The sequence below is a fragment of the Podarcis tiliguerta genome (genome assembly GCF_965153285.1).
Source record: "Podarcis tiliguerta genome assembly, chromosome: 12".
In the NCBI taxonomy this organism is placed as follows: domain Eukaryota; kingdom Metazoa; phylum Chordata; class Lepidosauria; order Squamata; family Lacertidae; genus Podarcis; species Podarcis tiliguerta.
Window position 1 is genome coordinate 29,380,095 of NC_139545.1, and position 72,089 is coordinate 29,452,183.

General features: G+C 44.8%; 1 protein-coding gene across 1 annotated transcript; it reads right to left on the reverse strand.

Moving 5' to 3' along the window:
- Positions 1-40,500: 40,500 nt before the first annotated feature.
- Positions 40,501-58,261, reverse strand: LOC310660620 (uncharacterized protein). The gene is made up of 3 exons (XM_083405531.1): positions 58,191-58,261; positions 45,917-46,029; positions 40,501-41,881 (listed from the first exon to the last, which is right to left on the reverse strand). Exon 3 carries the CDS (start codon positions 41,864-41,866, stop codon positions 40,859-40,861), a length of 1,008 nt encoding a protein of 335 aa, XP_083261657.1. The 5' UTR covers positions 41,867-41,881; positions 45,917-46,029; positions 58,191-58,261; the 3' UTR covers positions 40,501-40,858.
- Between the last annotated feature and the right edge of the window lie 13,828 nt (positions 58,262-72,089).

Here is a 72,089-nt window from a genome sequence, read left to right on the forward strand (position 1 = left end):
TCTTGCATTTTAGTAACAGTCACCTGAATGCAAAGGCATAATCCATTGTGGAAATAGCCATCCCACCCAAATCTGCAACAGTTTAAGTTTCAGGAGGAGGCAATAAATAAGGGCTCGGTTAATTTACTGAGAGTGTAATTGAAAAGGCTTCCAATGTGTTAAAATGAAAGCACTCAAAATCTTAACAAGGCAGATTTAAGTATTTGCACCTAGAATAATCTCTTCACACTACACAGGAGGTTAATGTAAGAAACAAATGGTGAGAATTAAAATAGTAATTTGAAGGGAAAACGAGAAGGAGAATGATAGTGAGGTTTTTTTTAATCCACACAATTAGAGAACTTGCACATCACAGATAGATGCAAGGTAAATAAAATAAAGGAATCCCCTCAGGGTGCCATATAGTACACCAGGGGGCTATAATAGGATTTAGCTTCTTCTGATCTTGATCACTTGTTTGTTTTGCTGCAGAGTGTTTGGCAACGCTCTTAAGTCAATTTTGCATCGTTAAAAACCAAGAGAAATGCAATAAGAAATAATCAAATGCAATATAACACGGTCCTGAGCATAAAGGATGCTCTGCAGGGCAGACCAACCATAGTAATTATTTGAAAAGGTAACCTAACGTTTGCCTTATACCTGAGGAATAACAACGTCTCTGATGACCACTAAAAGTAACCGAACACTTCTCCCAAGATCACACTACACTTTGACCTCTGCCCTTTAGGAAGTGGGGGTGAACAATTAATCTGCCTTCACTCATCTGTGGTCCTCCAAATGTCATGATTCAGAGACATAAAAGCAAAAAAAGAGCCCTGTCAAGCACATGAGAAGATTCTGCTGGATCAGGCCCATGTTCTCACAGTGGCCTGTTCTCACAGAGAAGCCTGTGAACAGGACCTGAGTGCAAGAGCACTTTAGTGGTTTCCAGCAGCTGGTATTCAGAAACTTTAATTGCTGTCTCCAACCGTGGAGGCACAGCATAGCCACCATCACTATTATTATTTTTTATTACCGGTAATTAAATTTCTATACCGCCTTTCATCCAAGGGTCCCAGGGCGGTTTGCAATATGAAAACACAAAAATATGTAACATAATAACAAACAAAAGTTTAAAAGGCCATAGATTGATTAATTAGCCAAAAGCCTGAGAGAAGAGGAATGTTTTTGCCTGGTGCCTAAAGACACGTAATGAAGGAGAAGAAGAAGAAGAGTTTGGATTTGATATCCCGCTTTATCACTACCCGAAGGAGTCTCAAAGTGGCTAACATTCTCCTTTCCCTTCCTCCCCCACAACAAACACTCTGTGAAGTGAGTGGGGCTGAGAGACTTAAGAGAGGTGTGACTAGCCCAAGGTCACCTAGCAGCTGCATGTGGAGGACGTGAACCTGGTTCCCCAGATTACGAATCTATCGCTCTTAACCACTACGCCACACTGCTAGGTGAGCCTCCCTGGGGAGAGCATTCCTCTGCTCATGGAGGAGGCACACGAAGAAGGGCCTCGGATGATGATCTCAGGGTCCAGGTCAGAGAGAGGCAATCCTTGAGGTATTGCGGTCTAGTGTCAGGCTTCGAGGAATCCGGTCCCTCCCACAATGGAAGCCAAGAAGCAGATAAACAATAAAAGTTCTTACTGAGGAAGTTATTCAATAATTCACAGAGAGCGGCGAAGGAATGCAGTCTCCCTAAGATGATGGCGTTGCTCCGAGTAAAGTTCCACCCCCTCCGTCTCTCCTATTCTACGTCACCCCTGCGTCAGCTAATCTGAGCTTTCTGCCTCTGAGCTTTCTGTTCTATATGCTCAATGCTTGCCTGGTCCTGGGAGAGGGGGAGGGGAGGGATCAGGAATGCTTTCCAAGGACACTGAGTCTGTCAGCTGTCTTTCCCCTGGTGCTTCTTCTTCCTGCTGTTCCTCTCCCAATATTTTCCAGCTTCTCCCCCCTGTAGCCTCTGAACTATGCCCTTCTGCAAACCACTGATCTAAATCTATACTGTCCTCCTGTTCTCGGGAAGGTGCAGGAGAAGAGGGGGGCAGTTCCCATCATTCCTCCTCTGTCCAGCCCCTGACATCTAGTAGCCATTGATAGTCTTATCCTCCATTAATTTGTCCAATCCTCTTTTAAACCATCCAAGCTGGTGGCCAACAACATCTAGAAGGCACCAAGTTGACTGCCACTGCCTTTAAAGTATTTAAGTATAGAGATGCAGTCAGTGCTATTTTTCTAAAAACTGAGGTGCCGGAACTCACCATGAAAACCTCCCTTGTTCTCTTATAATGGCAATGGCACCCACTTGAGAAGTGCCGGAATCGAGTTCCAGTGAGTTCTGGCTGGGGTGGGGAAGTCCTGGGTGCATTACTATTAAACACATTAGATAGTTCTGATTTCTGTTAGAGGCAATGCCGTACAACTGCAGAAACAAGATTGTGTGGGCAGACAATCCAGAAAATCTAGAAGTAAAAATAGGTCATTTCTGGCATAATTCTCATACTTTCCATGCTGCAAACCAGCACACACACACATATCCTTGGCATTTTGTGGGGAAATCCAGGCCGCAGATCTGCAGCAATGGCCATAATTAGCATGCATGCCACATATCACTTCAAATGAGTGGCATGTGGTTTTGACCAAAATAGATTGCATTTCTTACTTGCCATAGATGAGTGATGAAAGGTATTCCTAAGAAAGATAGTTTTGATTACACTTGGTGTCCCTTTGTCATTTACATAAATAAAATATGTGCATTTTTCCACCTCCAGCCACTCAAACTGGCTTATGGAGGGCCTATCTTGAATAATGAACTTTGTCTAATCATACTACTCTTCTCTCTGAGCTGTATATGTATTTTACAGAAGCTAATAGAATGTGCAACTGGACTCATTATTGCTTTTATATTATCATTACATTCTATTAAAATGACAATAAACATTTATTGGGAGGGGAATAACTAACCCAAAATTAGGAGTGGTGCACTACATGCAAAACATTACCCTCTTAATGCATACACACATTTGGGCAATGGGGGAAGGGGGTGCAATATGAAGCTAAAATGTTCATCATTTGCAGGAAACATTTCCCTCGCTCTGATTTGGCTTCATGATGCTGTCACGTAGCCCAATATAATTGGCTACATTTGAGTTGTCAGGCAGATTAAAAGCAATGCTTCTTGACCTTTCTCCAATTTGACCTAATGATGTCACAGCACTTGTGTGGTTCCAATTGGCTGAGATTGCCTAAAGAATCAGCTCTTGATGGGGTGGCTTTTGGGGGTGGTGGGGGTGGTCTGCATTGTCTTCAGATCATAGAAAGAAGCCACTACAGGACAGAGAGGTCACAAACACATCGTGTCAAAAACGAAAGGAAGGAAGTTTCTGGAAACTTTCCCTCTGAAACCTTTTGCTCCAAAATAATTTGTGCGTAAATATTTGATGTAATACAAAAAAAGAGAAGTGGGTGGGAAACCAGTATTCCAGAGTGCTGAGATTCTTGTTCTGATATCTGTATCCAGCCTATTTGTCCTTCTGGAAGTTTTTAGATGTTTAGACTGGTTTATTAATCTTTTCCTAATGAAAGGCAGCTAGTCCAACTTGCATTAAAATTTCACCACAACTGACTATTGTATGATGGATGGCCCCCATTTCCACACAAATGGAGTAGATCCCTTAGCTAATGAAAGCAAACAGAAACTGCTCCTCATTACGCTACCTCCCAGCCTTTTCTAACTGCCTTCATCTCAATGTCCTTGACGCATTACATTAGTGTTGTGTGCCTGTCCTCCAAACTCTCAAAAAGTTTTCTCTCCCTGTTCTCCCAAGAGACTAGTGTTTTTCTGACACATTCCACAGGACCCCTTAGAATTTATTTTAAATGCCTCTATACTTTTGGTAGAGGTGGAGATGGGTAGCCAAGGGTAAAGGTAAAGGGACCCCTGACCATTAGGTCTAGTCGTGGCCGACTCTGGGGTTGCGGCGCTCATCTTGCTTTGTTGGCCGAGGGAGCCAGTGTACAGCTTCCAGGTCATGTGGCCAGCATGACTAAGCCGCTTCTGGCGAACCAGAGCAGCGCACAGAAACACCATTTACCTTCCCGCTGGAGCAGTACCTATTTATCTACTTGCATTTTGACGTGCTTTCGAACTGCTAAGTTGGCAGGAGCAGGGACCAAGCAATGGGAGCTCACCCCTGTTTCAGGGATTCGAACCACCGACCTTCTGATTGGCAAGTCCTAGACTCTGTGGTTTAGCCCACAGCACCACCCGCGTCCCTAACCAGCTAAGGGTAGTGTATGTAATTTTCATTCCAGTAAACGTTTTTCCAGCGTCCTCTGCAGCCTCCCTGGATGCCCCCACTTCCTGACATGAAAAAGCCACAAGGGAGGAGTTACCTCATGATATCTTCCCTTGAAGTTTGAGAAGGCTGGAGATTCTGTCCCTGAAGCTCCTGTGAACAGTGCACTCACTTATTTTGTTTTTCGGGAAGTGCTCCCTTCCCTTATTGATTCCATACTGATTTCTCTAAAAAAGACTTAATCTTTTAAAAAACACTATTTAACAGCTTTCGGGCATAGGTGGGTGCTCAGTATAAAAAGGTAAAGGACCCTTGAACGGTTAAGTCCAGTCAAAGGCGATTAGGGGGTTGCAGCACTTATTTTGCTTTCAGGCCGAGGGAGCCGGCGTTTGTCCACAGATAGCTTTCCGGGTCATGTGGCCAGCATGACTAAACCGCTTCTGGCACAACATAACACCGTAGGGAAACCAGAGCATGTGGAAATGCTGTTTACCTTCCCTCCACAGTGGTACCTATTTATCTACCTGCACTGGTGCGCTTTCGAATTGCTAGGTTGGCAGGAGCTGGGACAGAGCAACGGGTGCTCACCTGTTTACTTTAGCATTCCAATCCCCTATAATGAGAAGAACATCCTTCTTTGGTGTCATTTCTATAAGGTGTTGTAAGTCTTCATAAAGGTAAAGGTACCCCTGCCCGTACGGGCCAGTCTTGACAGACTCTAGGGTTGTGCGCCCATCTCACTCAAAGAGGCCGGGGGCTGTCCGAAGACACTTCCGGGTCACGTGGCCAGCGTGACAACGCTGCTCTGGCGAGCCAGAGCCACACACGGAAACGCTGTTTACCTTCCCGCTAGTAAGCGTTCCCTATTTATCTACTTGCACCCGAGAGTGCTTTCAAACTGCTAGGTTGGCAGACGCTGGGACCGAACAACGGGAGCGCACCCCGCCGCGGGGATTCGAACCGCCGACCTTTCGATCAGCAAGCCCTAGGCGCTGAGGCTTTAACCCACAGCGCCACCCACGTCCCTTAAGTCTTCATAGAATTGGTCAATTTCAGTTTCTTCAGCACCAGTGGTTGGTGCATAAACTTGGATTACCGTGATGTTAAAAGGACTGCCTTGGATTCGTATTGAGATCATTCTATCATTTTTGAGATTGCATCCCAGTACAGCTTTTGCCACTCTTTTGTTGACTATGAGGGCCACTCTATTTCTTTTACGAGATTCTTGCCCACAGTAGTAGATGTGATGGTCATCCGAACTGAATTCGCCCATTCCCATCCATTTTAGTTCACTGATGCCCAGGATGTCAATATTTATTCTTGCCATCTCATTTTTTACCAAATCCAACTTACCAAGGTTCATGATTCTTACATTTCAGGTTCCTATGCAATATTTTTCTTTACAGCATTGGACTTTACAGCATTGGACTGAGCGTCCTTTCGGCTTTGGCCCAGCCGCTTCATCAGCTCTGAATCTACTTGTACTTGTCCTCCGCTCTTCCTCAGTAGCATGTTGGACGCCTTCCGACCTGAGGGGCTCATCTTCCAGCATCATAACTTTTATATGCCTTTTGTCTTTGTCCATGGAGTTTTCTTGGCAGGGATACTGGAGTGGCTTGCCGGTTCCTGCTCCAGGTGGATCATGTTTGATCAAAACTCTCCACTATGACCTGTCCATCTTGGGTGGCCCTGCACGGCATAGCTCATAGCTTCTCCAAGTTATTCAAGCCCCTTCGCCACGTCAAGGCAGTGATCCATGAAGGGGCAAATTCCACATATAAATCCATATAAAACAGATGCCTCTTCCATTCCTAGTCTTACTTAGGTCCTGTTAACATCAAGCCTACATTAGTGGTTATTAACTTGTCCCCTGGATTTCAGTGAGGCTTAAGCATCACTACTTTTAACTAGCTTGCTGCCAACAGTAATATTAACTAGCAATGCAAGGTGAGCATAATATTTATTTATTTATCATATTTTAGCCCACCTCTTCTCCTGGGAGCATGAGGTGGAATGCTGGTTTCTTTCCCTCCCTGTTTTGTCAAAGCTGTGAGGTACTAAAGGAGAGCTAGCCTGAATTTGACAAATTAGTTGGGCTATAATAGAAAATTCTGATAGGAACAAGTAAGTAATAAGTTGAGGGGAATAAAAGCAGGCATTTACTACAATATGTAAATAAGTTTCTAGCAACATATTTTTAAGCATTAAAATAAATATTCTTTTGGTGTTTCATGAACATTCGGATGACAGAAGTCAAAGGGTCCAACTGCAATGTGCTCCAATTATTTTAATTCTGCCTGCTTTAATCACAAGGTGATAACAAACGCAGCTGCATAGGCTTCCTTTTCAAAAAATCTTGTGCCACATTCCATGATCTCAGAAATTTGGATGCCTATCAAAAATGGCAGGCCATCTGCCTCTCAGACAATTTATCTTCTCCTTCAAAGCTGTGCATGTTCACCAGGAAAGATATGTGGAGACAAAGCTATTTCGCTCCGGAGACAGACCCTTCCTTTCCTCAGCAAAACACTGCCCCTTTCTCGCAGCCTTGACAGTAATTGCTTGAGTGCCTCCGAGCCACACAAAGTCGAGGACATTAACCACCTGATTATTTTTATAAGGTCACCACCGCACCACTGAGTTAACCACCAAGTTAAGAAGTGTCATGCCTGACAGATAAAATGAGCAGCCTTGATTTCCCCCAAGTTTAGCCATAATAATCTTCATTTCTGACTCTGCAAGGCTGCCAATTACTTCAGCCTGTCCTTCATCACAGTGACCACCCAAAAAAGAGAGAGGAATTCTTTCTTCTTCTCCTTCTTCTTCAGGCTTCTCATTCCCTGTTTCAATTAAGAGCTAAGAACCTTTAAATAAAGGTTAGTGAAGGAATAATAGTCGAAAGGTTCAGAGCTCAAAGGAAAAAATGCAATTACATTTAATTAGTTTGATGACTAATGCTCACCCAGATTAATGGGGCAGTCGAAAGTTCAGCTCACTCCATCTGTCCCAATTTGTGTGGCAATTACTTGTTCTGTGGTCTGACTCCACGAGGTCTTGACCTGCCTTATTTGGGTCTTCAGCACAAAGAATCCCTAGATCATCATCATCTGGATGGCGTGCAATTTCAAACTAAGGATGTACACTTGTAATGAAAACATTATTAAGCATTTGTTTGGCTTCGTGAAAAGGCTTTTGACTATAAACAGAAAGGCAGTGAGTGAGGACTGTGGTATACTGGTTCAGTTCACTGAAATTCATAGTTAACAGGAAGCTTAGCTGTGGTTTGGAACATTGACTGAATTGGCAATCCATGGTTTGTAATCAACCAGCAAACCAGAATGGGAAACCATGATTTCAAATGGTTTTGTTTTATTTATAAAGCACTTTATAACAAAATGTGGACTGTGCAGGGCGGGACCAGAATTTCCCCCTGAAATAAGCCAAAATATCAACCCAGTTGGATTCTGCAAAGCTGTATCAAATATGGAAATTAATCAGATCTTGTCTTATATTCACTCTGTGTGTGTGTCCTTTCAATACAAAGCAGACTGTGTCTATTGAATAATAATAAAACAGATGAAATAAGATGGATGATATGGCTGAAGGATCTGTGCTTTGAGGAAGCTTGGCAGTGTGTTTTTCTCCCATTCATCCTCCGGACTAATGAAGATCCACAACTAAATTCTGGATTCTAAGTTACACAATATCGGTCCACATCCAGACCAGTTCCAGCTTTGTGAAAAATACAGCAAGACGCAACTTAGGATACATGTGTCACAATTTTGACCATCATGGCTGTGAGTCCTGGATGACCTGCTCCTTGTCTTGCAGGCCTTTTCCCACTTGACCTGGGAAGGTGGGACCCTGACTGACTCCAGCTACAAAATCTGAAGCTGCTGAAAAGACTATTGGGTTGGAGCTTAATTTGGTTGTGTACTTTTCAATGTGTTTTATTTATTGTTCATGACTACTTTTGTTACATTTGTGATTATGTGATCTTATTTCATGTTGTAAGCCGCCTTGAGCATTGTTTAACTATGGAAGAGTGGCATACAAATAAAATGAAGTATGCATGTAATTTTGACTTACGGGATTTATATGACAAAGACCACAAGTTCCTGTCATACATAGTAGAGGAACTGCTGTTTTTCTTTGTCATGGTGGAACTTGGTATTGAGGAGGGGCAGTCATTGCACTGTAATGGAAAATTCAATGCAGCAGAAATCCCTTAGGATGTATTTGCTCCCAGCCAGCAGGTGTCACAAGTTATTACATTTTTATTGTTTCACATCTCACTATCAAAATACTATACCCCAGCCACTGGAATTATTAGCTCTGCTTCCCAAGGAAGACAGATGATATTCGGTCAGCTTAACAATCAAGAATTTATGTGCCTGGGAGGAATTCTGCATTTGTACTTTCAAAAAATATATTGAAGTTAATTAGAACAGTGTTAATGAATTTGATGTTCCATTTCTGACCATCATGTCCCTCTTGATTCAAGACGGTCACCACTGAAACTTCATGTTACCCAACCTGCTGAAGCCTGCTCTCACCACCTACGGTTTCAAACATTACTGAAAACAAAACCAAAATGAATGTCCACTTGACACTTAAAAAACTATGTGCAATAGCGTTAAACATCCCCTCAATGCCTTTGGGGTCAGGATGCTAAAATGAGTACCTGAAACATAACCCCCAACCGTCCCAATTTGAACGGGACATCCTAGAATTACAGAAGCCATCCCAGCTTCTGATTGGATCCCAGAATATCCTGTTTTGGCTCCCATGACAGCGCAGCCTCGAAAGAGGCACACTTTTGGGGGGCCATGCATCCCCAATTTTCCTCTGTGGCATGTTGGAGGGTATGCTGAAATTGCAAACAGGCAGCTGTTGATTTAATGTTAGTGTGCATTATTTCTTATTGAATGTACACCTAGCCTTTCTTCTATTATATCAAGGGGTCAAATGCAGCCCACCAGTCCTCACCGGGCCTCTGGACCCCTCTCCAGGCCACACCCCCTCCTGCTAGGCCACACTTCTTACCGGCCCTGCTTCACACATTGACTGGCTGGAATGTGTCCCTGCACTCTGGTTGTGTCTCTTGTTTGCCTGGATAGAAGATAGGGAGATGGATGTGTGAGTACAGAAACTAGCCTACTGTACAAAGGTAACATTTTCATTTTCATTTGTTGCCCTGCCTACCACCGGCATGTGGAACCCAGAAGATTACCCAGAAGGTAACATGGCCCATATTCACCACTCCCATGTTATGTAATTCAAAGGGATTTTCAAAGAGGCCCCAGGCAGTTTCTCATCAAGGTGATGGCCAGAATCAGATCTCCTCAGCCTCAGCAATGTTGTTGCATCCTGGACCTTAATATAGATGTTCTTGCATATTGCCTTTCATCTGCCTACAACCTCTTGAAACACTCTGCAATTATCAATTTTAAGTGGCATTAGGGTTTCAGCTAGTGCCTCACAGATTATTAATTTTTAAACATATTACAAGTGAGTCAATGATTTTTATGGGAACTAGTCCTTTTTTTAAAAAAGTCCATGCAAGCTTTCAAACTGAAGTTCAACCTCAGGCATAGGTGTTCAGAGCCAAAATACGATAAAATTATAAGTTATTACAGATACATAATGAGTTCTGCACCTCTTTAGAACAAATATAAGTAATGATAATTGCAGAAGTAGTGATTTGTAAAGGCAAAAGCGAGAGAGAGAACATTTTTATCAGGTTTGGCGACATTGTATTTTTGTACTGTTTTTCTTTCTTCTTTGGAATATCATGTATTTTTCACACAGAGAGGAACATGGCCAAAGAGCTAAATAGCAGTGTGTGAATTGAATGGGAAGAGTCAGTTTATTTTGAAGGGTCATAGCTGAGCATAAGTTTTGCATGCAAAAAGGTCCACATTCTGTTTCCAACATCTCCAAGTAAGACAGGGGCTAGGACCTGACTGAAACCCTAGAGAGCTGCTGCCAGCCAGTGGAGACCAAATGGTGACCAAATGGAGCAATGGTCTGTCTCGGTGTAAGGCAACTTCCTATGTGTCTGGGGTGAACCCACGCTGTTCCATAATGCAAGGCCGAGCAATCGTTTTTCTTTCCAGTCAATGTGGTCCTAGATAAGTGGTGATTAATGGATAATCAGTTGCATCAGAATCTTTGCCTTTTGGGGAGGTTAGCCACTAGAGTGCATGGAACTTCCTTGGAAGATGCAAGACCCAGTTGTCTAGGCTTAGTGTATTGATGAGGGAGCAGAGGAACTGGGACACTATTGCTGAATTAGCACATCTTGTGTATATACATCATGCTGTCAGGCCACTGTGATGTTTGGCTAATGAAATGGATTATTAGAAAGATGCCACAAGCTCCCATTCCTCTGCCTTCCTAAGGACTCTGATCAGTATAGGCTGTCCATGAGAAGATGGAAAGAATCAAAACTTTGCGACTAATTGGATAATTTGTTCTCTGGCCCTCTCACAACCAAGATACCGGTAAATCCACAGGCCTTCTCAGAGCTTGGTGACAATCATTCTTTCATCAGACTTTCATCTTCCTTGGGTTCATAACTAATGTAGGACTGACCCCTACAATGTGTTTTCTTTGGTTTGCTTTAGTGTGCAGGAATGATGGATAAGCAGCCATTTTACAGCAGAAATGTGGGCTAGCCCTTCGCAGGAAACCCGTCCTTGATATATTTGCTCCTGCCACTTCATGGCCTTCTCTGAGAACTGGAAAGACCCAGAATCCATTTGTTATCCCATATGTGCTCCCTTCATACTTGACTATGACAATTGTAAGTAATATAATAACATGTGGAGTAGCCATAAGTCAATAAAGCAAGGAGAGGACAATCCAGTAGGAGGATCATGATCTTTCGGCCCTCTTACAAGCAGACACCAATATTAGTCTTAGAGGACAGAGAAGTAAATGTTTTGGATTGAAATGGTGTGGTTTCGTTAGAGGGCAGAAGAAAGTCTCAGCCAACCTAACTCTATGGAAAGGAAAAGGAAACGCTCATCAAATGCACTAAGCCAAGCATTCCTTAAAACATAATGAAGTAATATTTCTTCATTAGTGTCATCACTATATAATATACAACTACGGGGCAAAAATAAAAACAAAATAAAATAATGGCTTCTTGTTTTAAAAAAGGTCTCCGATAAGAAGTGGGTTTCCACACGCTAAGATAAAGGAAATCACGGTGTTTTCCTAAAAAGAGAGAGGGGGGAAGGGAGGAAGGGAAGGGAAGCAAATGATTGATTGCTAAAGCTGTAATTCAATCACAGGATAATCTGATGGTATCTCAACCTGCACAAGATTTCCTCTGGAAGTTTATGATATTATCGGTATCCTTCAGCTGAATAATAGCTTGGTCATTAATCTCTTCTACCCATTATTCTCCACCGATATAATGACAAATGCATTCATATGCATAGCCCCCTTGACAAGTTACTTGTGTGAAGGGGCATAGTGTGATTAAAGGGGCTGTGGGGCTGTGCCTCTGCACCCACCTCTGACATGTCGCTTTCCCACACAGACACCCTCCCATCACCCATGCATCAGCACGATTGTCTGGGGCAGGAAATCCAATGAGTGAAGAATACTCCAGATCGTGGAATTGTAGCTGTGCAAGTTTCAAGGATGCAGGAAAGCCAATGAAGTTAGGTTTCCCCATCTCAAATGCCCAAATGTCTGGGCACAGGAAACAAAGACAGAAGCTCATCACCACATCCCCTTTTCTTCTGCAATGCCCCTTCACATCAATACTGCAGCTCCCAGTCTCTGGTGAGATTCCACAGTCTTTCTCTTGTCTTTCAGAGAGAAAGTGAAGTCATTTTTTTTTTTTAATCTCAGCACGCTTTTAGCATGTAATTATGCTGCTGTTTTTAGACGAATTCAATCAACTGCTGTTTTTGATTGCATTGCGTTTATTGGCATTGTTTTATAAATTTCTTGCTGCCATTATTGCCATGTATATTTCTACTGATACAACAACTTCTGGGGGGAGAGAAAAAGGTGATGCTTTATGTCAGCCATCCCCATCTTGTGCCCTCCAAATACTATGGACTACAACTCCCATAAGCCCCTGGTAACATGGCCGGTGCCAAGGGACCATGGGAATTGGTGTGCAACAACATTCACAGAGAGCCACCTTGGGGGAAGGCTCTTGTAGGTTGTTACTTTAAGACTCAGCTAGCTTCCGGGAGTTCAGAAATGGATGAATGAAATATGTGTGTACCTAGGTGAACCTTAGGTAAAGATCTCATTCACATTTAAAGCAAATGTCAAAGCGGGATAAGCAATTAATGAGTGACTGCTTTCTCTTTCTTAACTAATAAAACAGCAAACGTCAATGAACTATTCCTATTGTGATGTGTTTGTGGGTGCCAGACCTCTAATCCCTATAATCCTAGCAAGGGGCCATTAAGAGACCAGAAGAAAGAGGGCTCTGTGCCAGAGGTAAGATGGTTGGGGGCCCTCCTCCAGCTCTCTAATGGTTAGAAGAACAAAACCTATATTTTTTAGGGCAGAATTGGCTGTGATGTGAGCTAAAGGGAGAAGCTAAAAGCTAGAAAGGAAGAGAAAAAAGCCATGGCTAATTTCTGCTTGAGTCCAAGGCTGTGGCTATGGGAGAAACAATACCCTTTTGAGGAGTTAATGCTGTGAACCCCTCCATCATAAAGACACCACGGTCTCCAATGTGCCTCATTCCCAAAAGGAAACACAAACCCTGGGACCCCTGGAGTCTTGCAGCATTTGAAGATTAGGGTGGCATGTAGCACTATATAACATTTATCACCCAAGCAGAACTTCTTTAATTTTCGTTTTTGGAAAATACACTTCTTGTGGTGCCTTCCAAGTATTGTTGGAATACAAATCCCATCATCTTAGATTTTTGGCCATGTTGGCTGGGGCTGATAGGAAGAAGAATCTGTAGGGTACCACACTGGCTTACCTCTGCTGTGTAAGGGAAATTGCTCTGTAAAAATGTGCATTTAGCAAAATTGCATACAGATGTGTATCATGAGATAATTTGCACTAAAATGCTGGTGAATTCACACAAGAACTTAAAAAAAAATAAAGAATCACAAACCTATGCAGAAATGTAGAGAACTCTAACTTAAAATTGGAAAACTGGAAATCCAAAATGGACAGATTTGCCCATCCCTAGCTTAGAGTGTATATAAGTTTGAATTAAGCAGGCACCAAATGACCCTGGCACTAGTTTTCAGAGCCTGATTCTAGAGATCTGCACACACAGATGGCAATATGATTAATGCTGTGATGATGTTCTAAAGTGCAATCTGGCAATGTGGTGCCACAACCACCCTTTCCCATGTTTTGAACTGTGCTTAAAGCCACTCTGGTTTCAACCTGCCAGTATAGCAGGGTGCCTTATCACTTAGCCAAGACATGCATCTCTGGCTAGGCGAGAGAAACCGTATATAAAAACGAGCCCATCACAACAAATCTATATTCAGTAAAGTCAGAATTAATGAGGTTGCTAGGATGGCAGCACATGGGATAAGGGGGAAGAAAAGAGTCCAGCTAATGAACCCTTTCTGATATGTATATGTTTTTTAAAAATCACAATTAAATATAACTCCACTGGGCAGACTCCCATTAATGTTTCACCTTCAAGACTTTCAATCCCTTCTAATTACTATTAACATTAAAAATTAATTAGATAAAGTCAGGAATATTAATGAAAGATTAAGTAGCTTTTCTTTTAACATAGATCTCCAAAAAGAAGAAAGAAAAAGAGATGGGGAACAATAACAAATGACTTCTCCCTCCAGCACTGTCAAATAGCTTTTTATAGCTGAGATAGCTCAGCCAGTAGAGCATGAGGCTCTTAATCTCAGGGTTGTGGGTTTGAGCTCCAAGTTGGCCAAAAGATTCTCACATTGCAAGGGGTTGGACTAGATGACCCTTATGGTCCCTTCCATCTCTGCAATGATTCCATGAAAGTACCCACCTCAGAGCTTTCAAGAAAATTCATCTCACAGATGTCAGCTTTTCTCACACTTTTTGATTAACAACCTTAACTTTCAGTCATCTATACTTCACAAAGCTGGAGAAAAGAATGAGCGAAAAATTAGCATTGATCAGAATTTGCATAATCAATTGGAAGGGCTCACTGGTAGAGCAACTGCTTTGCATGCAGAAGGTCTCAGGATCAGGCCTAGCAGTAGAAGCCCAAGAGATGTCACCTACATCACCTGCGCTGCCTGCCCCCTGCCATCTCCAGCAGCACCAATGAGATTTCAGTGAAATCTGACAAAATCTTGTGAGTTATCACCAGAACCGTTGCCACTGCTAGCACTTCATGGATGCCGGTGCCAGTGCTTCACAGGTGCCGCCACTGCCGCACAACACAGGTAAGAGAGGCACCAGGGGTGAGATAGCAGCAAGGGAGCAGGACAGCAGTGGGGTGGAGCAAAACAGGCCACAACTCCCCTACTCAGGATCGATCCCTGGTCAGGGGAGGAGGAAGGGGTGTGTGGTGGGGGCAGTCCGCCCTGGGTGTCACCACTGAGGGGGTGACAAAATGCCAGGCAGCATTCACCACAGGGCCTCCAGCGCGCCTGAGCCATGCGTCTCTCCTGAGAGTAACATGGTGGGTTGGGCGCCCGCAGGCTTCACGGTGCCCCAAACGGTCTGCCCGCCATCTCCCCTTAGCTGTAGGGTGACTGAGTGGGAGGAGGCAGGCAGGCTCCTCGGAGGCCCCGCAGAACGTCCTGCCCTGGCTTGCCCCACCCCACCCCGCAGGCGGCTGGCCCCTTTCCTGGGCACAGGGCACACGAGCCACCCCAGGCGCCCAATCCCTTGTATCTCTGGAAATGTCCCTCATCTAGAAACCCTTAAAAGTTGCTGCGACTCAGTGTAGACAATGCTAAGTTGATGGAGCAGTGATCTGCCATGCCAAAGACTGACAGGAGACAGCAACAGAGGCAGGAAGCGCTCAGTTAGCACCATAGAAGCCGCAATGAGAAAGTTAAAACAGCAGAATTCAAACCTGGAGAAACAGCGACGTTAATTTAGATCTCCTGCAACAACTATGTGATGTCTGCACATTTTAGGACTAAAAATAATTCATCGTCAGCCTGCTTACACCCCCAAGTCTCTGCAAGACAATCGTGCATGTTTTGAGGCTTTCTTATTTTAAAGACATAACCATCTTCCTCCACTTAAAAAAAATAATGTTTTGCCTTCAGAAACATTATCTGTCTTGTGATTCATGCCTTGCATTATATGACATTTAAAATCTGGCAGACATTTTTGGCGTTTTAGAGGTGGCTGCAATTTTGTAGTTGCTCTATACTAAAGAGTGCAAGCAGCGTCGTGCAATAACCAAACAAACAGTGCCAAGGATGTGAACTCCAACTTCCCAGTTCTTACCCTTTTGCCTTCCCACCACCCAAGAAGTACCTCCTAATGCCAGATTATTTTTGAAACATACTAAGCCTGAACGCAGGAAAGACAGCAATTTCAAAACATACCACCCAACGCAAAGATTCTAATTGGCTTGGGTTGCTCACCTTTTCATTACCCAAATCCTTCAAATGCTCTTGGCAAACGTTTTTCTCCTTTGTCTTTAGCAAGTTCAGAAAATTGTCACAGCAGCAAAAGAGGGAACGAGAGGGCAGGGAGAGGCAGGAATGAAGTGTATGATCTCCCCCATGGAAGGGAGGTATGTTTCCCTACTGCTGATCATATTTTCTTCAAATTCAGTTTAATCTCACGGGGTTGAAATTATAGGAGCGACTCAAGTTAATTGCACATGCTCATAAAACCACATAATCACAGAAATGCAGGAAGGTCATCCAGGTCACACTCTTTCTCTAGAGCAGGATCCGTCCTGCATCCCCATGCATCCCTAAGGGATAATTAATATTATGGTGCAATGTGACCTGTAATCAACCACAACACTGCCACAACCAGACAATTGCCTGGGTGTGAGGTCATACGAATGAGAAGCTGGGAGGGTGAAGGAAATCTTTCCTAATCCCAGTAAGCCACTGCCAAGCCACATAGTACAACTGAGAATCGCATATGTACATGAGGTGAGGTGAACTTTTCACCTGGTTGGTACATTTCTTTGCCTAATACAGGGCTGGTGAAGTTGTGGCGCTCCCGTTGTTGTTGAACTACAATTCCCATCATCCGCGACCATTGCCCATGCTGGCTGGGGGCTGATGGGAGTTGGAGTCCAGCAACATCTGGAGGGACACACCTTCCTCGCCCCTGGCCTAAACAGAGTTCCTGTCAAAGCTGGCCTATCCATGAGGCAAGGTGAGCTGCCTTGGGTGACAGGATGCACAGGGGCAGCACAATCCAGCCTCCAGGGAATACAGCACCCCCCTGCCACTGCTACTGTGGCAGTGACAGCGGTGGCACCCTCTTTGGAGGCCAGATCTGCTGCCTCATTGGTGGTCCCTCTCCCTGCAATGCCACCTGTACTGTGGGCTCTAGGCAAATGGAAAGCCCTTCTGATTTTCTCCCACCCTTGTTCCTGATATAGATATTTATTTTCCCCTTCTTCCTGATGTATATCTTCACTCACTCCTTCTTCCCTGGTGAGAGGGGGACAGGCAGCACCATTCTGTGGTTTGCCTCAGGTGCCAAAATGTACTGGGACAGCACCAGTCCCTGCCCATTAAGCTGCACATGTGGGATGTGCAGTGAATGTACTATATCGACTAAGGCCTGCTGCCTCACTGCTGTGTTCACTGCATGTACTTCTGGACATCTGAAAAGTCTTCGGCATTTTAAGCAAAATATATTCCCCTGGTAAAGCCACACCAATGTCATCACACACACAACAAAATCACTAAAGGCAGCCCATCGCCTCCAAGTGTTCGTACATCCTCATAAAATCAAATTATGGAACCACACTAAATAGTCTACCCCTGCCCCTTTCTAGATGTCTGTCGTCTATGCTCTGGTAACCTCTAGGTTAGATTACTGCAATGTGTTATACATAGGGCTGCCTCTGAAGATGGTTTAGAAACTTCAGCTGCTTCAGAATTCAATGGCCAGGTTGCTCACCCAGACAAGATGATGTAAGCATATATAACACCAATCCTGGCCTGACAGCAGTGGCTGCCTATGAGTTTCCGGCCCCAATTCAAAGTGCTGGTTTTGACCTAGAAAGCTTATTGTGCCCCAGAACCACAATGCCTCAAGGACCCCCTCTCCCCACATGAACCAACCTTATGGTCATCACCTGAGGCCCTTCTTCGTGTGCTCCCTACATGAAACATCCAGAGGGCGGCAACACAAGAATGGGCCTTTTCTGCAGTGGCCCCCCAGTTGTGGAATGGTCTCCCCAGGGAGGTTCTCCTGGTGCCTTCATTACATATCTTTAGGTGCCAGATGAAAACATTCCTCTTCAACCAGGCCTTCAGCTATTAATCAATCTATGGTGATTTTAAACTGGGGGTGGAGGGAATTATCTTTTTCCAGTTTTACTGTTATTGTATTATGTATTTTGTGTCTTACGTTGTAAAGCACCCTGTGGTTTCTTGATGAAGGACAGTATATACATTTGATAAATAATAATCGTCATCTGTTCAGTGTACATGCGTTCAGTGTATTTACTCATGCGATCACTCCATTTAATTATGCCTGCTGGTGTAAGTTAGCTTTTGGATGGGATCCCACTTGGCAGCACAAAGAGGATGATGTAGGTAACAGACCTGGAGAAACTCATCTTGAACTGCTAAAGATCAGCAGCATGTGCTGGGTAGAGAAATTGCACTACTTCACACTGACACCTTTACAAAAGTTTGGAGGACCACTTTGTACATGTAGTCACCAAGGGATCAACTACTCACACAGTGATATGTTAGGTTTGCCATAAATCTGGAATTTCCTGGACACAGCCAGAATACAGCAGTCGGAAGCAGGGTCTGGGTGGAAAATGCTGAGATGTCCGGAAAAATCCAGACATATGGCAACCCATGTTGGAAGTCTAGATTTTGCTGACAAAGAGCTCAACAACTTTGTGCAAAACTAAAAGAAGCTCAACAGCTTCGGGGGGCAGGGAACCCCACAACTTTCACTTTTTGAAATACGGGGACTCTATGAAATGTGCTTACAATGAACATTTGCACAGGTAAAATGCATGATTGTCAGGCCACCTTTATTGGGGTTCTTCTGTGCGCATGCACTCACTCTGATGCGCACTTACACACAAATAGCATGAACATCTATGAATAGCTGGAACAGGCAGGGTGGAAGGCAGAAAGGAGGTGGAGCCAGAGCCTAAGGCAGGAAACTCCAATGAATTCTGGCTTTGCCCCTATCCTCCCACCTCTTGAGTTCCACAAGAGCAATCCTGAGACTGAGGAGGAGGAAAATGACAGGCTGTTCCACCTCCTAGGACAGATGTCAGTAAGGAGGTTAGCAGGTGGAGGCTGACTGAGGACAGACTTTGGCTGATGGGGCAGAGTCCCCTTTGCCTTAATAGACCAGCCTCCATCTACCCAGGATAGAATTTACCATCAGTGGTATATGCATGAACCTCATGAAGCTTGAGCTTTGGGACCCTGAAAACGTAAGTCCGCCACTGGATATATGTATTAGGCTGTGGTTCTTGTGGGAGCACAAAAGAGGCAAGGAATGTTGTGTTGGGCATGGAATTCAGCTTCCTGAAAATGTCAGGTTTTATTAGAAAAGGCAGATCTCTACCAATCTTGGTTAAAATTCCAAGATAGATTCCAATGCGTACAATGGTGTGGTTGAAAGCACATGGGAAGCACCCAAGGTGATTTACAATTTTAAAACAGTACAACCAATGAATGCTACAGAATGTAGAACAACAGAGGCTACTGAGGGCCAGTTGAAGAGATGATGTTATCTGTTCCCTGACCTGGGCTTCTCCTGTTCTTGATATAAGAACTTTGAGTCTTTCCCCTTTCCTAGGATTAGCAAAATGAAAATAAATTAGACAAATGAATTGCAAAATCACAGAAGGCTTTATACTACTTTAGGATGAAGGCATACAGACAATAGGAAGTGCAATATACATTGTTTCAACCAATTAATTTTGGTGAATGGCTTTCCATCACATTTACACTGCATGCCTATATGCATGTTTTTTTGTCTAAGCACAAATCAGCCAGCATAGTGTAGTGGTTAGAGTGTTGGATTAGGACCTGGGAGACCAGGGTTCTAATCCTTGGGAAACTCATTGGGTGACCTTGGGTCGCTGCCTCTCAGCCTATCTCACAGGGTTGTGGTGGGGATTAAATGTGCCACCTTGAGCTCCTTGGAGAAAAAGGCAGGGTATAAAAGCAACTTTAAAATATATTCACAGTCTCAGGTGCATGCAGGGAATGTGAATAGAACAAAACAGGACTGTGGCAGCAAACTTCCATTTAACCATCAATATGTTCTCTTTGTTGGTACAAAATGTTCTGTGTATAAGGTCTCTTTGTGCAGTCCCAAGCCTGGTGAAAGTACTGCCCACAAATGTAGGTACAGCAGCCATGTGGGGCTAAACAATATCTACAAGGCCACAGCTTTGGGTGGAATTTGTTACCTAAGTGCAGAATCCTATTTGGTTTGTTTGTTAACTCAGTGTACACACAAGGTTGATTCCTGTTTGTTGTTTTCTCTTATTCTCAAGACTATGACAAACCTTAATCTTTGGGAGGCAATTTGGAAATTTTTGCAAAGGGCAGAAGGAGACAAGAGAATTCTCTAACATTTGGGGCTATTGCACCCTCTGTTCTAATGCCTACACACCCAGTACTTTTTGTTTGCTGAGAGCAGGAACTAAATCCATCTGTGCATGCCCACGGGGAGTTAGTTGCTGGCTCTTTTTCATGGAGCACAAAAGAGCAGAAAGCTCACAGCTCCTCTGCTAGATAAAAGAGATGGGCTGAATTGCCCCAAAAAAAGGGGGGGGGGAAATGACCAGTTTCAGATCTTGTGTGCCACTGTGACGCGTTCATCTTCTCCAGAACAAGTGGTAGACAAAGCACCTTTAAATATGTAACTGGTTAACAAGACTGTTAATGTAGAACAACAACCTGTTAATGAAAAATATTCCCCCTTCCCTTTCTCCAGAGTGGTCTCAGGCGCCATCTTTGTTAACAAAGGACTGTAATTCTTCCAGGAGCTCAAGACATGCTCCTTCTGAATATCTCTGGTTCAGCTGCAGTAAAATGCATATAGATATTGATCAAAAGAAATCAATAGGCCTGCACAACCAAGTTTTACACATTCTGTAAAAATATGTATCTTCCTCTGATTTCAGTGGAGCAGTGACTTTGGGGTGTTATTGTGAGGATTAACTGGGATAACCCCATTTGCACCACACTGTTCTAACACTGCTGTTTGAGGTGGGATTTCGCTTCCTCTCCAGATTTTCCCAGTCCTGCTGTTCATGGCAGGATTTCTGTAGCTAAAGCATAGTGTCTTGTTCCTCCCCTTCTTCCAGATTCCCCCCCCCCCTTTGTATCATGTCACTTAAACAGTGGACCTGAAGGCAGGGACTGTATTTTACCTGAAATAAGCATCTTTGGGAGCCCTTATCAGCTGAAGAGCAGGATAAAAATGCCAACATTTACTCACATTTATCTCCTCTTACTCTCAATTAGGGATGGCCAAATCTGTCAATTTCAGGTTCTCTCAGTTTCTCACATGTCCAGGGACATGCTATTTTACTAGAAAAAGAGGTGCCAGAACTCACCTGGGAGACGCCCACCTGAGAGGTGCTGGAACTGAGTTCCGGCGAGTTCCGGATGAAAGAAACACCCTGTGTCCAGCCTTAAGTTTAATTTGCTATTCCTCTCCCAGAGCTACAATTTCCCAGAGTGGTTTAACAATCAGTCCCGCTTCACAGAGAATTCAAGGAATTGTACCTCTGGGGGGAAGAATTGGAGTCTCCTAACAACTCGTAGCACTTTTATCAAACTACAGCTCCCAGAATTCTGTGGGGGAAGCCATGACAGTTTAAAATGGTATTGCAGCATTTTAAATATATGGTGTGAATGAGTCCAGTAACGTCAGAAGGGTCAACCAAGGGTACACCATCCCTGACACAGGGCTTTTGCTGCTTATTATCCTTGCCTCCTCCTTCCTCCCCTTCTGCTTCTCAAATACATTTCTGCATCTTTTCCCATTTTATGAAGCTGCAAAATTATGGTCCTACATAACTTTTTTCCTTTCATGAAATTATCAAATTGTACTGCTTGGTTCTTTTGTCTCTAGAATTTGTCTAGAATTAAAAGTGTTGGATAGCTACAACTAAAATTAAATGAAAAACAAGAGGGGAAGCTAAGAGCTGCCCCAAGAGAACTGGCTGTACAGGGCAGCCTTTTCCTGTCTGGAAAATCAAAAGATTTTCAGTAAACTGTTTGTGTGCTCAACGTTTAGGCAAGTTTGCCAATAAAAGCAGGGAGTCAACATGTATCATCAGCAGGTCTTTCCCCCCTCCTGCATGGCTTTTAGCAAATGTAGTTGCCTTCAGACAGCTCAGGGGTCAGATAACTCCATACCCTCCAAAATTTCTCCAATGAAAATAGAGACATCCTAATGAAAAGTGGGACATTCTGGGTTCAAACAAGAAACTGGGATGGCTTCTCTAAATCAGGGACATCCCTGGAAAATAGGGAAACTTGCACGGTCTGGAATAAGGGTGTCTTTTCCTAAATAGGCTGTGTTGTTGTTTTTTAAGTTGACAAAATTGCCTGTAGTGACTGGTGCCCATTGGAACTTGGTAGGGCAGAAGACAGGAAGACCAACAGTAGGTGGCGCCAGAGACAGGTGTCCCCATCCTCCTTACAAGGAGCAACTCTGAGATTAAAGGAGGAGGAATCTGATAGGCAGGCCATCCTCTCATCTGGTTGTAAGTAAAAAGGCAGGCAGGTGTGGTCACTGTCCCACAACACAACGCACTTGACCAAATAAAGCAAATATGTGTACAAATTCCAAGCAGCTTCTACAGAAGACACACAGACAGGGTATAATATCCTCCGTTTTGATGCAGCCAGCTACACAAATCCCTGGATGACAAACTACTATCTCTCAACCTAATATACAGTTTTAAAAATTGCTGAATGAATAACAAGGGATAACCTAGTCAGCCTTTCTCAACCTGTGGGTCCCCAGATGTTGTTGGACTACAACTCCCATCACCCCTAGCTAGCAAGGCCAGAGCTGAGGGATGATGGAAGTTGTAGTCCAACAACATCTGGGGACCCACAGGTTGAGAACCACATCCTAGCTGAAATGGGGAGCACCTGCATCTCACTGAGAGAACATCTGCTTTGTATGCCTGACATCTCCAGGAAATACCAGGAACATTCCCTGGGTGTCTGGTTGGGCAACCCAATGCGTTGCCCGATGAGGCTTGTGGCAGCTGCAGGAGAGCGCAGCAGGCCCCAACAGTTCCCGTTGCACCATGTGATGTCATGCACACACTGTGTTGGGTTGCATTGCGCCATGTGACATCATGCATGTGGTGCACGTGACGTCACACGTGTGCCAAGCACACCCAATGTGAGGCAGAAACTAGTACACCTGATCCAGTCAGTGTAGACAATATTAAGCAGGAGTGACCAGTGTTCTGGCCCAGAATAAGGCCCGCTTCCTGTGTTCCCATAACGTGATAGACGTTGCCGTGAGTTATCTGAGGAACAAGGTGTGCGATTAAAAACAAACTGGCTCTTCTTCCCTGCTAGTTGCAATTCCTGCCAGCTCCTTTTGTCCACATGCAGCCTCCAAGGAGGTAGGGGAATTACAGATAGTCTAATGGAGCCAAGCATTCAAAGAGATGGTATACTTTCCAGGGGCAGAATAAGGGGCATTATATCACCCAGGAATTGACGGGGAAAACCACTTGAACAGTTTTAGCACAGAGAGCTCTTTTCCATGACTCACAGGTGAAAGGACAATGTGAGATCGGCTCAAATTACACGAGGAAGCAGATCCATTCAGCAGGACTTCATTATGTGGTGATGTTCCTGATTCACATGTGGAAGAGCACTTCTGCAGAGCACTGGTGACAAGCACAATGCAGATATTGCTTTGAGCTTTGGTATTCTATTTTCCCCTCCATCTCTTAGCTTCTATTGGCCTGCTTTGTTTTGCTTTGAAAAAGAAGGAAGTCATATTTGCCACAGTGCCGCTTCTTTCAAGGCAGAGCTAGCCTGGAATCTTTGTGTGGTTCCCAACGTCACATTTGCTTGCCATCATCTTACTGCACCTGAGAAGGCTTTTGGAAGAGAGGGGCTGAGACATGAAAAGCATATGGGACACAGTGGTTCACAGAGAGAATGCTAGACCAGAACTACAAATCTTTAGGGAGCAAGATTTGCAAACAGATTTTTTAAAAAAATAAAAAGTCAGTATACATATCCCACTACTTGTGGAGAGAGAGAGACAGAAGATACTCAGTTTGTGCCCCATTCCTGGAAGACACTAATTCTGCTCTATCCAGGTTGAACAAATAGTGTAAGGCCATTCTCTCAACCCACATGTGTTCAGTTAATTATATTAATATATCTTCCGCATGTACAAACTGGCCGTGTGACTGAGAACCCTGAAAAAAGCAGGTTTCATCCCCTCAGAAGCAGAGCTTTCTCTGCAATTTGCATCCAATTTTAACAGAAAATAAAAAGTTAAGGGACTTCTTTCTTTTTTAAGGAAAGGAAATACATTTTTAAAGGTTGCCTACCTGAAAACCCCTGGATGGATGTGCCTGAAACTTGGTAGACTTAATCCACCCTGGAAGAGCTCGTATGCCTACAAATTTCATCTACTTATGTAAACAGTACAGAACATCATCCCAGCTGGTTTTAGATTCCCTGTTATAGTCAACTGAGTGAAGGCAGAACTTTGGTTTTAGCAAATCAGATTGGGATCCAAATAACTAACTGAAACTGAATGAAGCTGAGCAGATCTGAAAAAGATTGGGATTCTTCCCAATCAAGCTGAATCTTGGGGTTAGCTGAATACCCCTCATATACAACCATCATTGCTATAGCTTTATCCTCCATGATTTATCTAATTCCCCTTTAAAATCACCTAACCTGATAATTGTCACAACTTGTGAGCTCATTGTTTACCTATGTTGATGCATGAATAACTACTTCCCTTTGTCTTTCCTGAATCACCCACATTCTGCTTCACTGGATGGGCCCTGGGTTCTGGCATTAATGTTGCACAATTGTTTCATCACAACTTGTGGGCTGAATTGGCCTAACGGGTTGTTTGTGAAGCAAGGATTATCAAGGCACTGGGACAGTTTGGGACAGGAGCCCAGACAGAGGTCTAAAACTCAAAGAATTATAGAACTGTAGAGTTGGAAGGGACCACGAGGGTTACCTAGTCAAACCCCCTGCAATGCAGGAATCTTTTGTCCAACGTGGGGCTCAAATCCACAACCCTGAGATTAAGAGTCTTATCCTCTACCAACTGAGCTATCCCAGATGCTTGAAATAAAAGGGGCACATACAAAACTGAACAGAGCATTTCGAAGTTTGCGTTTTTCGAATTTGAAATCCTGGCATCGGATAAGAAACACAAAGGACACAGAATGAGGGCAGTGCTGCACTGAACTGCTCCAATGACTAGGCCCCGTCCCTGACTGATGCCCTAACTATCTGGTCCTAAGATCATACTAATGCTATATCAGCACAGGCAACGGACTGCACTGCAAACATAGGACTGGGATGTCCAAATGCATCTCCACTGTCTAAAGCTGCCTTTTCCAAACTGGTTCCCTCCAGCTGATTTTGACTACAGCCGCCTTCTGTCATCCATGACCATTGGCCATGCTAGCTGGAACTAATAGGAATTGTAGTCCAAAACCTCTAGAGGCTAGGCTAAGGAAAACTGACTTTTAGACAAACTGATTTAGAGCTGTGGATGAAAGGTGGAGAACTTGCGGTCCTCCAGGTGTTGCTAGACTGCAGCTCCCACCATCCCTGACTTTTGGCCATGCTGGCAAGGGCTGGTGGGCATTGGAGGCCACCAGTTCCCCATCTCTGCTGCAGCTGCCATGGCTTCTTTCCCCCTTCCCTTGTATTCATAGATGGACACATTCATGCTGATGCTCCCGAAGCATATCGATGAAAGAGCGGAGCTAATAATTATAATCTAATTATCTGAGAAAACGTTCTCCTCGCCGCAGGCTCCCTCCCCTTCTGTTAAACGACTTTCTTTCCCCTAAAGTGGCAATCATGAACAGAACAAGCGCAGCATGGGATGTCACAGGTACAAAAAAAGACGGCAGCGTGAAACGGCAGAATCTCCCAGCATCTTCGATAATTGCATTCAGCGCCCCATTGATTATTCTGCAATTAGCAACTGTGTCTCTCCTGCCTCCCAGACGTCAGCCATACCCCTTAAGGATGCTGGATGTGGCACAATCACTACGAGTCACCTGAAGCAGGACAAAAAAAACCTATAGTGACCTTTAAAAATAACAAAGTTTTGATGTGCAGAAAAATTACAGTGCCACAGCCTACTCCAGCCAATAAAATCAGCACACACAGCGCTTGTGGCTCTAGAAAAACTGTGATAATATTTTTGTTCTGGCTATCTTGCAGTCAGAATATTTGTGTTCTTAGTAGCAGCAGGAAGCTCTAGGATGGGTAACTAGTATCACTCCAATATATTCCCACACATACTCTGACATCTCGGCTTCAGTTTTTATGGTAAACATGGACCATGTCTTCACAGACACAGAGCCCAATGCTTTTAGAAGAAGAAGAAGAAGAAGAAGAAGAAGAAGAAGAAGAAGAAGAAGAAGAAGAAAGATCCAAGATATAATCTGCTTAGAAAGGCACTCAGATATAGCCTTGACTGTTCACAAACTGGCAAGATAACCGTCCTGATTTCACCAGAATTAAAGAATCCATCCTGGTATCTGGATGTCCTGTTTTCGGTGCCAACCTCCTGACAATGTCAGCAGGATCCCACAAAAACTCAACACCAAAATACATGCGTCTTTCATGCAAAAGAAGGGAGAGCGGTTGGTGGTGCCAGCCAGGCTGCCCCCGCCAGGCCCAGAGACTGCGCCTCCTCCACCCCACGCTGCCCCCACCAGAAGAGGAGGAGATGAAGAAGAAGAGGATGGTGACAATGGAGAAGAGGGGGAGGAGCTGGTTCAGCACTCTCTGAGAGAGCTGCTGCCGATAATGGAGATGGGGTTGGGGCTGGCTCACACAGGAGGCAGTGAAAGACACATGTCCCGGTTTTAACCAGCAGAATGCTAGAGGGTATGGCTAGAAACTAGAATTGTTCGCCTTAAAGGTTTGAAGATAAAGAGTGCAAGATAGAGGATGCACAGGGATAGTGTGTAGAACTTGGCGCCAAAGTTTCCAAGTGTATAGGCTATGCTAACATTAGTTTTTCTCAGGCATTTTCTCCTCAAGCACCTGAGAGAAAGTGGAGTCACGGCCCCCACCCCACTCACTCCATTGGTGAGAAAGGCCTGAGGCAGGGAGCCTGCTGTGCTCACATAGCATAGCTGTCAACCGTCCCTTATTTGGCGAGAAAGTCCCTTATCCCAGTGCTGTGTACTGCTGCTGTCCCTTATTGATGATGGCCTTTAAATTTCCTGGGTTTCAAAAGAAGCAGCTCCTCTCCCTCCCTGCCTGCCAGCCGGCCAGGGAGGAGGGAAGCTCCAACTGTGTTGCTTGGCTGCGTTGCTCACCCAATAAGGAGTCTAAGAACACTGGGGGGTGGAGCTTGCATGCCTTTTGCTGGTCAAATCGGCCACATTGCCTGGGAACTCGCCTTTGCTCAGTGCTTCCCAGCGGAGAGGTGATGGTGGTTTTCCTTGCTGCATCCCCTTTGCCGGGTTGCTGCACTGTGGGAACCACCACTTGAGGCTTCGTTTGGCTGCTGGCTGGGCTTTCTGCCTTTGGCTCGGAGGGGCTCAGAAGTTGAACATACCTGTGTTCAGAAAATCCCTTATTTTGGTTGCTGATCCCTTATTTTCGAGGCTGCTGGTCCCTTATTTTCAAATCTGTAAGTTGACAGCTATGTCACATAGGCTCTCCATTCTGATTCACACAGGGAGCATGCTGGACCAGATGGTCATTGGCCTGATCCCACAGGCTCTTCTTATGTTCTAATTCAGTCCCATTGGTCCATCTAGCTCAGTATTATCTAGTTGGTATCAACTATCTGGCAGCCTTTCTTTCCCAGGCCTATTTGGAGATGCTGGAGATTGAGCCTGAGACATTCTGCATGCAAGGCTGATGTTTTCCTCCTGAGTTATGGGCCCTTGCACTCTGGACTGTAGAACTGAGCTATAAGTCTTCCTAGCGTGGGTTTGGAAATGTAGACAGGTGCCCACACACTCCCATAGGATTTAATTTCCTCTGATCCAAAGCAAGCATCACCCTGGGCTAGGATCTGCTATAGTCCCGCTTAAAGGAAAGCATATGTGGGTCACTTGAGTTATTATCTAACCTTCTCCAGGCGCTGCAATTTATTATGGTTGTTATTTTTAAAAAAATCAGTTTACATTAGATTGCCCCAAGGCACTCATCATCACTTGTGGAACAGATAGGGAGCAAGTGGCAAATGGGATTAATGACCAGGATTAAGGTCTGAGTCACTGTGGGAGTTGTTTGCTGACGTTGGCAGGCAGGCAGTAGTCACCACTCGTGTGGGGAATCAAATGCAAACATTTCAAGGTAAATGTGCAAATGTGCAATGCAGCGAGCTTCTGTTTTGTTTCATCTTGCTTTAGATCTTGGAACGCCAGGCTGTTTATTCAGGTTTCTGCATTTACCTGTTGCTGCCATGACTACACTTCCCTCAGCACACCTTAGCTTAGTGCTGGTTGAAGGCACCGGGAAAATGATGGCCGCCTTCCAAATTCACCTGCCTACGTCAATATCACATTGTTTAATGGTGCATTGCACCGTGTGAACTCTTTGGCAGTATATCCTAATGTTTAGAGGAGCTGGAGAACAATTGTGGCCTGTCTCTTCCGTCAGGCTTGCTGACACGAAAAACCTGACAGAGAAGCTCCAAACAGAACATTCCTAGCAGCTCAACTTACCCGCCTGTTTAATGCCAAGGCTCTGAGTTTTCTCAGACTTGATTTCTGAGGCTCAAGTATGTAAATAGTACTTCAAGGGAACCGCAAGTCAAGCTCAGCAGCCCATTTTTTCCTGATCATCTAGGGAAGGAAATGTACTCATATATTGCTTTCATGTGAAAGGGCATAAACTCAAGGCTGACTTGTTTTAAACGTTCACCTGGTAAGATGGTCTTATGACACCATCCCATATGATAACAGCCTCTTGAAAATCACCAGCTTTGTTTTTGGATAGTTTTCTGGTTTGGGTTTGTTTTTAGCCATGGTAACTTACTTCTTGCACTTCCATCATGGCTTTTCCTCTAAGGTGGTGTTTATGGTAGGGCTACACACCAGATTCTATTGAGGCCCAAATCCCAAGCCAACTCTGGTGGCATCTGGGCCTCATTTGAGTTGGTTGGAGAAAGTGCCAGATCACTACAGGTTTGGTAGATCAGAGCCATCCAGGGCTGTCAGAAGGCAGGAAGGAAAGAGAGGCATGATTGAGAAGAAGGCTAAGAAACTGCAAAAAGAAGAAACCTATGAGGCAGCTACATCTTTGTAGAGTAGAAGATTAGGCAGGCCTCTCCTCCTTGCCCCCAGAGGCAACATAGGTGTTAAAGGTAAAGGGACCCCTGACCATTAGGTCCAGTCGTGACCGACTCTGGGGTTGCAGCGCTCATCTCACTTTATTGGCCAAGGGAGCTGGCGTACAGCTTCTGGGTCATGAGGCCAGCAGGACTAAGCCGCTTCTGGTGAACCAGAGCATGCGCACAGAAACACCATTTACCTTCCCGCTGGAGCGATACCTATTTATCTACTTGCACTTTTATGTGCTTTTGAACTGATAGGTTGGCAGGAGCAGGGACCGAGCAACGGGAGCTCACCCCGTCGCAGGGATTCGAACCTCCGACCTTCTGGTCAGCAAGTCCTAGGCTCTGTGGTTTAACCCACAGCGCCACCCGCGTCCCTAGCACAGGTGTTAAGTAGGAGCATAAGAGCCAATTCCTAGAGGTCAAGGGTTCTTTGCCTCCCCCCCCAAGGGCCCCCCAAAGTTAATGGGCATTGCCATTCAAATGGTGTCTGTGCACCGCATGGTATGAGTGATTTTGTGGGGTGGGGATTACCTCCCCCCCCAATATTTTATATAAGTTGGCACCCCTGAGTAGGAGTATCTGTTCCTGGACACATTCCCTCCTGACTGTATTTTAAAATAACGTTTTGAAAACTCTTTTAAAACCCTTAGCCCCACCACCCTCAAATTGCTTCAGGGTTTGGTGGGTGGCCCCCAGGGCAACACTGGGTGAATCGGGCCAATCCAGGGTCTACAGATCAGGGCTATATAAGGCAGGTCAGGGGTCTCCACGCAGTCCTAATTCATGGAAGTTCCTTCTACAAACACACCTGTTTTATAATTACAACAATCCTGCAAGGTGGATGAGATTACGTACCGTGGTGGCCAACATGGTGATGACCTCCAGGTGTTGTTGGGCAACACCCGTCAACCCCAGCCAGCAGGGTCAGTGGTCAGGGATGATGTGAGTGGTAGTCCAACAACATCCAGAGGCCAACATTATACCCTGCCCATCTGGCTGGGTTTCCCCAGCCATTCTGTGCGGTCCCCAATAGAATATTAAAAGCATGATAAAACATCAAACATTAAAAACTTCCCTAAACAGGGTTGCCTTCAGATGTCTTCCAAAAGTCAAATAGTTGTTTATTTCTTTGACATCTGATGGGAGGGCTTTCCACAGGGTGGGTGGCACTACCGAGAAGGGCCTCTGCCTGGTTCCCTATAACCTCACTTCTTGCAGTGAGAGAACTGCCAGAAGGCCCTCAGAGCCGGACCTCAGTGTCCAGGCTGAACAATGGGGTTGGAGATGCTCCTTCAGGTATACTGGACTGAGGCCATTAGGCCTTTAAAGGTCAGCACCAACAGTTTGAATTGTGCTCAGAAACATACTGGGAGCCTTTCAGGTCTTTCAGGACCAGTGTTGTGGTCTTGGTGGCCATTCCCAGTCACCAGTCTAGCTGCCGCATTCTGGATTAGTTGTAGTTTCCGGGTCACCTTCAAAGGTAGCCCCACGTAGAGCACATTGCAGTAGTCCAAACCCAAGATGAACCAAGTGGGGATTTGAAGCTAGGTTCCCTCAGTGCCCACTCTGTTCACCTTTTTGCATCATCCTGTTCTGTTTACATATCAGTTGATGCCTGGGCCGATTCACAAAACTACGTTTTGCAGGAGGGATTTTCCCCATGTGTGAAAGTGCCTGTGGCTGAGAAATGATTGCCTGTATGGAATGCGAAGCATATGGTGGACATGCATTCTTGCTGTGATCCTGATTTAATGTGCCCATCGCAAATACCTCCTTGGAATTTGGGTGAGGTGGAGCACAAAGACGTCAAAGTTTCTACAATCTATCCAGGTTACCACACATACACTTTCTGGAAGTGGGCAAATAAAAACACCATACAGTAGCAAAAGGAAGAGATGGGAAGCTGGTTGTGTGCACTGTCTTGGTCAACCATGCTTAGTGTTTTAAACTTAAATGCTCACACAGAAAAACCTTTTAAAAAGCAAGAAATGAAACAGAATAGACTGAGACAGAACAGTACCAGATTGCATTGTTCTATTCCTTTTGCAAAACGCATCCAGAAGTCTGGTCCTTGAGTACAGTATGTATCGTCTTATTTAGAACAGGGACGGGCTAGTCTAAAAACAGCATGCGTCTGCACACACACACAGAGAGACAAATGTCTTAAAGGCTGGGCACAGCTTACCCTCCCTGAGCCCCTCTTCAGGGCTCTTCTGGCTAAAAATTCTTCAGATGTTCTTGGCTGACTGAAGCTATTTTCCTTGCCTGCCGCTTCCCTGTCTTAACACACAGATCTACGGAAGCTAATGAATGCCCTGTATCCCAGTGAGCTGCTCTGACCTAGCTATAAAATGCTTTTAGTCAGCTAACTGGATAAAAGAGCTTAAAATAGTGTGGCCTTTACTTTTTTATCAGCTTAAAATTTTCCAGCCAACCGATCCTCTTTATTTATAGTTTGCTCGACTGTTGCAGATGGGCGGTTTTAATTCTAGGCTGATCCTCAGGAGGAGGAAGAGGAGGGGAAACCCACAAGATTTAACTCTGTACAATTCTTATTCCAAGGGCTGCCCCCAAACACCATGGCAGTGTCCAAAGGATGAGCTGTTAACTAGCTTCTTGGCACAGATCCTTTGGAGGGTGGGCCATAGCAAAGGGTTAGAGCCTCTCCTTTGTATACAGAAGGTCTCAAGTTCAGTCCTTGACATCTCCAGAAGATTGCTGCTGCCTGAAACCCTGGAGAGCTGCTGCCAGCCAGTGCACACAATATTTAGCTCTTATATTTATTGGTGTTCATATCCCACCTTTCGTCCAAGGAGCTCAAGGTGCTGTCCCTTAACCCCATCTCCTATCCTAATAACAACCTGTGAGGCAGGTCAGCCTAAGAGACAACAACTGGCTGAAAGCTATGGCTGAGTGGGGATTTGAACCCTAGTCTTCTGGGGCCTAGTCCAGCACTCTAGCCACTATACCACACTGCCGTAAGTCAGGTTCCTATGTTCCGAGGAGGACGTTTTTGTGGCTGTGGGTCTTTGAGCAATGCCAGTTGCTGTTTTCTATTCCCATTGTGAGCATAAGAAATGCCTTATTGTTTGTTTTTGTTTACACTGTAAAAGCTTAATAAATAAACATGATAATGAGGATCCCATGTCTAGAATTTGCCACAGTCTCGCACAGCCATCTCCTCCTCAGCAGCGTGCTTCCCAGATGGTGCAGAGGAATGCTTTCCCATGGGAGTTATCGGTTCGGCCCCAAAAAGGCACACCACTCTCATGTGCTTGCCCTCAGGGACATCACATGTCAGCTATGGCCTGGTACTCTGCAGCGTGGCAATGGATGCCAAGGTGTGTGTGTGTGTGTGTGTGTTTGTGTTTGTTTGTTTTGTGTGTGTGTGTGTGCGCGCGCGCACGTGTGTGTGTGTTGTATTTCTCACATCTGTAATTCAAATGTAAAACTCAAACCAGCTAAAACATACCTCTGATTGCCAAATGCCATTGTTCGGCTTCCCAACTCTCAGGGACAGCATTCAGATGTGCACATGCACAGAGTGCTACAGAGGCTCAGAGATGTATTTAGTGTGATGTGTGAAAATCATGATGGTTGTTTGGTTTTTTTGCAGCTATCCCTCTCTTTGCCCTTGGAAGCCTTGTAAGAAGCGGCTGCAGGAGAGAGACTATGAACAATATCATGAAAGGGGGGTTTCCAGGACTAAAGTGAAACTGTGAAGCTCCCTTGTTATTGGATGCTGCATGTTGTTTTAATAAACTTGTTACATTCATAGTATTGGTATTTGAGTTTGGAGGTTTTTGGTATGTTACTGGATTTGATATTTGTTGCGAAATTGTTCCTGCATTATTGTTTTGCTATGTTATTACAATGTCTTTGGTAGTGTTTGCCTGAAATGTATTCTTGGTTTCTTTGTTGTAAGCAGCTTTGAGGTGATTTTTTTCGTAGGAAAACAGCATACAAATGGATAATGGATGAAAATACCCCCAGTAGACTGTTGCTTCCATGCTAACCATTAAGCCTGGAATTTCCATCCTTTTGTTACTTACTTTCTACACTCCATTCAAGCATTTTCTCCAATTTACATCTGCTTTCCAACCCCAGACCTGATCTGAGGCAGTTGCCCCATACATACAAAACTTGCAGTGTCATCCTGTCCAATGTAGGCCACTAGCCCACGATTCAGGTTTTACAGGGTCACTGTGCCTTTGAGTAGAAGCTTCCTTCTCAGTGGATTCTAACTGTTCTAATTGCTTCCTGTTCAGCCATCCCTGCATATTATTGACGAATTGCCCCTTAATTCCTTATAAATTAGTCTGTGCCTCTTCCCCATGGGAAGCAGCCTTAAACTCCTGGTATCTTTTATTTATTTTTTCCTTCTCCATTTTCATTCCACGCTTTTTAATTTCTCTTCCACTTGACTGCAGAAAAGCAATCCGTAGCAACACTCAAGGGCCTTCATGTGGAAACAACCTGCCTTTGCAACTGCCCACTCAGGCCTACATTTGTCTTTATAAACCAGGGACAATTTCCATAGAATATGGGAGTCATTTCCAGAAGGCATATACCAGTTGGGGGCGGGAGAAGGGGAGCTTATTATTGTAATAGTGTGAATTTTCCTTTGCTCCTGTTTCTCTTTTGTCCTTTAACCATTTCTACCATTGCTCCTTCTACCCTTGCTACCTTAGATTCCTGCGCTGTAGAGGTTTGGACTAGATGCCTCTTGGGGTCCCTTCCAACTCTACAATTCTATGATCTGTAAAGGAAGAAAGAGGCTAGGAAATTCTGCTTATGTCCTTCCTTGCACAACGGCCTTGCAAAGTAGGGCAGTTGTATCCCAAACTATATGGCAATCACCCTCAGCCCTTTAACACTTACAGCCCCCAGATGGGAGGGAATTCGGGGGGGGGGTGTCAAAGTGGAGCATGCCCAGCACTTCTCAGCCAAATTCTCCACAGAATTTATCAGAAACAACATACCCTCCAACATTTCTCCAATGAAAATAGGGGTGTTCTGTAGCATGCAACTGGCCTTCCCACCCCGGAGGTTCAACACAACCTGCCCTTTCCCCTGTGAAATCATATTTCTTTTTACATATTTCTTTTTTCTTGCTCTGCTCACTCTTGCCCCTGGCTCCACCCACTCCCAGCAGGCACTCCTTGGAAGGTTGCCCAGAAAGGAACCTTGGTCCGCAGCTGGAAAAGGTTGTTCAGATACCATACCCTGGGCATCACATTTTCCTCTGCGCAACCAGCTAAGAAGTAAAAGTGATAACTGCAAATTAAAGCATGGCACTTGGTTAATTTAATGTGGTTGTTAACCAATGTCTACCTAATAAGTGCATTCAGTGCTCTTTAAATCATAGCTAACTTTTGGTACAGTGGTATCTCGGTTTTCGAACAGCTTAGTTCCCGAACAACTTGGAACACTGCAAACCCAGAAGTGGGTGTTCCGGTTTTCAAACTTTGCCTCGGAAGCCGAACGTGCTCCTGAGCTTCCGTTTTCACTGTTGCTCTGCTCATTTGAGTCCCCCGCATAGTAATTCAGCCTTTTTTCCTCCTGTTTCTGCCCCTGCACCACTCATTTGAGTCCCCGCCCCCATCGTAATTAAAGCCATCCATTTCTGATTGCAGTGTTCTGAGGTGATACTTGGTGCTTTTGTTTATGCTAATTTTCTTACGTTTTTGTTTGTGTGGCTTTTTTATTTTTGTGTCTGTGGCTTGTTTTTCGTTTTATGATTGAGTGACTGTGGAAATGGATAAAAAAAACCCATCCAAACAATGACTATCATCAATGCAGGTAAGAAAAAATAATAATTTTAATTTTTATCATCTGCAATACTGTCTTATTTATTTTATAGTACAGAACACTGATTATTGCTTTCATTTCATGGATCAATGGTCTTGTTAGATAGTAAAATCCATGTTAAATTGCTGTTTTAGAGGTTGTTTTTAAAAGTCTGGAAAGGACTAATCCATTTTGCATTACTTTCTGTGGGAACGCTTTGGTTTTGGAACAGACTTCCGGAATGGATTAAGTTTGAGAACCAAGGTACCATTGTATATGAATACATGATATTATCAAATTATAGTTTATAGGTTGTATATGTTAGTCACACTCAGATGCATCAACTCTGAGTAGAACTCCCATGTATACATATGTGGATGTCCTATTTCATTTATTCAATGATTTTTTGCAATTAAGAAAAGCGAAAGAAAAGAAATATAGTTCTTGATTGTACATTGAAGAGAATGCTAAGGGAGCAGAGCATTGGCAGAGCATGAGACGCTTAATCTCAAGTAGGTGAAAGATTCCTACATTGCAGCGGGTTGGACTAGATGATCCTTGTGGTCCCTTCCAACTCTACAGTTCCATACTGTACCTTTCCCTTATCTGTGATCACCTTCATTCAGAGATTGATTCGTGTTTTTTTTTAAAAAAAGAGCTTTTAAAAATGGGGTCATTGAAAGTCTCTTTATAAATGGGAGAAATGTTCCATAAGTCTGAACGCTTTGTCAATTCTAGCTGTTATTCTTGCCAAAAGGCATGTGCTGCAAAACTATCATTAGTTTTCTGTTTTTGTTTTTTTTAATGTCCCTGTGATGCCTTCGGATCCAGCACTGGATCCAGCAAAGTTCAATGACAAAAAAGAAGAAGGAAAGCTAGCTGTTGTCCCTGATGCCAGGTATTCTCAAGCCAAGAGCAGCAACCTTGGGAACTTCGCCATGCAGCCTTTTGATACTCAGAAATTCGACAATGTGTTGGCTGCCACATGTGATCTCTGGGAAAGAGGCTGCAACTACAGTTTGTTTCCAGCTGGCTTTGCCAGGAGCCAGAAAAGGCGTTGACAGCCGAGAGATGGCAGGCAGCAAGCGCTCAGCAAGCCTGCCTTGCCACACAGATGTTGTCTTAATATAAACCATTGTGAGGCGGGAGTTACAGATTTGGGGATGGGCTTGGGAGGCACAGTTTCAGGTCTCTACAATGCGAGGCTCATGCAGCAACCTTGACACAAGTCACGAACTGTCAGGCTGGCCTTCGCCACAGAGTCATGGTCAGGCTCACGTCCCCAATCCTGGTTTTCTTGACAAAAAGGTGGGGTTAGAATGTAGTGCGTGTGCATTTGCAGTGACCAGCCTTTCAGACCCTCCAAGTGTTCCTGTTTTCCTTTGGAAATCCCAGATTTACAGAAGCCATCCCGGTTTTCTGATTTAATCCTCAAATGTCCCCTCTTTTCCTTAGGGCGTCCCTCTTTTCATCGGATAAATGTTGGAGGGTATAGAATTATGTGACACCCAGTGGCGTAGTTAGCCACTCGGATGCCTAGTGTGGGGGGCGTGTCCTGCAGCCGGGGTGGGGCGATCCGCCCATGGGGGCGGGACAATCTACCCATGGGGGCAACACGCTTGGAACCTCTCCGCCGCCTGTAGGGTGGCTGAGGGAGAGGCAGTAAGGAGATACAAGTCCCACACTGCCGTTTCAGGTGGCGTAGAACCTGCAGGCGCCTAAGCCACCACATCACTCCTAAAAAGTTTTGTGAGCCCAATTTATTTTTTATTTTAAAAACCCTCATTTTGTAAAACAACTGCAACCCAGTGATGACACCTGGGGCAGACTGCACCCCTCGCACCCTCCTCCCTCCGCCACTGGCGACACCCCAAGCAAAGAAAATAAGCAACTATGCAACCTTTAGAAGACATCTGAAGGCAGCCCTGTATAGGGAAGTCTTTGAATGCTGAATGTTTAATTATGTTTTTATATATGTTGGAAGCCGCCCAGAGTGGCTGGGATAACCCAGTCAGATGCAAGGGGTATAAATAATGAAAAGATTATGGTGACTATGATTATAATGATGATGATGGAATGACCTACCAAGCCAGATAACTGGTCCATCTAGCTCAGTATTGTCTGCGCTGACCAGAAGTAGCTCTCCAGGGTTTCAGGAAGGGGACACACCCCATCCTGCTTGGAAATGCTAGGGATTATATCTGGGACTTTCTGCACGCAAAACAGGTCATTCCTATTGTGGAAGTGTCTGTGTGAAGCAGTGTACGCTTCTTGACTTGTGCAGCTCAATTGCTATGGACACAAGTGCACAGATTGTGCCTTCGTTGGATGTGATGTGTGGGCAGCCTTAGATAATATCCTTGATGGGGAGGTGGTGGACAGGACAGAATAAAGTAAAGCACGAATCCTTGGAATATCTCGCTTATCCCTGTGTGGCCGTGTGATCAAAGCACTGACCGGAACCTGAGTGTCCCATACAATAAAGACCTCTGAAACTTAGCAGGCTTCTTTCAGGCGTCTGGGAAGCAACTGGCTGCTGCTGCTGCTGCTGCTGCTGCTGCTGCTGCTGCTGCTGCTGCTGCTGAGATTTCCTTCCTGATCCAAGTGACACTTCTATGAGTAAGAAAACATTTTGAAATGCAAAGCAAAGGCTATGAATCATCGGGAACAGGATTTCACCCGCCTCCTGTTAGAGCAAAAACAAATATGATTGCCTCAGAATCAAATCAGAGCCAACTAAAAGAAGGCGGCGGCAAGGGTCACTTCTAAAAAGATTTATATATATATATTTTTAAGTGTAGCTGTGTTTCTTCAGACTACAAGTTCATTACAGGTATAGAAGCAACTGTATTGATAAGTGATGGTGTATACCTTCACGGTCAGAGGCAGCAATGTTTCTGGATACCAGTTGCTGGAAACTGCAGGAAGGGCGAGTGCCCTTGTGCTCAGCTCCTGTCTGTGGGCTTTCCCACAAGCATCTGGTTGGCCGCTGAGGGAAGAAGATGCTGGACCAGATGGGCCACCAGCCTGATCCAGAAGGCTTTTCTCATGTGAGCCATAGATGTGGTGTTGTGTGGCCATGTGTCCTACACTACAAATGACAGCCCTCTGTTTGAAAGAGTCTCCCATTTGAAGGGCTGGTCTGTTTAAACAGAAACAAACTAAATCTGCAGTCCTGACCCCACAGATAAGCCTGTTGAATTCAATAGGACTTGCTTATTGAATGGTAAGGATTGTGTTGGAAGACCAGACAGGAGGGTTCCTGAAGCTGCCCATTTGGTACCTGGACAGCACACAGATCACCTAGCTGCATTTCTATTTAAACAATGGTTATTTGTTTTAAAATTTGCCTCTATGCAACTTTGCCTATATAGATGTGTGTCCTTTTTGGGGGGGGTTGGGAGATGGATAAGTTGCCACTGAAATTCAAGAAGTGAATCAACTTTGTGGTGTCCCCTTTTGTACATTCCGGCATCTCCTCTCCCTGGGTTGGATCCAGAGCAACGGCTTGTTCACACACACGACACTGAATACAGGTACAAGCTGTCCCTAGGCAGGTACAAATGCTTGTCTGAAACAGTGTGCACTTGTTGATTTGCGCAGCTCCATCATAGTGTACGCAGGTACACAGACTATTCACATTGTTTGTGAATACCCATATGAGTGTCCAGCTCAGTTACTTGTGCAGAATGTAGTGTCCACTGTGTGAGCACTCCTCAGATCATCCACACTGAGGTCCCATGAAATCTATATGAAAGTATACACAGGCTTAAGTGTGACTGATTTGCTCTGGATCCAAGCCCCTCTCAGTTAGCAAGCCTTCCAAGTACGTAGCTGTATTTGAACCTGTTGAGTTATCAGCACCAAGTTGAGCCTATCAGGGTTCAGCAGGCACACTAAGGCATGAAGAGCACTAACCAGAATTCCCTCCCTCTCTTCCTCCCCTGTAAGGAACCCTTGGAATCGTGGTCCTGTGAAGACAACTGGTTATCTCTAATCAAATAATATTAACCTTTCCTTAGAACATATCTGATGATCATCAAGGATGATGCCTTCTTCTGGATTTTACTTCCAATTTGTGCTTTAAGGTCAGGCTTCTGTCAAACCCCACTTATTGGAACCAAAACTTCCTCTGATCATAAAAACGCAGAGAGTTTAAGAATAATCTTTCTGATCCAATTCTTTTAACACTGCCAGAATTGGCAACAGCTTTGTATGCTGTCTGAAAGGGCGCCAAGCCAGGTATTAGCTGTGTTTTGTCCGCACGCTGATCAGCAACGAACCTTGGAAGGTCCCAGTGGTGGAGCACTTTATATTCATTAAGTATACTTTTATCCAGCCCTTCATCTTACAATTTCAGAGCAGGCTACAATTCAGTTTAAGCGGAATGATTGACAGTAGCTAATAACATCCCTGAAGTCAATCTTAAGAGCAGTCATAAAACACCCCATGGAGTTGCACTTCTCCTCAGAACAACCTGACTAGTCAATTAATCCTAACATCCCAAAACATAGGTGCATAAAAGTTTCCAGGTTTCACCTCAGTATCACATATCTGGTTAGGAAATATCCCTGTCCGAAACCCTGGAGAGATGTTGCCAAGTGATGGCAATATTAAACTAAATGAGCCAATGGTCTGATTCATTGTCAGACAATTCCCCGTGTTCCTGGGTGTCCTAAGCTGTCCACGCAGATCACAGTATCCTTCGCTGAAAGATGCCTATGACTGCATGTGCTGTATCAGTGCTGGAATTATGATCACAGCACACTGTCAAAGGAGGAGTTTTGGTACAAGGTCTGCCAGAGTGCCACATCACTCATGGTTCAATGTACCATGCTGTCTGCCCCAACAGCCCTCTTCCCACATCAGCCTTCTGGCTATTGATAGACCAGACAAGGCCTCTGAAAATTGCCCAGGAGAATGCAACTGAAATAGCTACTTATGTTATGAAAATCAACACATAGCGGTTTTATTCCTTAACAATGTTATCCTCTCAAAAAAAAGCTCGCAGTTTGGAAGCAACCTCATCCAAAAGCACTTATTTCTGGCTTCCTAAGTAAACATGGCCAATCTGAGTCAAAATGATGAAGTGTCATTAAGCAACCACATTCTGGGGAAAACCTGGGGTTTGTGGACTTCAGCATATCCATAAGTATAGCACTGTCTACAAGTGCCATTTAAGTGAAGTCCAGTTCAGAATTATATCCCACACTCCATTCTCAAGCCAGAGATGCAAACCCAATTCAATTGTGTCTGTAAAGATGGCAATTATACCTGGGGGAGGGCATGTTTCAGAGGAACACAAAAGGGTGTAAAAAGTCTGTTTTGCTATTGCAGTGGTACCTCGGGTTACAGACGCTTCAGATTACAGATGCTTCAGGTTACAGACTCCGCTAACCCAGAAATAGTACCTCAGGTTAGGATGAGAACAGAAATCGCATGGTGGCGGCGTGGCGGCATTTGGCTAAAGTGGTGCTTCAGGTTAAGAACAGTTTCGGGTTAAGAACGGACCTCCAGAATGAATTAAGTGCTTAACCCGAGGTACCGCTGTATTTAAATCAGGGGTGACCAACCTTAGTGCCCCCTGGTGTTGCTGGACTACAACTCCCATCATCACTGGGCTGTCTGAGGCTGTCGGGAGTTGGAGTCCACCAGCTTCTGGAGGGCCACAGCTTAGCTATCCCTGTATCTCAGGCTTGTTCTGTATACAGAACTGCAGATACATTTGGCTAGAGAATGAAAAGATAAGAAATACGTCATGTTTCAATAGTAGATTTTATTAATTCCATAAGTGCCAGGTTTTTTAATCATTATTATAGGAGATTACAAAGAATACAAAAAAGCCACCCCAGTACACCTTATCTCTTGTGTGCCCCATTCTGAAGTTGTTATCAATGCATAGCTTTTAGCTTGATATATGTGGGAACAGGACTGGTACTAAAATGGGGTCCAAGGCTGTACTTAACTCAAGCCATTGACAGGTTTAGAACCATCGTTAATATTGCAATAAGGGGAGGGGCAGCATCTACAAATTGCTACAGTGGTGATAGCGCAGCAAAGCAGCAACTGCATGCACATGAAGCCAATCGCTAAGATTTGTGCAGGGCGAGTTAATCACTGGTGGTCAGTGGAACATAACATTGGTTCCTCAACAGAGATAGCAATGGTGTAGGCAGGCTGATAAAATGTGCTATGGAGGCTGGTGTAAAACGCTAAGCGCAAGATCTCCACAGAGTTTAGGAACTCTGGGAAGAGGACATGAGCAATGGGCATAGCACTCTCCTTGGTCATTCCTATCTCCAGCTCCACGCCTGTATAATTGACACCCTTGCAGAAGATATCCTCTTGCTTGTAGAAACGCACAGTTTCTAGAGGTTCTGAGTCAGGAAGGCTGGTGACGGAGGTGATTTTGTCGATCAGATGGACCGCCTTTTTGAACTCCTCCTTGGTGGGAGGGAGCATCCTGTCCCTCCTTTCTCGGCGGAAGAGGATCTTGCCTTCATGATGAGAGGTGGGAAGTTTGCAAATCTCCACCAGGGAGGAATTGGTCTCAGAGTACTCCCATACACACTTACTCTGGGCCCTGCGTCCACAGTAATCCCAGAGGCCTTGGTCGTTATCCATGTGGCATCGGTACCCATCGGTTCCATATTTTGCACAACGGTAGTTGCTGTGGCAGGGCAAACCAGTGGGGGTCACATCGTGGAACGGAGAGCAACGTTGCTTACCATGGCCTGTATTGCAGTGAAAACCCTCTTTAGTCGCTCGGCATCCATCAAAACACATTTTGTTGTCCTGAGCATATTCAGCAAAGCCCTTCTCGCTGATCAATCCACAGTAGTTCCATTCTCCATTTTTTAAGTAGCAGTAGTGGTAGGAGCCCCCCCAGAGATCACACATTGTGGCACATTTTTCACCTGTGTGTCCCAAGCCTTCTTCTAAGGAACAGTAGTCCCAAGATTTCCCGCTGCCACCACTTTGCTTGCACCAAGTATAATCATAGCCGTGAAAGTCACAAGCGTTTGTACATATCCCCTCGTAGCTTGTATGATGAACAACAACTTGGGAGAGAGTGGAAGGCAGAACAGAAAAGAAAAAGAGTAAAGTCACGGGAACACCCATGATGTTCTTCAGACTCTAAAATGAAAAGACAAAAAATTAAAGTAGCTGTATGCATACAATATCATGTTACATCTCTGTAGGGTTTTCCCCACCCCTCTTTTATGCCTGTCTCTTTCATTACAAATCCATATCCTCCAACATTTCTCTAATAAAAATAGGGATGTCCTATTCAATAATGAAGAAGAAGAAGAAGAAGGTGGTTGTATAGTAATTCATCTCCTTGGCTTGGGAGTCACATAACTCCATACCCTCCAACATTTATCCAATGAAAAGAGGGATGTCCTAAGGAAAAGAGGGACATTCCGGGATCAAATCAGAAACCAGGACAGCTTCTGTAAATCCAGGACTCTCCCTGGAAAATAGGGACACTTGGAGGGTCTGCAAATCCCCTCTAATAAGTTTCTTTTGTAATGCTTTATACTGCTTACACCTTAAAGAAGCAGAGCATTACAACATTTTTTTGTCATGAACCATCCTGAGAATGTTATGAAAGGGTGGTCTATATAAAGGTGTTATATAAATATTAATCAATCAATGACTTGAAATGCACTCCCAGCAGAAAAACTTAACAGGGAGCCCTCATTGGAGACTGCCTAATATCAGAGTCAAACGGCACCAGCTATTTCTGGGTTATATCCAGGGGGAAACAGCTGCTACTGTCATACGCTATCTTGCACTGCCCATATCTAAGGCTGTTCGGACAGCACGGGCAATAACCCTCCTGGAGGCTCCACAGGAGCAATGGATTGCCCCATACCACAAACCTTTCTGCTTGCTGCAGATGGGAGCAGCAGCAGAGGAAGATGTAGAATAAGCCTAACACAGCCTTCTCCAATCTGATGCTCTCCAAAGATTTTGACTAAAACTCCAATCAGTCTCAGCCAGCATGAGACAATCAGTCTGGGACAATGGAAGTCATTGTTGAACAACACCCGGAGAACACCAGCTGACCCAAGGACCAAAACATATGCACATACTAAGAGTGACTTGAAAGACCCTTCCAAGAAATGATCTCAGGGCCCAGGAAATTTGAACTTGGATTTCTCTCACAAGAGTCTACCCACCCATTACAGCTGGGGCAGCCAACATAGTGCCTTCAGGATGATCAGTCCAGCCATCATGGCTAGGAATGATGAGAGCTGGAATTCAACAAAATCTGGAGAACAAGCACCATGTTGGCTTTGCAATCTTCATCAGAGGTCTACTTCACATCCAATTTCCAACAGAAGACCATTTGGCTGAGACATGGGACAGGGCCTTTTCAGTTGTGGCACCCAGACTATTGAGCTCTCTAGGAAGTCCCTTCGGCCCTCTCTTCATTGCCATCTCAGCACGCTGCCAAACCTGTTCTTCTTCCTCCAGGTCTTTGGTATAATTTTTGTCCTCCACCCTGTCCTGTGAGTTTATTATTGAACCCATGGTTTATAGCTGTTTTTATTATTATTATTATTATTTACTCATCTATTTTATTAACACCCTCTTCAGTACTCTAACCATTGCAGCATCCTTCTCTTCAGTTTTGTGAACCATGTGATGACATGATCACTGAGAGCTAATGCTGAGCAAATCCATGATGATTATAGACTGGAATCTAGGTCTCGTATGTCAAATGTGACCCTTTGGAGATCACTGGTTCCAACAATGAATTGCAATGAGATAAATTAGCTATGTAACAGACAGTGAATTCAGAAAAGCTAATTCAGCAAAGAATTCCTTGGGGAGGGGAGCAAAGTGCAATCAGCCAGCCAATAGGTTTCCAAATTAAACAGAAGACTATGGAATTCCTTACCACAGTCAAAGCATCTTCCGGGAAAAACAAATAATTTTAGAAAAGCATAAGCATGGAAGGCAAGGGAGTCCAGTCTGTCATTCCTGGAGGTTCTACATGCACTATCAAGTTAGGCCCCATGATATCTATGTAACCACATGGGACATGAAACCTATGTAACCACATAGGGCATGAAATAGCAAGGCACAATAACTGGGGAAAGGACCATGTTTTCCTAGATAGAAAGGGTTGTATACAATGTTAGTCCTACTCAGAGCAGACCCATTGAAATGAAGGTGCGTGACTAACGTAGGTCCATTCATTTCATTGTGTCTGCTCTGAGTGGAATTTAGTTGAATCCAACCCAAAAAAAATTGTAGTGCTGGAAGTATGCAATTTCTTTGCAATATAGGAATCTTCCTAAAAGGAAGACATCTGGATCACCCAGATCAACTTAATAACTGCACTTTTTATCATGGGGGCAGGACGAATGACTAAACCTCTCCCATTCACAGTCTCATGTTTTGCATTTGTTCTGAATTTAAGCAAAACACAAAAAACCCTGAAACCAACTAGCAACTCAGTGGTGATGCTGGTGGGAGCAGATTGTGTGCTGCTTTGAAACTTTCCCTTCCCTTATGCACAGAGGTTATATCTAATGTTAGTCAGACTCAGAGTAGACCCATTGAAAATAATGGACCTAAGTTGCCATGTCCATTAATTTCTACTCTGAGTAATACTGGATACAACCCGCATAACATAATGTCCCTTAAAGACTATTGTCCAGCATATCAAATTTTGACAGTGGAAAGACTTTATAAGTCTTAGCCAGCATCTCTTCACAATAAAGTTGTGGTGTAGATTGCTCCAATGCTCGTTTTATACCCGGGGAACAGATCCTGAGAAAGTTAAATTGTTCCAATGTGTTCAAGCAGGTTCAAGGTTGAGTAAGTTGTTTTCTACCCATGTTTTTTAAGTTTAAAGTCCAAGTGGTCAAACTGACCCAGCCCTTTCCCAATTCTGCTGAAATCCTTTCCAATTCTGACCAGTGGTGCTCCCTGGTAGGCACTGAATTGATCAGTAGCAGACCAGTCATATGTAAGCATGGGGCAAATCTATCAAATTCACACTTCAAAAGCAGTATGAAATTGAAATGGAGCCATCTTTTGAAATTCACACATATCCAAATTTTGCAATGCAGTTCTCCGACTAAAGAAAGTTTACAAAAATTCATACATTTGGGGAACTCACTTGCAAAAAAGAAATGTGTACATTAGTCAAAGCTGCATACCAACATGTGATTATTAGGAGAAATTAATGCCAAAATACAGATTAATTTTCATGATTATTTTTTTTAAAAAATCATATATTGCTGCAGAAATGAGAACTGATTAGCAAAATGAGACATGGAAAGGACCAAGCTGACAGATTCTTCCATCCCTAGTCATATAGAGAGCTCACACCATCAGTATGTTAAATTCTTCCTGTCTAATGAAGAAGCTGCTAGAATTATTTTTGATAAAACCATACAGGAATAGGAAAACACAGATATGCACCATGGCATTTTAATTCAACAGCTCCATTTTTGGGGATAATCGAATGGCTATTTCCGCAGTTACAATCCTGCTAACTATACTTGGAAGTGCAAAAAGAAACCCAACAAAGCAGAAATTAATAGGGGGGAAGTTGTTAGACACTTCCCACAGAAATAGAGAGCTGTGGTGATGGAGGAAATGCTCAGAATTAAATTGTCCCAAATGCCACCAGCAAAACAAGATACATATATCAGATTAAAACTGCAACTGGATGAATAATATATACAGCCCAATCCTCTGTCAGCAATCCTTGTGCTTACTCAGAAAAAAGCGCAACTGATGTCAATAGGACTTGCAGCATGTTCCTAACCAGGTCTCCTCAGAGGTATGTTATGTTGAATTCAATGGGGCTCACTCCCTAGAAATGGAGGTTAGGCTTGCAGCCTTACTCTCAGGTATGCTTGTCCAGGACTTGCCCCCCACATTGCTTTCCCTCATCCCCACTGCGTATTCCTTCTGTTCCTGAGAAGTAAAACACCCTGTGTCCTCCTCATTGTGTTTCTAACCAAACAAGTAGTTTAGTTTTCCCTTGAAATGGCCATAAAACAAAGCTCAAAAATAGGACTTTATGAGTTTCATTTCTGAAGGAAAGAAACCTGACTAATTCAATAAATTGCCATCATTATCCTTGTCTTATTTATCCTTATTGGCCAGAACTCTGCTAAACAAGTTGTCTCAGGTACTTACTTTTGTCCTCTCAAAACTCTCTCCTTGCTCGCTCTCTGCTGAACCCCCAGGAGCAATGATGAACAAGCAATACTTTTTGCTGTTTATATGCTGAGGAAATTCAAGCCTTTGACCTAATTCAAAGCCAGAAAAAAAAATGGGGAGGGAGAAACGAAAGGAAAACCTTACATGAGACAGCTTGGACACAGATAGAAAACCAACTCTTCATTTTACTTCAACAGATATCCAGGCAATGGGTTGATGGACTGGAGTAAATGGTACTAAAAGTTTCAGCCTACCCGCTACCCCCACTAAACTTTACCCTAGCCCTCCCTAGCACCCTCAGTTCTTCAAAGAAGTTGGCACTTACCTCCGTTCTCTTGCAGGCTGGTTGCCATTATTTGGGAGATTTTATTTATCTGCATCTGTTCAACCATTATGTGCAAACCTTACTACACCTAAATGAAATTGGCTCAGTTTTCATCAAATTTATAGTTTCCTAACTAAGCCTCAAGTTTGTGCCCACACTACCAGGTCTTTTACCCTCAATTGAAGTTGTATTTTTCATGGCTACTATTCACTTGTGGCATGCGCAAGTGAGGTGAGCACGTTGCACGAGGGGGCCCAGACCCTTCCTTGAAATTTTGGGGTGCCCTTAGCCCCCCCCCTGCTTCCCCTAGATGATCCCCCTCTAGTAGCATGTGCTTAGAAAATCAGCAAAGCAAGGGAACCCAAAAAAATAGGTTTTTGATTTATTTATTTTTTAAAAAGCCTTGAAGTAGTCATCTAGAAAGAAGCTATTTTGATTTCAGCATGCATGTAACTTTTGTATCATTTTGAAAAAATAAAATGTTATTTTATGGTTTAGTATTGTATTAATTTTGAATCACATATGAGGGGGGTTTGTAATATGTTCAGTGCTTCAGGCCCCTGCAGGTCTTAATCTGACTCTGCTTACTCTCAGTTCCCCTATAGCTTTAAAATCATCTAGGATTCTGACATTTCTCATCTTACTGTCATTAACCACCTCCACATTTCCAGAGAAGTTCTTGCTCTTTTCAAAGCCTTATCATCTGTTTAGAAAAGCATGACTTATGGGGGGGGGGCTGAAAGTGAACTGGTTGCACCCTGTTCCTGAGTACTCTTTCGCTACAAGACTGCATTTTTAAATGGCATACCTTATTTTTCATTTTTGTTTTCATCCCTTTGAATGACCTGCGGACAAGAAACTTAATCTTACAGCAGTCTGCCCTTCTTATCCAAAAGAAAGACCAAGCGGGAATTTTACTGTTCTAGATATAAGCACCTTTATGTGGAGAAATGGTTACATTTGGGGATGAAGGGCAGGATGAGAGAGATGGACAGAGAGAGAGAGAGAGAGAGAGAGGAGAGAGATGCTGTACGCCGGCTCCCTCGGCCAATAAAGCAAGATGAGCGCCGCAACCCCAGAGTCGGTCACGACTGGACCTAATGGTCAGGGGTCCCTTTACCTTTATGTCTGTTAAGGAACAAAAACAGGTTGCATCAGCAATCATCCAATTGCTCAAAAAGAAACTGGTTAAATCACCCAAATGTCCCACTGCTAGAATAAAAGCAGATTTCATCACCATTCTAATTGTTAGTCCCAGCTAGAGTAGGCCTATTAAAGGAATGGAACTTACATAAGTGTTGACTTACTAAGCACCAATTAATGGGTCTACTCAACCTGAGAGTTTCAGGTGGATTTAGGCCAGTATCTCCCTTACAACAGGAGGTTATTCTGCTGCTATTATGTGGCAAGAAACGCTGTAGATCTCAAATACTATAGGCAGAACAAGCAACACGTTTCTTTGTTTTAAAGCAGCAGGTTTTGACAGAAGAGAACAGAACTGTCAGAAGAACTGGATTTAAATAAAGAACAAAAAGACAGTGTTCAGAATACGTACTTTGTATTAGAAATACAAGCCATAAGCAACAGTGGTCTCTGTCTTGCACATTCAAAGAACTGTCTACAGCTCATCTGATAGTTAAATTTTGCACAAAGCTCTGCTTTCACAAGAGGAGTCAACACAGAATTCCTATTGTAAGTCCATGTGTTGCCCATATGTCAAAGCACCTTCTCGACATGAGCATTGCTTACCAGGATAGCGAGTGCAGCACTGACAACTTGCAGCTGAAATCTAGATGGAATGTGCTTCAGTAACTCTAACCATTTCTGATCTAGAGGAAGATCTGATTTTCTCACCACTGGCCAAAGCTTCTGAACCAAGTTGAGCTCAACAAATAGCTCATCTGCTTTGACTTCAACACCCTAGTCTTTAGCCACAAATATGGTCTAGGGCTAGGGCCAGCATAGCAGCAATGATGGGAGTTTTCAAGGTCCTACCATTTCTCAAGGTATGTTATTGCCTGATTAAAATCTGGCAGGTATCTTTTGTAATACATGCATGTTGAAAATCAGATCCCAGTTTCAGACTTAAGAACAATTTTCCTCCAAAAAATACTTGGTACCTGGAATTTATCAGTTTCTCTGGCACGTTGCACATTGAACTGTGGAGCTGTGGGCTTACTGAGCGCTTTGCTTCCAAAACAATAAGAGCTTCGTGAAAAAATTGCATGGAATGATGCTCAAAATAGAGGTAGCACTCTGGGAGAGAAATCTGAGAAGTGATGTCGCTGGATGCCTCGTTGGTCTGGTCCCCAATAAACTGCCACATGGTATCATTTGTCTGCTCCTCCCCAAGCTCAAGGAAATCGGATTTTATGGCAGGCCACAACTGAAGTAGCCACTCAACAGCTGGGAAGAGAGAGAGAAAGAGCCATCATAGGATTCTTTCAGTTTCTTGTTTCGAATCTCTTGGAGAACTCAATGTATACCTTATGACCAAGGCCTGTACTTCATTTTTACTTTTTCAAACAAGCATGTCTGGCAGAATTGTGAAGAATGTGACAGTAGCCGTTTACCATTACAAGATAACTTTTGTGTGCCTTTGGTATTTGACTAAACATGCAAGAGCCCTATCCTGCAAATGGGATTCAGATGACTTTCTAGAAACATGGTACCTTTTTAAAACACATTCTGTCGAGAAATTTACCATCCACCACAATCAAATACAGGATCGTGCAGAATATATTTCTGTAATATGTTTGTCTGTACTTCCTGGGGAGTGTGGAGGGAGGCGTTCTACTGTAATGGTTCATCAACATCATAATTTTTAAAAATCAGTAAAATACATTTAAAAGATTGTGGGCTGGGAAAAGCTGGATAAGTTCACATCAGAACTGTGACCCAGTTTTTAACAGGAAGGGTAAAATAGTTTTTTGTCTGCCAAGGGTGTTAGGTTTTTCAAAAACATGCAGTCGTCAAATCAAGACTAGCCACCTTTTTTAAAAAAAGTTACTCCTTAGCCATACAATAATGAATAATTATTCCAATTTAGCAGTATAGGAGAAAATTCAGTGGCATATATATTTACAACTTTCTCTTTTCTCTTATGGACATTGTCGGGGAACTGCCATCGGCAGGACAGGAGGTGCCAAGGCTCTCTGAGGTAGAGAGAGACTTGACACCTGAAGAGGGAACCAGTAGGGGGCGAACAGGAACGGCAAGAGAAGGAGAGTCGGAGGAATGGCTCAGAGATGCTTCCAGTGAAAACAGTGGGGAAGTCTCAGGACCTCCTATAGGAACACCCGTTCCTCGGCGGAAACTGTCACGCAGAGAGTCCAGAAGACGTGTTTCCGTTAAGGAGCTTTTATGTTGGAAACGTTTCCGAAAGCAGCCACTTTCGGATTCTGCTAGCGACTGACGCAGCCATGCTGGAGGGGCTCCGTCACAGGCAGAGGTTTGAGAAGCTGTTCAAACTCTGAGGGATCGCAATTTACACACAAGCAGCTCTTCATCCCATCACAGCAATCCGAAAGTCACCGAAAGCTAGCTTGTGCCAGGGAGAGGCATCATGAGCGAACCAGCAGGAACCGGAGGGGCAGCTGGAGGAGGTCCAAGCCTGGAGGAAAGGTATAGGACGTTGGAAATCCAGCTTGCCTTGCAGACGGCGAGGCTGGAAGAAAGGAGGGCTCAGGATGCAGAGAGGGGGAGGGAGAAAGCCACCCCACTCAACAGAAAGATGCCAGGATTGGTGCAGAAATTTGGGGGTGACCCCAGGAACTACCATGCCTTTAGGACAGAGATGCAATATGCTCTCAATCTGCAATTCGATGACTTCCCTGATGAGGAATCGCGAGTGGCTTTTGTAATTAGCCACCTCGAATCAGGGGCGAAGGACTGGGTTAGACCCTTGATGGCAGCAAATAATGAGATCCTAAAGGACGCAATGAAGTTTTTTCGTGCCATGGACCTGATGTTTTCCAGTGACATTGAGCAGGGAGGGGTGCGAAGGCAGTTAATGGCTTGCAAACAGGGAAACCGGACTGTCCGTGAGTACTGGACTGAGTTCACTATGTTGATTCATCGATTGGGGTGGGACTTGGCTTCTGAGCCCATTCAAATGCTTTTCGAAGAGGGTCTGTCTTCGTCCTTGAAAGATGAACTTTCCCGGAACCCCAGAGCAGAGTCTATGGACCAGCTGACTAAAGCCGCGCTAGCCATTGGAGCGCGCCAGGAAGCGAGGGCTTTGGAGAAGCGGGAGGGGAAAGGAGAACGTTGGAGGGAGCTCCGCATTCCAGACATTCCAGAGCAGCCTTTCCCGCCGGCAGAGCCGATGGAAGTGGGAACAGCGCGTGCGCGCACAGTTTCAAACATCGGTGAAGGGCGGAAGAAAGAGGGAAAGGGCGGGAAAAAATGCTATCTCTGCCAACAGCCAGGACACTTTGCCAGAGTCTGTCCACGGAGAAAGGAATGGCAAGGCATGGCAGGAGCTGTTGGGGGAGAGGAGGAGGAAAGCACAGAGCAAGTAAAAGCCAACGCCTGGCTGCCGTCGGGGCACAGCAGCCAGGCTCAAAAGCAGTGAGAGTGCCCGCACCAGAACCTCCCAGGCCTGCTCTAGTGATAGAGGTGTTGCTAGAGCTGCCAAATGGACACCCCCTACAGGTCAAGGCCCTGCTGGATTCAGGCAGCTCCTGTAATTTCATGAGTAAGGAGTTCGCAGCTGAGCACCAGATACAAACCCTCCCCTTAAGTAAACCCCTGCAGGTAACCACGATTGACGGCAGAGAGCTGTTGGGAGGAGAAGTGAACCAACAGACAGTTCCCATGATAATGAGGGTGGCAAGACACACCGAGAGGATAGCGTTTAATGTGGCCACCTTGGGAGGAGCTCCCATTATTTTGGGGATGAGCTGGCTGGCACTTCACGATCCTCTAGTGGGATGGCACCAGAGGGTGGTCTCCTTTGGGTCGGCGCATTGCCTGGAACACTGCAAGCAGGGGAAGGATCCAGGGGGAGCCAAGATCACCTTAGCTGGGATGGAGGTAATGAAGCAAGGGGAGGTGCCTCCGCAATATGCAGATCTGAGCAACGTATTCAGCGAAAGAGAAGCGGACAAACTGCCGCCGCATAGACCCTTTGACTGTCAAATCAACCTACTCCCGGGGGCTCAACTCCCAGTGGGCAAGCTGTACGCCATGTCAGACAGGGAGATGCAGGAGCTGAGGGAGTTCATTGACAAAAACCTGAAGAGGGGTTTCATCAGAGAGTCCCGAGCGGTGGGGGGCAGCCCAGTGTTTTTTGTGGACAAAAAAAACACAGATAAGCCGAGACTTGTAGTGGATTTCAGGGCCCTAAACGCCGTGTCGGAACCCCTGGCCTTTCCTATGCCCCGAATTGATGACATTCTGACCAGGGTGAGGAAGGGGAAGATTTTTACAAAACTGGACCTGCGGGGGGCGTATAATCTGATACGAATAAGGAAGGGGGATGAATGGAAGACCACCATGTTCACCCCTTTGGGAGCATTTGAATACCTCGTAATGCCCTTCGGTCTCCAAGCCGGCTCCGCATGTTTTCAAGCTTTCATCAACCACGTCCTGGGGCCGTTGCTCTACAAGAATTGTGTGGCCTTTTTGGATGACGTGTTGGTGTATTCGGAAAATGAAGAGCAGCATGTGCGGGACGTGAGAGAAGTGTTGGGCCGGCTGCAAGCCAATCAGCTGTGGGTGAAACTGGAGAAGTGCCAGTTTCATGCCAAGGAGGTGGAATTCCTGGGGTACCGCCTGTCAGACCAAGGATTGGCCATGGATCCAGGCAAGGTCCAGGCGGTGCTGGAATGGAAGACACCGAAAACCAAGAAGGATGTGCAAAGATTCCTGGGGTTTGGGAACTTTTATCGGAAGTTCATCAAGAATTTTGCACACTTGACGGCGCCCATCACCGACTGCCTCAGTAGCAAGAAGAAATTTGTTTGGACGGCGGAGGCGGAGAGAGCTTTTGAAGAACTGAAAAGGGCTTTCGCTTCGGAAGAACAACTTCTGCATGTGGACCTACAGAAGCCCATGAGGGTGGAGACAGACGCGTCAGACAGAGCGGTGGGGGCTGTGCTTCTTCAGCCGGGAAGAAATACGTCGGAGTGGAGACCGTGTGCCTTTTTCTCGAGGAAGCTGAATAAGTCCGAGCGGAACTACACGGTGTATGACAGGGAACTACTTGCCATTCACGAAGCGTTCCGGAGGTGGAGACATTTATTGATTGGGGCACAACACAAGGTGCAAGTGTGCACCGACCACAAGAATTTGGAGTATTGGAGAACAGCTCGAGTACTCAACCAACGGCAAGTGAGATGGGCACAGGAATTTTCCAAATTCCACTTTGAGATTTGTTATGTACCAGGCCCAGAGAACGTCAGGGCGGACGCTCTCTCACGCAAACCAGAGTACTTGGAAGGGGAGGGGGCAAGCGAAGAAAGACATGTCATTCCTGAGGACCGCTGGGTGTGTGGGGCGGCGCTGGTGGGGAGACGAGAGCTGGTAGAAGAAACGGAAACTGACGAATATGCCCAAAATAAGCTCAGAGGCCTCAGGGGAGAGGGTGAGAGCCCGGAGGGTTTTGAAGAAAGAAATGGGGCATTGTATTACAAAGGGGCGCTGTATATACCAGAAGGTGAATTGAGAGGGAGGGTACTCAAGCAGTTGCATGATAGTCCCACGGCGGGACATTTTGGACAACACAAGACCATGTGGATGGTCACCAGGGAGTTTTGGTGGCCCAAGGTGAGGGAAGATGTAAAGGAGTATGTAAGAGGGTGTGACCAATGCCAGAGGGCCAAGGGGGAAAGAAGGGCGCCGGCAGGGTTATTGGAACCACTACCCACGCCAGAACGGCCTTGGGAGGCGGTATCAATAGATTTTATGACGGATCTGCCCAAATCCAAAGGGAAGACGGCCATCATGGTAGTAGTGGACCTGTTAACTAAGATGTGCCACTTTGTAGCATGTTCACATGCAGTCACAGCGGAAGAAACAGCGAAGTTGTTTGTAGAACACGTCTTCCGGCTGCATGGCGCCCCCTTGAGGGTTGTCTCGGACCGCGGGAAACAATTTACTTCCAGGTTCTGGAGGAAGCTCATGAGCTTGCTGCACGTGGAAGTCAATTTTTCGACGGCCCGGCATCCTGAAACCAACGGGCAGGCGGAAAGAGCAAATGGCATCCTCCAACAATATCTGAGGTGCTATGTCAATGACAGAGGGAATGATTGGGTCGAAAAGCTGGCGCTGGCAGAATTTGCCTACAACAATGCGGAGCATGTGTCCACAGGGATGAGCCCCTTTTTGGCCAATTACGGGTGTCACCCCAGGGCATTCCCGGGGGAGGGGGGCGAGAGATGGAGCGTCCCAGCGGCCGAACATTTTGTAGAAGAGATGGAAGCGATCCATCGTCAGCTTCAGCTCAACTTAGAAAGGGCCAAGGCTCAATATAAGAAGCAGGCAGACAAGAACAGGAGGGAAGGTGAAACCATAAGGGTGGGGGATCAGGTGTGGTTGTCCACCCAAGGGTTGCCGTTCAAAGGGGGTTGTAAGAAATTAAGACCCAAGAGATTGGGACCCTTTGAGGTCATTCAGCAGGTCAACCCAGTGGCTTTCAAACTCCGGTTACCCAACCACATGAAATTGCATCCAGTGTTCCACAGGTCATTACTGTCACCGTACAAGGGGGGAGGTGAAGAGGAGCACACCAGGGGACCGGTCTTGGAAGAGAGGGAAAGCAGTAACCATGTAGCGGAAATCCTCGATTCCAGGTGGAAGGGCAATCAGGTGGAGTATTTAGTGGCGTGGGAAGGGGAACCGGAGTCAGAAAACACCTGGGTGACTGCAGAGGAGGTCAATGACGAGGTTTTAACAGAAACGTTCCACCAAAGAGTCCCGCGGAAACCACAGCCGGTAACAAGGTTTAGAAGGGAGTATTTCGGCACCACAGACGAGGAAGAGGAACTGGAAGGATTCGCGGAGTCGGAGTTGGAAGAAGGAACGGACTCAGATGACGAGGAGTACCGAGAGACTAGGAACCACAACGAGTGGAGAAAGGTGTTCGAAACTTCAGACGATGAGGAAGGTTCTTTCCGGGGTTTTACCTCCTCACAACCCGTAGGGGAGGAGACGGGAGGGGGTGAAGGGGGCCCTGGAGGGGAGGTGGATGTCAGGGAACTGCCATCGGCAGGACAGGAGGTGCCAAGGCTCTCTGAGGTAGAGAGAGACTTGACACCTGAAGAGGGAACCAGTAGGGGGCGAACAGGAACGGCAAGAGAAGGAGAGTCGGAGGAATGGCTCAGAGATGCTTCCAGTGAAAACAGTGGGGAAGTCTCAGGACCTCCTATAGGAACACCCGTTCCTCGGCGGAAACTGTCACGCAGAGAGTCCAGAAGACGTGTTTCCGTTAAGGAGCTTTTATGTTGGAAACGTTTCCGAAAGCAGCCACTTTCGGATTCTGCTAGCGACTGACGCAGCCATGCTGGAGGGGCTCCGTCACAGGCAGAGGTTTGAGAAGCTGTTCAAACTCTGAGGGATCGCAATTTACACACAAGCAGCTCTTCATCCCATCACAGACATGCATTATTAATTAGGCAAAGAAAAATGTAGGATCCAATTCTAATCAAATGGCAGCTTTTCTACAGGGTCTCAGCGGAGTTTTTCAGCTGGATGAGCAAAGAATTGCTCTCCCATTAACATTAATGAGAGCTGTGCTTCTGATCCCATCTCAGCATAAAGACAAAAGCCCACAGTTGGGCAACACTTTCATTGGAACCAATCAAAATGTCACAAAATAGAGGGGAAACTTTGGAGTTTTTCAAAATTCTTCTTCCTCATATTAGAATGTTACACAAAGTTGGGGGTACAAAAAATCAAACTGGATGTTGCAGCCATGAGAACTCGGGGTCCCTCCATATGACCTATTTGTTGAGCATTCACCGTCCTGATTTCCTGGCACAAAGTTCACGTGGAGGTCAGATTATATCTAGTCTTAATTTGTTTGTGGGGCAGTTATATGACAATAGGCATTCATCCTGCATCCATACTGATTTGCTTGACAAATGTTTATAAGTCTTCCTGTTAGTGATACAGCCACATCACTGCTGGTGCGGAAGTCAGTAATGCATTTTTTTAAAAAATGAGTGGTCTCTCACATGTGTGAATATGTTTTGGCGTGTGGTATCTATTGCCACACCCGTCCATCCATTTGCACCTCACCTGAGCACAACCTATTTTTTTTTTTGTTTCCAGTGACCCAATCAGTATGAGTGCACCTACTGGCATTTCCACTTATTGCCTCATTCTAAAGGCACAACAGTCCAGCTCGGAGGAGCTATTCTCAAAATCTCAACACATGGAGGATATTGCCTTGGGTAGTGCATCAGAACTTTAATTTTTCTTGTGCAATAGCTCTGTATCCGAATTCTACACCCCACAAGAATCCTGTTCCAAATGAAACCTCTCACACTTCCTGTTCCTGAATGAAAAATCCCGAACTTAAGGGGAAGATACAAATAGATTTGACACCCCGCCCCCGCGTGCTAATTATGCTATCCATGTATATCTTGATCATTTTGGCTGCAATCCTGAGCACCCTTACTATTCAGTAGGGCTTAACATCTGAGTAAGCCCACCTAAAATTGCATTATACGTCTACAGCTATTTTATCATTGAGAAAGGTTACCCAGCAACTTCATGCTTGAGTATAGATTAAAGCGACTTCAATGGCAGAAAAGCTGATAATTTGCTCTGAGATAGTTCACCTGGCCTTTGACACTGTGTGTATGTGTGTGTCCAGTGCCAAGGGCCTTTTGGCGGTTCCCTTACTACGAGAGGGAGACAGACAGCCTTATTGATAGTGGCGCCCGCCCTGTAGAACGCCCTCCCATCAGACGTCAAAGAAATAAAGAACTATATGACATTTAGAAGACATCTGAAGGCAGCCCTGTTTAGGGTAGTTTTTAATGTTTGATGCTCTTGTTGTTGTTTAGCCGTTTAGTCGTGTCCAACTCTTCATGACCCCATGGCCCAGAGCACGCCAGGCACTTCTGTCCTCCACTGCCTCTGGCAGTTTGATCAGACTCATGCTGGTAGTTTCAAGAACACCATCCAACCATCTCATCCTCTGTCGTCCCCTTCTCCTTGTGCCCTCCATCTTTCCCAACAGCAGGGTCTTTTCCAGGGAGTCTTCTCTTCTCATGAGGTGGCCAAAGTATTGGAGCCTCAGCTTCACGATCTGTCCTTCCAGTGAGCACTCAGTTTGATGCTTTACTGTGTTTTTAATATTTTGTTGGAAGTTGCCTAGAGTGGCTGGGGAAACCCAGCCAGATGGGCAGGGTATAAATATTATTATTATTATTATTATTATTATTATTATTATTATTAGTGTGTGTCTGTCTGTGTATACATATTGTCAGGGGTTCAGGAGCAGAGGCACAGGAAAGGGAGGAAATAGAGAGCGAGGGGGAGGAGTCCGAAGGAAATGTTAGCGATGACAGCGGTCCGAGGTCTCTGAGTCTTTCCAGCGAATCGGAAGATTCACAGAAAGGGGCTCCCATGGTCAGGGCAAGGGGGGTGCCTAGGGGGACACCCCAGGAAGAAGGGGCCAGAGGGGACTCAGAGAGCAGCAGTTGGAAACCAGGACCAGCGTCCACACCAGAGTGCAGTAGGGGGGAGGAGTCCCAGGCATCGGGATCAGGCGACGCACTGCCAGCGGGAGGACATGAGTCAGGATTGGCCACGCCTCCATCGGGGAGCGAGGAAACGGTCGAGAGGAAGGTTGAAGGCTGGGCGCGCGCGCCAAGTTCAAATGTACAGGAGGGCGGCGCAGTTGGCAGTCCGGATAGGGAGCCAGGTCCCAAAGCCCGCCGAAAAGAGCGGGAGGAGTCAGGGGGTTCAACGTCAGCGTCAGAAGAATCCAGGAAGGAAGGGACCCCGGGGGGTAGCAGGACCCAGAGGAGAAAGGAGAGACGGAAGAGGTGGAGTAAGGCTAGAGTCTTAAACTGGTGTACAGGGGGCGGAGATTCAGATGGAGCTTCGCCGATCTAACCCTAGACGTAGAGCTGGGGCGCTGCGGCTTGAAAATGGAAACTGTACTTCAATAAAGACTTTTGTACATTACTACCGGCTAGCGTTGGTCCTCTGTGAGCTGGGACCTGGAGCCAGCTCTGACACATATGTATAGATACATATAGATATTTATATCTATCTCTATACACACAGAAAGAGAGAGAGATCCTTGTGGTGATGAGTGGGTAAAATTCACAACAACAACAACAACAACAACAACAACAACAACAACAATATATATATATATATATATATATATATATTTGCTTTCGTAGATTTTCACGGGTACAGGAATGCAGGTTTTGGTGTCTTCGGGTGTCTTCCCGTGTAAAAGTTGGGGTGTCTAGGCGACGTTTCGACGAGGTCTCACTCGTCATCTTCAGGCTGGTGCTTTCGGCTTCTTGTTACTGGAACAGAGCAGGATCTCAGTGTTTGAGTTCCTATAAACGTCGCCTAGACACCCCAACTTTTACACGGGAAGACACCCGAAGACACCAAAACCTGCATATATATATATATATATATATATATGAATGACACTGCACTTTCGTGAGTTCACCAACCCATCACCATTTTATATCTAAACGAGCACCAAGCTGCAAGGAGGCTGATGTAAAAAAAAGTAAAGAAATTAAGCTATATCATCATGGTCATTTTGAAATCCTTCTGTGGGCCCTGCATATGTCCTGGAAACAGGAGCACTATAGTGCTTGTCAACAGCAGCAGCCTGAACCTTGTTTGTCACTAGATTAACTAGAGAGCAGCCCACAAGGACAATGATTCAACCCTTCGTGCCCATTAGGCCCGTTGTGAAAGGTTTCATTCACTTACCAGCTGGCAGGGTGGAACACAATCTAAAGATGGGAACAAGCGCAATGTTGAGAGCCAGACTGGCCTCCCTGCAATCTAAAACCAAAGTGGCAATTAATTATGGATGGAATGCGGCCAGGCACTCCGGCATTATAATCCAATGAGACCACACAGAGAAAAAGGCAGCACCGCATCACATCCTGGGCACTCAAAGGGAGAGCGGGGTTTCCAGAACTCCCAGAATAGTAAGAAAACTGACCAGCAGACCATTATCTGTCTTGGACTAAGGCAGCATGGTCATAATTTGGTGTGTTTTCTTCTATGTCTTGGATTTATGTAACGGTTTTTCATTCACCAGGTAATTTTCTTCCTTCAAGCAGCCCACGGAGGAAAGTCTCACAAATTTAGTATGGCATACGCTTCTGTAATAATACATTTGTTACTTTTTCTTGTTTTTTGCTGCAACTGACTAACGTGGCTGGAAATGGGCATAAAGAGTCCGAGACGACTGGAGAAGCGGAGATTAAGGAGTGACATGAGAGCAATTTTCAATATCTGAAGGGTTATCGTGCAGAAGATGGAGCAGGCTTGCTCTTTATTGCTCCGGGGCAGGACTTAGGGGCTCCTCCAGATGACTTGTTTATTGAGTATTCATCCCAATTGACTTGCACAAAGTTTACATGGGGATTAGATTATATCCGGTCTTTATTGAGCATCTGTTCTGATTTGTTTGCAGAAAGTTTATATGTATTGAGGAATGTGCAGACAAAAGTGAGGCAGTTTGGGGCCCCGATGTTAGACAAAGAGGCCAGTCTAGAGGGTGCATGTTTATCCTGTTCTCTTCATATCCTCCACTTAATTCAAGGAGCTCAAAGCAGTATGCTAGTTTTGCAATGTCACTTGCCAGCACCTGCTCCCGCAAACAGAGCTTTTTAAACAGAGCCTTTCCCACATCTGAACCCACTTTGGACTTGCAGTATAACTGGGGGAAGAACAAAAGCCCTCATACCACTTTAACAGCCATGAGAGAGTTCCCCCAGTGAATCCTGGGAACTGTAGTTTGTTACAGGTGCTGGGAGTTGTAAGGGGAATTATGATGATGCTGGTGATGATGATGATGAATGTTAATCTTTATTAGTCGCTTGTTACCAAAGCAGGTGCACCAACTCTATGGGCTGAGGCCTCTAGAAACCCCCCCCCCCCCTATATCACTGGGATGAAGCTTAGCACACTCAAAAAAAATATATATATTGAGGAGGCCTGGCAAGAAGTCGTCCCAGGCTGCATGGTGGTGGGAAATGCTGCACAGACCATCGCAGCTTTGTCTAAAATGTCACATCGAAAGGAGGCCCGATTGGCCTCTCCCAATATGACAATCGTCACACACGCAACGCACAACACGCATCACATGTGTGATGTCAGCTCCGCCCCACCCTGCCCCCCAATGTCGGGCACAACTCAGTGCCTGTGTACCAAGGTCTCTGACTGACTTACATTTAAAAGCATAAACGTAAATATATTGCACCCTCACAAAATTATATAAAACCTTTACATTCTCATAGACATGCCTACAATTCATTTATACACCCACAGATACACACAAAACATCCCACACTGGGAAACTTTGACAGCCAACTAACAGAAGATCCCTTCAAACCAAGGGCTTCTTCAAACAGACCAGGGATGGGGAACATGTAGCTTCCCAGATAGTGCTGACCAACAATTCCTATCATGCTTGACCCTTGGGACGCACTGGCTGAGGCTGATGGGACATCTGGAGGACCACAGGATAGCCCACCCCTCCCCCACCTTAGCCAAGCTGACATTCTTTCTATCCCAACATCTCCATCTTTAAGCTGCACAATAATCACGCCACCCCCTTTTTTCACCTTCCAAGATCCTTCATTGTTGCAAATCTTAGGACAGCGAGCTCTGCACAAGAAGTACATCTTCCCTTCTGCATTCACTCGTCCTGTTGACTTTTGGCATTTGCCAAACGCTGAGCTGCTAATGCGAATGCTAACCAATGGGTTTATAATAGCTGCCAGAGAAGAAAAGAAGTGCTAATGAGCATTTGCTCCTTTGTCATATCCCTGGGTTTTTTTTCCATGAATTCTGCTATTTGTCATTGGCTTCTATCTTTCCACGGAGGACAATTGTGCCAGCTGCTATCTGAATGGGGACTTTCCAGCTACATTTAAAGAAAGTGTTTGTCTTCATTAGGGTTTTGTACAAATTCATTCAGAGGATACGGTCACACTGTTCCTTAGGCGGACCCTATCTCTGAGCTCTCACACTGCTTAGACCAAACATTACAACTCACTTTATGATCTTTGTGTCACTTTCCGTCTGTGTTAAATTCTCCCCATAATGCACTCAGACCATGTTATCCAAATAATAGATTCAAACTAATAATTTCTTGGAAACATTTTTTTTCTAGTTTTAATGTTTTTTGGGTCCTAGCGCAGAGCTGATTTAGCCATAAGATCAAAATACTACTGCTTAGCAACATAATAGACATGACATAAACAGGATGATAGTACATCCACACATAGTCCTTGGAGAAAGAGGAAGGAAATAGGATAAGTGAAGAATAAAGGAAGTTCCATTAACCACTGTAAAGGGGAAGCAATCTAACTATTTGAAACCTTTTGCATTTCCAGCATTTTTCAAGAAGCATCACTTCTTGGGTCAAAAAAATGCTCAGATCACATAGCAACTTCTTGTTCGCAACCATGTTCAAAGGGAGAAGGACAACACAGTCCTATGCGTGTGTTCTCAGAAATAAGCCTTACATTTACTTATTCCCTGTTTTTCTTCCACGATAGAACTCAAGGCAGTGTACTTGGAGTTCCACAGTTGACTCCCACCCGGTCACTGCTTCTCTTCAACAAAGTTCAGTGGTTCAGCTAGGGCTGGACCTCATGGCCTCAGTGCAGGTTCCCACAAAAAGTGCAGGTTCCCAAAAAAGCTCAACGACTTTGACCTGAACCCTTCCAAAAGGGGGTAGATCACTACCAATTTTTAACTCTGAGAGTAGATTGCAGTCTCTTGAGAGTTGGCCACCCCTGTATTAGAACTTTAACTGAGAGTGCCCAGTCCTAAATGCATTTGCCTTGAGGCAGAGTTTTGGGCTCCAACATGCACAAAGACCAGGTGGGAGAAACTGTGTCACATTTTGGGCCACATTCCCGCAAAGGCAACTTTTTAGGGGGGAGAGGGCACAGAGGTGGCTGGGGCAGTGGGCACCACTCTTCTCTTGGTACAGTAGGCTGCAGTCCAGCTACACACAAAGGTCAGGCATTCCTACATGCAGAACTCTCCTTCAGACAAGCAAGAGGCATTATCACAATTTAAAGGCACAATCAAGCACAGGAGGTGAAGGGTGGAATAATAATAATAATAATTCCATGTGAATTAGCATATGCAGATCTGCATCCTCTTTCCCCTTCTTTCTTTGATGAGTTTGCTTTTTGGCAACGCACAAGTAGTCATCCTATCCAGCAGATCTCTGTTCCTTTTCTTATTCCTTCTTCAAAAATACCAGCCATAAGTTCTGATTGCTGAAATTTCCATTTACACACTGGAGTCCCTCTGAATGCACGACGGTAGACTGGAGCTATAGTTTGAAATAAGTACAGTTAAAATCAATAGGATTAGCTCCAATATAAAGTGAAAACAACTAACAAAAAAAACTTAGTGGGAAAGTTTTATATGGTTGTTTAGAGTATATCTGCATTGTCTAGCAGATTGTTTCTTATGACTACTTCCATATAGGCATTTAAGTTTCTTAAACAGATGCCGCACATATGTATACTATATATTGTGATGAGTTTCCTATCAGATTTCTGCTAACAGGGTTCTCAATGTGGGTTGGCTTGAGACAGGGTTGGGTTGACATCCTTGAGATGTCATCACCTTGACTAAAGAGTGATAATAGCTGATAACATTCAGACAAAGTGCTACCATGGGAAGGGAGATGGCCCCCAAAGGCAAGACAATGGTCAAAGGAGATAACCCATTCAGATTCCACCACCATCTAGCTGGAGACTAGCTGCGGGTAGGGCAGGGAAAGGTGTCTGCATGTGAAAAAGAATAATAAACTCTGGTTTGAATACTGAATATTCCTTTGGGAACCTTTCTCAACCCAAAGGGTGCATTCTCTTCTGTGCAGCCTTACAAGATCTACATGTCAATGCTGGGTGGAGCCAGGAGCAAAAGTGAGCAGAAGTACAGATTCAATTGTTACCCTTGGACAATAGGCTCGGTCCTTCACACCCTCATGTAGCCCTCCTTCCAGGCAGATTAGAGGCATGATCAGAGTTCAATAATGCTTTCCAGTCAGGTAAAAGAAAATTTTTTAAAAAAATATATGACCACTTCATTTTATTGGTTTGGTTCTTCAGTTATCCCACTTATTTTTGAACTACTGCATAATGTATTCCGATTTGGGGTGTAAAAATATCCTCCTTGAGCAACCTCCTCTGGAACAAGCCTATTGATTTCCAAGTGTAAATGGTTTGAAAATGCCAATCAAAAACCATGCACTGCCACATATGGCATCTTTCAAGAGGTGGAAGTTTGTAATATTGAATATAACTCCTCATTAGCATTTTCTTTCAGTTCACTTTTCCTCATGTATTTAATCCCTTTATCTCCTTTATTTGCAATATGCCAAATATATTCTCATCTTTCAAAAGTGCAATTATAATTTCCTGTCAGGGGGAGAGAGAAGTGGGGGTGGGGGGAAAGATTAGCAGTTTTCCACACCAGCTGAAGCAGATGCCTTTGGAAAAACAGCAGCTGTAATTTGAGGATACAAACTGTTTTTTCACATGTTAATGCCGTTCATAATACAAGCCAAATATGCCTGTTACAAAAAAAAGGCTTGCAGGCTCTTTTCTTTCTGGTTATCTGGGCTGCTTTGTGCAGTTCCGGCCCTTCAACTAGAGAGAAGCAAACAGGGCTTGACTTACCAAACAGGAAAACATCAGGATATTTCACTTTGTTTCATTTCAAAAGGGATGCTATGGAAAAGGTTCCAAAAAAAGGCAACCAAAATGTTTGAGGGCCTGCCCTGTGAGAAAAGGTTGCAGCCTTTGGGACTGCATAGTTTATAGAAAAAAGCAAGTAAGATGCTACATAACAGACACTTATAAAAACACACATTGCATAGAGGAAGTGGATAGAGACAGGTCTTTCTTATTTCATAGCACTAGAACTTGCAGACATTCAGTGCACCTGAATATTGAAAATTCAGGAAAGATAAAAGCAAATATGACTTCACGTAGTGCAGAATTGAACTGTGGAACTCACTCCCACAGGAGGCAGTGATGGCCACCGAAGACACAGTGGTAACAGCAAGAACCTTTATTGAACTAACAGAACTGGACATGGGCAAAGCAACTGCATATATACATTTCTGAAGGCCTGGGCCACTCCCACTCCCAAAGTGATTGGCTGTCTAAACTTCCAAGCTGCGAATCATAACTCAGAGTTTAAGGGCCAATGGCAGAGGCCCAAATCCTGAAATGTTCTGTGATTGGATATCAGAACACAGGAGCTCAGGAGCCCCTTGAAGGAAAAGGTACAATAAATAAAAACCATAAATTAAGAATACAAGAGCTCAGAACCCTTAGTCCAGACTCAAGCTCAGGCAGACACAGACCACTGAATACATAACAGCCACCAACTTGGAGGCCTTAAAAGATGATGCATGGAGGACGAGGCTATCAGCAGCTATGAGCTACGATGGCTATATTCTACCTCCACTGTCAGAGGCAATATGGCAGCTGCTGGGAATTGCAGGTGGGCAGCGCTGTTGTGTTTGGGTCCTGCTTGTAGGCTTCCCACTGGTTGGCTGCTGTGAGAACAGGATGCTGAACTACTGTGATCATGAATGTGCAATATGGAGGAGCTCTGTGAAACTTCCTTTGAAGTCCTGAATCGAGTCACAACTTTTTTTTTGGACAAACTCCGAAGTTGTTGAGCTTCCCTCTTCAAAAACAGCAACAAAACAAAAAAACCATAATTTTTTGATTGACTTGCCTAAGGACAAAGCGCCGCCTTTCAGAAATTCCCACCAGACATTGGTTGCTGTTGTTGGGGAGGGAACCACTGTCCTAGAAAAGCACAGAAGAATCCTTTCCCTTATGGCATTTTCTAGTTTTCTAGCAACTTGCCTTGCACGGCAAAATGCAATCTTTACATTTTGCTGCCACACAGGGCAAAACAAGAGCAATTCTACCAATTTGGCCACACTAAATCCTCTCCCACCACAGTTCCTATTAACATTAAGGAGAGAGAGTGCCAACATCACATCCTATTTGGCCCAGAGATGCTTTCTTCTTTATTTGTTTTTTTTTTTTTTTAATTTCCTTCTATTCTTCCTTTTGGGATAAGCCTTTCTTAAAGTGGCTTAAAAGGGGGGGGGGGTTAATAACAGACAACTGAGCCACACTCAAATAGTCCCATGTTGATCATGTGAATCCTTTCTATGCTGGAGCCACATCCAGTGCCACGAGGTCATAGGTAGGTAACTGCCTTAAAGTGAATCAGACCATTACTCCATCTAGCTCAGTATTGTCTACACTGATTGGCAGTGCCTCTTCCAGGTGGGATCTCTCCCAGCTCTCCCTGGACATGCCGGGAACTGAACCTCTGATCTACTGCATGCAAAGCAAATAATAATAATAATAATAATAATAATAATAATAATAATACATGTCCTGCAATTTCAGCATCTCATTCAGTAAGGTAAAGGTAAAGGGACCCCTGACCATCAGGTCCAGTCGTGACCGATTCTGGGGTTGCGGGGCTCATCACGCTTTATTGGCTGTGGGAGCCGGCGTACAGCTTCCGGGTCATGTGGCCAGCATGACTAAGCCACTTCTGGCGAACCAGAGCAGCAGACAGAAGCACTGTTTACCTACCCGCCGGAGTGGTCCCTATTTATCTACTTGCACTTTGACGTGCTTTCAAACTGCTAGGTTGGCAGGAGAAGGACCGAGCAACAGGAGCTCACCCCATCGCGGGGATTCGAACCGCTGACCTTCCAAGTCCTAGGCTCTGTGGCTTTACCCACAGTGCCACCCGTGTCCCTCATTCAGAGTTGTTGTCAAAAACTCCATGGTTCTGGTGAGCTTCTGAGAAAAAGCTGTTGGATGCTCCCAAGCGAATCAGGCGACAGCATCAGATGTGTGTTTGCGCTGCGGTTGACAGATGTGTGGCCTGCTTCCGTAGCCTATTGTCAGACATAGCCTTGGAGCATTGCTCTGGCACAAGAACTACTGGGATGGACAGGCCCTGCAGCGATGATGCAGCGGTTTATGGCTTCCCAGAAGATGAGAGGTTCATTTGCTTTGATCTCAATGGATTAACAAAAGCCTATGCAGGCAAAGCCATCACCATATTCATTCATAGTGCACCTCCTGTATTCTGTATAGACCTGTGCCCTGAGGAACCAAGCAGAGGCCAATAAATTACTTTGCCAGGACCAAGAAGCATCTGTCAGTCAGCAAAAGCTATCAAAGTACTATCATCTCTTTTGTCATTTAGAGGAACGGCTGCTTTTCCTTCCAGGGATACTGCACATAAAGACAAATTGCTAATTGGCCTCATTAATGCCATGACGAGCAAATCGGAAAAGACTTGAAGAAATGGCCCCTTCCGCTTTATGGGTTTTATTTTATTTCTTTACAGGATGGAAGGCACCGTGGGTCAGTTTCCTATTCAAGTTTGAGTAGCAAAGTAAAAAAATGAATAAAATTGGGCTTATTTCTTTGACGCCTTCATAAAAGAATAGAGACAGATAAAGGCGAATGGAGTGCATTTCTATTATTTTCTAGGTTAATGAATGGGAAATCATTCCAAAGAGGTTCTTATGTGTGTGGGGGGGGGGGTTGATATGTTACCTATTAAAAGAACAGTTTTCAGAAGGCTGGAATCCCAAGCACATTTTTAACCTCTTTGCAATTTGTCAAATCTTGAGCAGTTACCAAGTGAACTAGGATTTGCGATGGGGAAGTGTCTTTTCTGGCTGCCAAAATGATTTTTTTCAAGAGATTGGAAGAATGGCCATTATATTCCAGGTGTATCTGTCTTAACAACCAGCAACCCAACTTTTTGAAAAGCTGGTGGCAGATAGTTAGACGCACTCAGAGACCCTCTGCAATCCAGCCAATCTAAAGATTATGGGAGAAATAATCCCAATCACTGCACAATGTGGAGAACTGGCATGGGAAATGTAATTATACATAATCGTTGGCTATACTGAAAATCTTTTTAAAAACCTAATAGCCATCAGACGTCCATCTGACACAAGCCATGTCACCAAGGGAAATGCACAATTTCAGTGGAAACGTTATAAAAATAGCTAGCAGAGGCAGGAAAGAGACACTATAGAAGGGGCATCCCATTTCACCCTCAAAAGAACTTAAATGAGCTACATGAGATGCCCAATAGAAGGTTGTTCCCTAAGGCTAATTGTGGTGTGTTTGTGTGTGTGAGAGAGAGGGAGAGGGGGGGGGAGAAAGGGGGGTTATCTCTGTCAGAATCCCAGTCAGGGAGAGGAGGGTTAAACCTGCCCCATGCACTGTGGTCCCAATTGCATTACCCCATGCCTATTATTAAATGTTACAAATCCTAAAGCGGTTTCTAATGGTATAGCTAGACTATATCTATTGATCTATTGCTCCAATCTATATGTACACATACCTGGGAGGCAGTCCCATGGAATTCAGTGGGACTTAGATCTGAGTATTCAAGTAAGGGATTGAACTTTTAGTGTCATGTCTCATTTGACCTGCAGTTCTTTCAAGATGGGAATCCAAACTTTAGAAAAGTGTGAACTCCAGGCAGTAGTTTAGCAACTAAGGGAGCAATTGGGAGGGGGGGGCAGGTAAGCCCCACCCCACATGATCGATCACATGTTGCGGTGCAGGTACACCATTTGAACGGCAATGCTCATCAACTCCCTCAAATATTTTATTGGGGAGCGAAGACCCCTTGGCCTCTAGGAATTGGCTCCTATGTATCTGAAGGACCATCTTGCACCAAGGGGGTGGGGAGAGAGAAAGCAGCAGTCATTCTTTTCTATTAAAAAAAAAAAGATGGTGTATTTCCCATTCTGGGGGGGCAATTAAATTGATGCTTACTGTTGTAATAATCTTGTCTAATCCACTTTGTGAGGTCGGCCTGAATCTAAGTATTGTAAATTAGTAAATATATAAATAAGTCTGCTTTCAAAAGGACAGGGAATTATTTGTTGTTTGGACACAGAACTGTATCTCAACTTGTATGGTAAACTAATGACTAATCTGGAAGATACATAAACCCAGCAAGCCATTCAGGATGAATGCAAGATGAGTGCTCATTGTCCTGTAACTGTCCCCACAAACAGATCAGTAAAGACTGGATGCAATCTAACCTCCACAAAAGCTTTGTGCAAGCAAATCAGGACAAATACTCAATAAACAGATAATCTGGAGGGGCCTTAACCGCACAAATGATAAATAAGCAAGGCTGTTTGATGGAAGTGGTGTTTGGATTTGATATCCCGTTGGATATCTTCAGGGTTCTTTAATGCAGAGGGGTAGATTCAAGAGCTTCTGTTTTCTGTGAGTCTGTTTTGTGAAGAACTTGCCTGGTTTGGTCCAAAGGTGACAGATATTTTAAGGTCCCTGGGAGACTTTTCACCACGGTGGGGACTTTTCCTCAGCAGAGCTCATCCATTTCATGCGAAATCTGTCACTTGAAATGTTTGGCCAGTATGCTGCCTCTGGCAGAAGCCTCACAGAGGCCTCCCATCTGCCCTTTCCCCTCCCTTTCCCGAGTCATTTATATGCAGGCAAGCAGAATTATTTAGCTGTTATGTATAATAAGATGATTGAGAGGCTTGGAGACCTGCATTTCAGCAGGTCAGACGCCGCCTCCTGAGGGGGCCCCAAGCGGATTCACATGCAAATAGCGAAAGGTTTGAGTGCAAGTCGCAAAGAGGCAGGAGTGGAATTGCTGTTGACGCGGCAGAGTCCCACACGTCTGCCTATCCAGGAGAATAAAGGAAGCGGGAACATTTACACAGGCGAGGCAGGCTTGAGCATTATTCATGCCCATCACCTGTCTCCACCGCAAGCCGGGCAAATCACAATCATTGATTGCTCAGGCACTCCTGCTGGAGGCAAACGCAACAAGCAGAGCAATAAATTTCAATTCCGCTTTGCATTTGTGAGTTTAAAGGACAGCGCTGGCTATTCCAATCACCGCCTGTTAAGCAAAAATTCTCCTGTCAGTCTGGTCAGTTCCAGCTCTGTCTCCCTGGACTTAAAGCAATCCTGGGGAGCCTTGGGGGCAGAGGTCCAGGGCGCCACTCAACACACTTAGCACCCCACTTTTTGGGGTGAAGACCTACCCTTTCCCCAAGGCTTTCAAAGGACTGACATGATTTTGTTCTGCTGTTAGCGTGCTGACAAATCTTCCTGTGGCTGCTATGGGAAGGGGTTTTGTGTGCGCGTGTTTTGCATGTGTCTGTCTGACAAATGGCCATCCAACCCCTGCTTAAAAACCTCCATGGAAGGACAGTCCACCACCTTCTGAGATATTCCATTCCACAGTCAAACAGCTCTTGCTGACAGAAAGTTCTTCCTAATGGTGATAATGGTATATAATGTGTTTTGGTTTATGTATTTAAATGCAAGTTGCTTGGAGACCTTGGTATCAAGTGACCAGAGGCATAGCATGGGAGTGGTGGGGCACACATTCTTGAGGGGACAATCAGGCGCCCCCACAACAGGCACAGATCTCTGGCAGCTGAGGCACAGCGGCAGGTGGGTTGGTCTAGTGGGCAGGTGGATGGAGGCAGCAGGTGAGGGGCTGGTTGGAGGCGGGCTCCATTCACCCTCTGTGCAGGCCCTAGTGCGCCCCACCCCAGCTGCCCAGTCCATCAGGGGGCACAATACTTGCCATGCCCTGGGTGCCCGCAACCCATGCTACACCACTGCAAGTGACTACACTACTGAATCTAACAACAGAATGAGCACCAGGGCCCCAAACACATCTGAGCTGCCTTACCAGTGCAAAGGCTCATGGCTCATTTATGGCTATTAGCCATGATGGCTATTCTCTGTCTCCATGGTCAGAGGCAGCAATGCTTCTGAATACCAGTTGCTGGAGAGGAGTGGGCTCTTACATTCAGGTCCTGCTTGGGCATCTATGTGTCTAGGAAATAGCCTTATCATTCATTCTCTCTCACTTAATATTGTCTACAATGACAAGGATTTCAAGCAAGGGACATTCCCAGCTCAACCTGAAGATGCCTGGAATTGAAATGGGATCCTTTTGCATTTGACGCAGATGTTCTACTGCATTAACTACAGCCCTTCCATGGGGTGGGGAACCTGCTGTCCTTCAGAGGTTGCTGGATCACAACACTCATCATCACTGACCACTGGCCAGGCTACAGACCAAAAGTTTCCCCATCCTCTGCTCTTGAAGTACAGAGGAGTTTTGTAGGCACTTGCATGAGAGAATGAAAAAGGACGTTGGGGGCTTCTGTCCTTTCTGAAGCTAGCCTAGCCTTTATCTTCTGCGTTCATGCTTCCCTTCCACCTACTAGAAGCCTGGGTTTGTTCATACATGCACATGAGGAATAATTTCCACAATGGTGACAGTCATAGGAAGAAGCTGCCTTATACTGGGCCAAACCACTGGTCCCTCTTTCAACAACTGTCTACACTGAGTGGAAGCAGCTCTTCAGGAACTCAGACAGGATTCTCATCCAGCCCTACCTGGAGATGCTAGGGATTAAACCTGAGACCTCCTGTATGAAAAGCAGATGCTCAAAACCACTGAGCTCCAGCCCCAACAGTCAAAGGTGCTGCTTGTAGACTACCAGTTGGCCACATCAGATGTGGAGGTGATGGACAGAGGATGTGAGTTCGCTTTCCAGGAAGCTGGTGTTTACAGAATCTGTTCACTGGCCAGTTAATTTGAATTTGACCAGTTAATTAATTTATGTCATTTTTTTTGTGTGTGTGGAGGGGAAGAAATCTTTGGAATGATGCGTTGGTCCAGTTCCAAACTAAGCTGGTGTAATGAGAAGTGCTTTCTCTTCAGGGAAATGGGATGCTTTATCAAAGGAGAACACATTTGAAAGGCACACCCAGAGCAGTTACTGGAAGAGCCCTGGGAGCAAGAATTTGGAATCAAGAATGAACGATAATCTACAGAAATACAACATTTGGAGTTTATTTCTTTGACAACACTCAGAACTACAACATAAGTTCTCCTTTTAAAAAAAGCAAAAAAAAAAAAAAAAGCAGGTATGGTCTTTTCCGTTTTCCACATTACACTACCTGAAATCCTTGCATATCCTTTTGGGTTTTGTCCTTGATGTCAACTCAGAATGGATTGAATTGATTAAAATATTTTTTCTTTTCTTTTTCTATTTTTATTACAGTTTGGATTTTTTTAAAAAATGTACAGGAACACCATTGCAAAATTGGCTTGTAAAACTGAAAGGGGTGGTAGAATGACCTGAAAGATGTTCAGCTTCTAGACTTCCTTCAATATCTTTCGTCACAATTCCCTAAGAGCATGAGAGGTGAGAATGGCATAGCACAGGTCACCCCTTCAGTTCCACAGGAACCTTATTATGGAGTGTGGACAAAAAGTTGTAGGAAGCTGCCTTAGACCCGGTGGTCCATTTGGCTCAGAATTGCCAACTCTACACTGGATGGTGGCAGCTCTTGAGGATTTAGGATCAGACACTTTTCAAGTACCATGAAGGTTTCTCATATGAGCACAAATTAACCCACTTAATGCAATGCAAACTTACTTTGAACAGTAACAAAAAGAAGCAAGGAACGAATCTGAGATGTTCATAGATCACACTGGTCATTCATGGTACATTTCCTTCCTCTTTTCAATTGCTTCTATCCCACCTGCTTCATTCAAACAGGATTGGAAGTGTCAACTAGTAATGCAATGCATCCAGGTACAAGTGAACCCAAAAAAAGAAAAGAAAGGGGGAAAGATGCTGGCCAGACATGTCCTAAGGAGATTAGTTTCAGTACAATGGATATTAACCGAGTGATATAAATTGCATTGGGTCTTGTACACAGGTTAAGCTGGTTTGGCTGTCGAGGGCAGTTAAGATCAACCAGATGCAGGAGATTAGGTTTGCCTAGTAAACCCTCCAGCCTCTGAGATGGCAGAGCCCTTGCCTTTGACCCCTGCAGCACTATTTAAACAGCGGAGACATCCCAATCTGTTCTCTCTGACAATAGGCTCCCAGCCAGGCTCCTCGTGCGCCTAACTCCCCTTTGTCCTGGATAACGTAATGCAGAAAGGAAGCCAAGGCTGCCGCCTGACTCCGGGTTTTCTTTTTGTTTTCTGCTAGAAACCTCTCTTGGGGAACAAGACTTAGGTCGCCTCCAGACTCTCAGTGTTAGGGAGGGAGAGGTGAGAAATGTGGTTCCGTTTGCATTTAAAGGCGAACCTTCCTAATTTGTATTTTACAAATCAATACGCCAGCCGGAATGCAGCCGTCCTTCGAAATTTGCATTTCTCCAGATTTTGCAATGCAGTTCTCCCGCCATGTAATGTGTACCGTTATTCAGTTTTTCTTTTCATACAAAGGCCTGGGTGTGCTGAAAATATTTTTTACTGTCAGGCAAATAAACAGGAGTAACTTTTTCATTCATTTATTTATTTATTTTAAGTAAAAATGTGTAAAGAAGTCTTTACTCCTTTAGCAATGCCCTTTTGACCTTTCAAAAGTACCCTGTGCCAATTACAGTCTCGGGATAATGAATCCATGGGGGGGGGCACCCACTGGCAATGCACCCCCAAACCTCCATAGGCATCTACTGTGTCCACTTCTAAACGTCTGCGAAAACTTTTCTATTCCACAAGGCCTATGGA

Bases quoted from the DNA above. Each gene is read 5' to 3' on its own strand.
- LOC310660620 (XM_083405531.1), bottom strand. From the start codon at position 41,866: ATGGGTGTTCCCGTGACTTTACTCTTTTTCTTTTCTGTTCTGCCTTCC.